This window comes from Talpa europaea (assembly GCF_964194135.1).
Source record: "Talpa europaea genome assembly, chromosome: 2".
Lineage (NCBI taxonomy): Eukaryota > Metazoa > Chordata > Mammalia > Eulipotyphla > Talpidae > Talpa > Talpa europaea.
The window spans coordinates 35234756-35306844 of record NC_140068.1 but is presented as its reverse complement, the minus strand read 5'-3'; the positions used below and the strand labels follow the sequence as shown (position 1 = coordinate 35306844).

General features: G+C 38.7%; 2 protein-coding genes across 6 annotated transcripts; one reads left to right on the top strand and one right to left on the bottom strand.

Annotated features, from left to right (window-relative positions):
- Nucleotides 1–16686: 16686 nt before the first annotated feature.
- MCM9 (minichromosome maintenance 9 homologous recombination repair factor) lies at nt 16687–71835 on the bottom strand (the record flags this gene model as incomplete). 5 transcript variants are annotated; one of them, XM_084227696.1, is made up of 12 exons in its annotated part: nt 16687–18160; nt 22281–22426; nt 22996–23078; nt 24082–24285; nt 25631–25833; nt 32843–33017; nt 59518–59637; nt 60971–61092; nt 62865–63069; nt 64022–64103; nt 65960–66276; nt 71532–71835. In XM_084227696.1, the coding sequence occupies 12 exons, from the start codon at nt 71833–71835 to the stop codon at nt 16687–16689; spliced, it is 3435 nt and encodes a 1144-aa protein (XP_084083822.1). The 5 variants fall into 5 exon arrangements, with proteins under 5 accessions (XP_084083822.1, XP_084083823.1, XP_084083824.1 ...); XM_084227697.1 differs by having other exon boundaries at nt 60971–61096; nt 62869–63069; XM_084227698.1 differs by lacking the exon at nt 24082–24285.
- On the top strand, nt 43497–55907 carry ASF1A (anti-silencing function 1A histone chaperone; the record flags this gene model as incomplete). Its single annotated transcript, XM_084227701.1, has 4 exons — nt 43497–43605; nt 49855–49970; nt 54248–54424; nt 55695–55907. The coding sequence occupies 4 exons, from the start codon at nt 43497–43499 to the stop codon at nt 55905–55907; spliced, it is 615 nt and encodes a 204-aa protein (XP_084083827.1).
- Nucleotides 71836–72089: the final 254 nt, after the last annotated feature.

Sequence of the window (72089 nt, the reverse complement as noted above, 5' to 3'; positions counted from 1 at the left end):
AGATTCCTCAGCCCTAGGGATGCCTCGGAGCATGGAAGATTTGAAAACAAAAGTGTGTTTCCAAATTCAGCCTCACCATCAATTGCATTACTATTGTATTTTCCCGGCAGAATTTTTATTCACTGTTGCCTCCAAAACAATGAGAAGGTAAGCACACTCTAAACTATATCAGTGTAAAATAGCTTATTGTCAGTTTAAATGCCATCAGATTCAACATAGTAAAAATAATATGGCTAGGAAGTCATTCAGAGAAGCAGAGATGCAACAAAACCAGAGACTGTAAGAGAAAGAAGCAGCTTCCAAAAGGTAGGGAATGACAAATGGTGGAACATGGGAGAAAAGGGGTTGATCCAAATCAAGGAGGCTTATCAGGAAGTTCCAGTGAAAGGCAAGAAATTTCAAAATCCTCCTTCTTCCTACCTGTATATCTCTTCTTGAGCAAATATTCCCCTTCTGTTCAGGCCATGGAGCCGGGGCTTCTTGAATGTTGCAGAATTGCAGCAAAGAGACTACGAGACAGAGGGGTGGAAGAAGGCTTGGTTGTACCCAAGGCAGGTTCCTAAAGGGAAAATGAAGAAAATCAGGAGTGAGTGCAGTTTGAATCAGGTTACCAATAGCCTCTGGACACTTCTACGTGCAGTTAAACTAACCACAGTTTTTCAGTCCTGTCAACAAGGCAGCTGCTGCTCATTTTGGGGGGTTTGAGACAAATCACCAGCACTCTAGTCTGCTCCCTGACTGCTTTGCTGAGCCAGACTGTGGTTTGAGTGACAGACCCTAGGTTCTCTCATCACCCATGAAGTCTGTATGTAGCTCACATGTGTGTGGCTCCGTATTTACATGTGTCCATTCAGAGTTGGTTCTTTTTGTGTTATTTTATCTTGGCTTGTGGAGCAAGGTTTATTTTTTGCTTATGTTTTTACATTAGATGTTTTGTTTTGGTGTAGAAAATGTGACACATCAATTAAAGCCATATTGTCTTGAGGATGAGTTGTGGAATATCATGGAATTTGGAGTGTATGACTCCAATAGGACTATTATTTCCTAATGTATGCATTTCTGCCTACATATTGCTGGGCTGGGCATATCTTTCTCTACTTTTGTTTCTGTGTCACTTCTCTTTTAAACCATCTGCCTCTTTCTATTTCCCTTTTCTGTGTTTTTGCCTTTTGCCTTTCCTCTCCTTTTCTTCGTGGTCATTTATTCAAAATTGGATTGAGTCACAACCACTAGATATTGTCCCCCAAAACTGTAAAATTCCGGGCCTCCCCTGGTGGTGCAGTGGTTGAGCACTGGGCTGCGAAGCTGCCCACAGCCTCTGCAGCGCCGGTTCCATCCCTGGCCACTGGCAAGGGTTCCACATGGCGCGCAGACCTCTCCTGCTGCCCGCTGCTCCCCTCAGCAGTGTACTTCGGTCCTTCTGCCTGCTCTGCTCCCTGCTCTGACTCTGGTGAATTCTCTCACCCTCTCATGCTTCTGACTGTACCCAGTGCTTGTATAAATAAATAAATAAATCTTTAAAAAAATAAAAATTGTAAAATTCCTCCTTCACCACAACTTTGAATTGAGTATCTTTGATCTTATTTTCAACGGACAGTGTCCTTTGAGAAAACAAGTAATTGTTCTGGACCTTATCCCTCACATGGAATGGAGTTTTCTGAGGATGTACATCCTATCAGCCCCATGCTAGTCTACACAGGATGTGGATGCCTTTCAAGGTTAGTAAAAAGAGGAGAACCCAGATCCTTGGATATAGAGAGAAATGAAACTATCAATTCTGTAAAAATGAAACATTTAATTAAAGCACATGCTTTTAAATGTTTTGAAACATGGAACACTGTAAAGCATGGAACAGGAGCTGAATATATGACAATCTGGTCAAAGTTTGAATTTTTTCAAATTTACAAACAAGGATTTTTAATCTTAAAATGATTCAGACCTGTGACTGGACACTTCCTAGTTTATTTCTCTTAAATAGTCAGAAAACAGACATTCTATGGGACTCAGACTAGAACTATGTCCTGAATTCTAAACAAAATGAAGCTTCCAAGGCCTGCTGCACACCACCTCACAGGCAGGCAGTGCAAAATACATGTGGATCAAAATTCATTAGAGAAAAAAATAAGTATGCTAGAAATTAGTTTTCCCCTGGAATATGCTGTTGCACTTTCTAAGAATCTCTCAATTGCCTGTAATAACTGCAAGGCCTCATATTTCACACCAATAACCAGTGTTAGTGGGGAAACTCAGAAGACATGAAGAAAGACAGAATTCATTATTAATGAAAGTGCCGCCATCCTCTAAGGAAACAGTGCACTTAATGGTCAGCTTACCTCATCTTTCCATCAATAAATCCATGCTCTCTAATTGTTTATGGCATCCCTGGGTCGGCTCACTGAAGAGGTTGACAGCTAATTAACAAATACACTTTGGCCTTAATTAAGCTGCCTTTTCCTGTCTGTGATATTACTTCAATATAAATGGAAACATCCTGCTTTATTTCACTCCAACTATAGAAATGAATTGCAGATTAATTCTTTTAAAATATGAGCCAATTAAGCTTATCTAATGAAATGCACATATTTTGTATTTTAAATTAGAAAGGAATTCACTTAAAAGATTAATTTCTTTTTTGGATCCTTCTCTGTCTCCTTTGAACTGATGGTCTGTAAAATTATTACTTGGCTAGAGTGGCTATTACAAAGTACCAAACTTAAACAACAGAAATTTATTTAATTTTTTATATAAAGTTTTGGCTAATTTTATCACAGAGTCTTTATGCCCACTGTAACCCTCCCCTGGGATGCCCTCTCTTCCTTTACAACAGAAATTCATTCTTTCACAGTTTGGGAGGCTAGAGATAAGATCAAGGTGTCAGCAGGCCTCGCCCCATGAGGGTAGATGTCTGTCTTCTCCCTGTGGCTTCATCTCATTTTCCTTCTGCACATGTCTGTGTCCACACCCAATCAGGTTGGATAAGGCCCACTCTAATGTACTCATTTTAACCCAATCACTTTTTCAAAGGCCCTTTCTTCAAATTCATCCATATTCTGAGAAGCTGGGGGTTAGGACTTCAACATATGAGTTTTGAGGGGACAATATTCAGCCCATCACAGTGAGAAGAAGGTAGCATTTGAGAAGAGAGGCAGTAGAGTGACACCTAAGGCCTCCACTCTAGACTTCCTGTGCTAAGGTGTCAGCTTCCCCATTGTCACCTATGTGACCTAGAGCATGCAAATTGCCTGCCTTTTATTCCATCCATAAAATGGGTTAATATTGATGCAGTAAAATGGGTTAATGTTAGTATTAATATTAATATCGGAAAAAAAATTAATATTGGGATATTTTATGAAGATTAAGTAAGTGCTTTATACATAGAAAGCCCTTTAGTTAGTGTTTGTTATTATTATCTCAAGCTTTTCCTTTAAAATATTTAAAGCAGGGGGGTGCCTCCCCCGGTGGCGCAGCGGTTGATCGCTGGGTTGCGAAGCTGCCTGCAGCCTCTCAGCGCAGGTTCGACCCCCGGCTGCTCCCTGGCCACCGGAGGAGGGTCCCACATGGTGCGCAGACCCCTCCTGCCGCCTGCTGCTCCCCTCAGCAGTGTACTTCAGTCCTTCTGCCTGCTCTGTTCTCCTCTCTGGCTCTGGTGAATTCTCTCACCCTCCCGCGCTTCTGACTGTACCCAGTGCTTGTATAAATAAATTAATTTAAAAAAAAAAAAAGAAAGTGACTGAATAGGATCCAAACATAAAATACTATTTAAAAAAAAATATTTAAAGCGGGCCTCCCTGCTGGTGCAGGGGTTAAAGATAATGCTATCTTTATATAGCATATAACATTATCTTTAACCCCTGCTGTTGCCAGCCACTGCAGCACCAGTTCGATTCCCTGGCCAGCCAGGGAGGTGACTCACATGGCACAGTAGACCTTTCCTGTCTCGCTCGCTGCTCCCCTCAGCAGTGTGTTTCAGTGAATCTGCCTGTTCTGTTCCCCACCCTGTTTCTGGTAAACGCTCTCACCCCCTGCACCTCTGGCCTACACCCCAGCTCTTGTATGCATAAATAAATAAATCTTTTAAAAAATTTAAAAATAAATAAATAAAATATTCAAAGCACGCTTACACATTTCCTCAAAGGAGAAATGACTGGAGTGTCAATCAATATACGATAAAAATGTGAGGGTCATCTTGATCCCCAAAGTGTAGTTTATTGAGATAGTCTTTGAAATTACTACTTTTGGAATTTCATATATATTCACAATTTTATTTCACATTATATAGTGGCCCTTTTGATAGGGTATAACATGCATTTGCACCATAGGTGGCAGATTTTACTCAAGAGTATAGTACCCTGCCACTCTCCTCACCACAGTCCTATGTCTTCTCTATCATTTGAACCAAAGATAGGTTTCAATTGTGTTCCAAGTTCTAGCTGAGCAAGCCAGGTTCAAGATCAGGGGGTCCCAAAACTACCAGATGTCTGCCTTCATTTCACAACAAAACTTTAACTCTGGGCCAATATCCTTCTTTCTGGCTATACAGTAAAGCTAGGCTGGTTCCACGAAAATATTATGGTCTTCAGCCTCTCCTGGGCACTTTCCATCACTGAACATTCTTTTCTTGTTCTTTGTGCCCACCATGTCCCATGTACCTCTGCCATGGAGACTTGTACTCAAACTGCTCTGTACTCTCTTGGCGGGTGACAACTTTCTTATTTGAGGAGCACAGTGATGGTAGCAACACACACCATGTTGAATCCCTCCTCTGAGCCCTTGCTCTTACACAGAGGAAGACAGACTTGTCCTCCAGTCTCCTCTGCCTTTGTCTGACTTAATTTCACACCCCTTTGAAGGCTTAGCTCAAACACTGCACCCTCTTCTCCAAAGCTTCTTTCAACCAACATCCTGGCCTCACCTGAGCTTCACTGCCCCTCCTTGGTCCTTCCATCACTCCTGTATGTGTCTCTAGCACTGTCTTTATAATGCTATAAGGTGCAGAGAAACTAGATTGTAATTGTGCTCACACAAAAAGAAAATTATGTGAAGTGATAAATGCATCAGCTACCCTATGGTGGCAATCATATCGCAATATATAAATGTATTGAATGGGCACATTGCACATAGCACACTTATACAATGCCAATTATTTCTCAACTAAAAAAAAAAATGCAGGTTATATCTTATGTAAGGTTCTGGGATTTTTCAAAGCTTCTGATTAACAAAATCTCCTGGAGGACCTTGTAGAGATGAAGCCGGAATGTCTGCATCGCCCCCAACCCCCACCAGGTAATCACGTTATTAAATGGATAAGCTTTCAGGTAGGATTCTATAAAATGGACTCTAACCGCCTGGCTCAGAGAGGCTCAAAGCCCTGTCGCAGCCTGGTGCTTTAGGTAGGTATTTTCAAAGTCTTCACAAGATGGAGCAGTTTTTCCATAATGATCAAACGGCTTGCCTCCTGAGGCGCTCTTGCCGGGCTCTCGGCCCATTCCTCAGCTGGCCTGTTTGTCTGCCGGAAGTGGCCAAATGAGACTGATTTTGGAAGAACTGTTTTCATCATGAGAGTTGCACGCAGGCAAGCCTCCAGCTTTTGCTGGTCAATTTGCTCCTTCAGCCACGTTCCTGCCTCTATCAGAGAGAGTGCATGCCCCCTGGTGGCGGGAGCCGCAGGAAGCACAGCTGACCTCGATTCCTCTTCCAGGGCCCGGGGCGTGTTTGCTGGAGCATCGTTGTTCAAGCAAGCACGGGCAATGAACAAGCAAAACCCCCTTCAGGATGGCGCTCTACCTCTTTTTGGTGAGGAAAAGGTCTTCATGAAAATAAGTATTTTCTCACATTTGGTAGAAAACTGAAAAGGAATCTTCTAGAGCCCCTTCTCTACATCCTCGCTGGATTCTCAGTGTGTTCTATGTGGACAGTGCCAGAGTCCAATGTGGCATGAATGGTCTGGTCCAGCGTGTGAGACAGTTGCTCTGTGGTGGCCTCCCTTTTCCTAGAATCTGAACCAAGGTCAAGGCCTTGCGGTGTTCCCTGCTCTGAACCACAGACCAGCTGCCAGGGTCTGCTAATGGAGAACAGGGGACTCCCCCCCCCCAACTGTGGCTTAGTGGTCATTAGGACATGGTCACTTCTTTCTGAAGTACATGGTGACTGAATGGGAGACCAGCTGGGACTCTTACAACAATGTTCTTGCCTTGACACAGTCATATTTCTTTTGGGAACTTTCCTGATAAAGTGACAGAGCACAAGCTTTGGATCAAACAGTTTCACCTCCATCAGAATCCATTTGTTAGCTGTGTGACCTTGAAAAATTAATTTAACCACTTTGATCCTGTTTTCATTAGTAAAAAAGAGGTTAATGATACAATTCTCATAGAATGCTGAGAACTAAATATCATCTATCTACCTACCTTCCCATTTTATACATATACACCAATAGATATTAAGTATCTAAAATGAGGCCTAATATATAGAAGGTGCTCAAAACTAGCCTATTCCTCCATTGTCCATATTCTCACAACCCAGATATCTCTATGCCTGGGAGGATAAAAATTTGTCCACAACATGAGGCAGGATCCCGTCAACACCCCTGCAGCCTTCATACATGATTCCAGAGTGGGACAAGTCAACCAAACTCAATTCTCCTGTTACTGATACTTCTCAGGTCTAATTTTATTTTGAAGGTTTGCTTTTTGTTTTATTTTGAAGTGACCACAGAACTCTGATGCTTGGGGTTTCTTCTGTACTCTAGCCTCAACTGGACAGCTTCATTTTTCTATTAGTGAGTGGGAATTGCCTTTAACCCCTGATTCTTTTCTGATACAGACACCCAAATTCCCTTCATTGACTAACAAAAAAGTTAGAATTGCTTGTAGGTCCTGAAAAGGAAGGTGCAGTGACCACCCGCCCTCAAGTAAGTGGGAGGAAGCTTCCTGGAGACCGTGGCCAGCAGTGGGGGCCACGTCCTTTTCCAGCAACATGAGCAAATGTGGCGCCACCTAGCGCCCACTCAGAAGGTGTGCTCAGCATGTGCTGGCACAGGTCTCCCTGACACAGCAGGCAAGGAGGTGAGCCGTTCAATGACCATTACCCTTTCCACTCGGTCTCCAGGTTTTCGGCTCAACTTTGGGTTCTGGAATTCTAAATCCACTTATACTTGGGCGCACGGCGACATTTTAGGATCAGCCCAGCAGTTCTGAAAGCTGCTCCTCATGATTATCAAGTCGACAACCTCTAACTGTGATTAGTTAGTATAAGGACATCCGCTACATAGAGCCCTCACATCTGAGGGTGATGTCAGTAAAGAAGATATTTTAAACACATACCTCAAGATTGACTTTTATTAGAAATATATCCTATTCTGGTCATGTGCTTTCCCTCAGTCATGCAAATCTCCCTCCAAGTCCTCTGGTTCCAAGGGAAAGGCAGCCTCACGTGTGCAGTCAGCGCCAGTGGAGAGACTCTGGGGGAAAAAAAGGGGAGAAATAGGAAAATGTAGCTAAATGGCCACTCTTCCTTCAGCTGTCTTATTTCATCTTAAATGTCTCATTCACCAAATATTTATTGAGCATAGTATGTGCCAGAAACTCTTCTGAAAAGTACTGGGGAGAGGGGCGCATCAGTGAACAAAACAGAAAAAAAACCTGCCCTCACACAGTTGACATTCTAGTGAAGGAAGACAGCATCTTGCTAAGCCCTGTTGGAGCAGGAAACAAAATGAGACGTCAGAAACATGGATGCTATCTTTACTTAAAAATCTAATCATTTGTCATGGATTTTTCTTCAGCATTTTGATTTTTTAAATATTACATCAAATTATTTATCTGGATTATTTAATTTTTTGGTGTCCCTTTAAATTTTGTGCCCTAGGCAAATCTCACTCCCTCCACCCTAGTCCCAGCCCAGAGAGACTCTGGTAGATACACAGTGGGCTCTAAAGGGGACCACCCACACTTCTCCTTCCACACAGATGCACCCATGTTCCCTAGTGGCTCAGAGCGTCAACAGCTAACAGCTCACAGCTGAACTCTGCCCCTAGGGATTGTTCTTAGCTGTGCAGCACCTACCTCAAGGTCACTCCCTCTCCCCAGGTGCAGGATACATGCAACAGTTGATCAGTGTGGAAAAAAAGGGTCCCCAAATGCTAGAGGTCAGAAAGTGATGCTTAACTATGAGAAGCAAGGTGGAAGCAAATATCTCACTGAGCGGCAAAGTCAGAGCAGCTGGCAGGGAGACTGGAAATGGCTGGCGTCCCTAAGGCAAGATCCGTCTACATTAGTGATTCTCAGAAGTGTGGTCCCTTGATCAGCAGCATCAATATCACTTGTAAAATTGTTAGCAACACCAATTCTTAGGCCCCAGCCAGACCTATTCAATTGAGTCTCTGGGCCTGGGAGCCAGCAACCTGTAATTTAACAAGACTTCAGGTGACTCAGATGCCCTGAAAGAATTGTGTGGAGACTGAGGGCAGCTGTGCCAGTAAGAAGTCAAAATGGGAAACTATTTTGTATCATGCTGGGTATCATTGTCAGGCTCTGTGTTCCACAGGTGTGAAAATGTTAGGCTATTTCCTTTCCCTTGTGTGTAGTAACCCAAGAAAAGCTGTGTCAGTCCCTGTGGGTTCGACTGAGGTAATCGTTGTCTTCTGAGGTCCTGGCCTTTCCTTCAGTCAGTGGACTCTGGAGGATTTCAGAAATCCTCCAGATATGATATCTCAAAAAGTTGGTTAATAAAATTCTGACATTTTATTGGCACAGCTGCTCTCGGCCTCCACATGATCCTTTCAGGGCATCTGAGTCACCTGGAAGCCTTGTTAAACTACAGTTAAACCCCAGAGTTTTAAATTGAATAGATCCAGGCTGGGGCCTGAGAATTGACATTTCTAACAGTTGAATGGGAAACCAAAGAGACAAGAGATAATAATTTTGACCTGTATGATATCAGCAAATGAGATGAGAAATTGCCATATTGTGGATATATATATATTTAAAGATTTATTTATTTATGCATACAAGAACTGGGGTACAGGCCAGAGTTGTGGGGGGTGAGAGGATTCACCAGAGACAGAGCAGGGAACAGAACAGGCAGATTGACTGAAATACACTGCTGAGGGGAGCAGCAGGTGAGACAGGAGAGGTCTGATGTGCCATGTGGATCACCTCCCTGGCTGGGGGTCGAACTTGTGCTGCAGTGGCTGCGGATAGCTTCATAGGTTGCATCTTAACCCCTTGCGCCACCAGGGAGGCACTGTGGGTATATTTTTAATAGAGATTCTTTTGGATGTCAGGTACAAAAGAAGGTAAATTCTCAAGGATGACTCTCGTTTTTGACCTCAGCATTTGGAAGGAATATAAAGTATTCAGTGTGTTAAATTAAGATGAGAACTGACAATGAGCATTGAAGGTCATTGGTGAGCTTGGTCATTGGGCTTTGTCACAGCAGCAAGGGAAAAAACTTAAATGGCGTGGACTACAAGAGGGGACCAGAATTAGAAATTGGGAACAGACAATTCCGAAAAAGTTTTGCTAAAAGGGGGAACAAAGAAAAGGGGAAGTAGGTATGTTTTGTTGTTGTTGAATTATTTTCTCAGGACAGCAGCATGAATAGTCCCCTTTTCACACTAGAAAGATGACAGGACATGCTGCAGCTCCCAGCAGAGGCTTCTGTGTCATGAGAAGGATGGGGGCATGACAAAGTGAAGAGCATCTTGGTGGGGTTTTTTTAGATTTTTTTTCTTTTTATTTAATTATGCATACAAGAACTGGGGTCTAGGCCAGAGGTGTAGGGGATGAAACTATTCACCAGAGACAGAGTGGGGAGCAGAACAGGCAGATCTTCTGAAATACACTGCTGAGGGGAACAGCCGGTGAGACAGGAGAGGTCTGTTATGCCATGTGGGTCAGCTCCCTGGCTGGGATTGAACTCAGTTCACAGTGGCTGGTGATAGCTTGATAGCGCTGTGACTTTAACCCCTGTGCCACCAGGGAGGCGCAGTGAAGAGCATCTAGTACATCATAACCCTCCCTCTCACTTTATGGATTAATATATGTAGTACAACACTATTAGAGGAACAATCTACTCCTTGACGTTTTTACAGACTCTACTACCATCGCCACACCGAAGAGACCATAGGCATCTAGAATTACTACTCCCAGCATGCCATGAGCCTGAATTCCTGATTGGGGGCACTGCCGGAGCCAGGGCAGGGGTAAGCAGCCACGTGTGGCTTATAACTGAGCACATGCATGTTCTTGCTCTCTTGCTTTTCCAGCCACACCTTGCATACGGTACTACTGGGACGGGACACATGGAAGGAGACATGTGAAGGAGAGACATGGAGACTTGGAAAGGTGACATGTGCATGAGAAACACGTGGGGATGCTGGTCCTTGGCAGAGACAATGGGAGCCATTATTTTGATGTGGAGTCTCTCCTTTGTCCCAGCTCTCTGGGACTTACCTAATCTCTCTCTTGTGGTTCCTTGTCAGAATACATTATACTTATGGCAAACTTTAAAGGCTTCTGCAACCCTGCCTTAGGCCAAGACTGGCTGGGCATTTGCCCAAAATGGAATGAGTAATTTTTAGAGTTTTGTTGATAAACTATTATTTGAAATTCTTCTCTCTCTCTCTGTATGCATGTGCACACCAATTCTATTATAAATCTATCACACTAAAAGTCTGATTCTTTTGCCTTTGTGCAAATAGTTGGCCAAATCCCATTCACCCCTAAACAGTTTGGGGTCCCTGTATATCCCTCGGTAGCACAAGAACATAACTAGTCGTGTCAACTGGGTTGTTATTTAGTATTTCTAAGCTACACTTAACCTAATTTGTAAAACAGAGATAATCTATGTATAGCATAAACTGTCATGCGGATTAAATTATTTAATACTACAGGCATTAAATTATTAAAATACTTAAAGAATAACTAGCACAGAGTAAGCGATCTACATAGATTACCTAAATATTGAACTTTTAGCCTTTATCAACAGATATTCTTTTTAATGAAGCAATAGGGGAAGAAATTGGGAAGTAGGTATTCTATAATCTAGTCTTTCACTTAAAGTATATTAAAGACATTTTAAAAAATTACTAAAATGTTTGAGCTTTTTCCTCATTTGTAAAATGGAGTATCACCCAAAATATGTTAGTTTGTGAAAAAAATCAAATGTTTTTGTGTAGTAAATGCATTTTGAAAACTTTAAGCATAAATATTATAATGGCTGATAATGTCGGTATGTTGTAGTTAAAACTTTCATTGGCATAGATAAGGTACTAAAAAACAAATTTATAAAAATTTCTGTTGCTGCAAGTTTGGTTTAAAGTTTCTTTGTAACTCAGTACATCTTAACATTTTTTGGGGGGAACTATTATAATAGCCATATAGATAATCATAACAAAATTTCATTGCTATTTTTAACCTTCTGTGAACACACTGATAGTGGGAAGAAGAGGGACTGGACAGAGTCTGGCAGATGCCTTCCCATTCAAGGAGAGATCATGTTGTACATATACTTAATTTTTTCCACCATCACAAATTCTCAGATGCAAGGTCTACAGACAAGAGGGTCACTCTGGGGATTTACTGTGCTCCAGGCAAGAGTGTCATTCCTTTCCTACACTGAGTCCCCTAAAGGTAGCAAACCAAAGGTCTTTGAGAGGTGAGATCCCTTAGAACAGCTGTATGTCCTTCATTTTAAAAAGTAGTTTAATTTATTGATCAATTTAAAATTATTCTGGACTATCTGTAATTCTAAATTATTTAGGATTAAGTAGGTCTAAAACACATAGCTATTTCTCCACTCCTTGCAATGGATCTAGTCCCCACTTTGCTGACAATTATAAAAGTTGGAAATCTGGAATATATTCAAATATATCTTTACAGATTATTCCTAAAGTGTACTTCAAGTAATATCCTTCCTATGCTCCTATCTACTTTAATTTTCCTCTAAGTATTTCTAAGAGCGACGATGCAGTTATGATGAGCCATTTGTGCACAGGAAAACGGAGGCTTGAGAACCAGGGACACGTTAAACAGCTCCCTCTATGGCCTGTAGCATAAACTGCACATTCAATACTGCCCAAGTGGTTTGTAATCCCTGAAAAACACCTAATTGCCCTCAGGTTAAGATTCACAGCTCTCCCTGGACAGAGATGATCCCAAGTGTTTTTAGAGGCCTCTCTCTGAAGTTGGTTGAATGTAGTAGAAATAGTAAGTGTTGCTAGCGTGATAGGACCTATTGCTGTGAAGGCAGAAGTGCAGTGGATTGCTCAACCACTGCCTTCCACCCCTGCTCTTGAAGACTGTCTCCTCCCACTCTCTGGGTGCTGTATTAGTACCAGAGGGCCCCTCACCTCCTCACTCCCCATTTCCTCTAAACCAAGGTGATCAGAGTCTGAATCAGTAAGATGAAGGTGGGTGTGTATCATCCGGAAAAGCGAGAGAAAAGCACAGTTGTAGCCAGGTCCCAAAGCAGATCAAAAACTTCAAGTTGCAGAAGTCTCCAGTGAGCAGTGCAGGACTGTGCAGAGGGGCAGTAAATTGGACCCCATTCACCAAGGGATGCTGCAGTGAGGAGCCATGAGGACCCAAGAGAGGGTGAGAGCACCAGGGTCATGTAAGCCTGGCTAGACTTTTGTTTCCTGTTCTTAGTAGACTCCCCGCCCTGTCCTTAGAGTAAACCTACTTTTTTTGCCGCTAGCCTCTGAGGTTTTCCTTTCTTGTTACTCAATACCTCAGAATCACCTAATCCTTGTTTTTATGGATGAGATCATTGAAGACAGTGAGGTCACATAGTTGGCTACTGATCATTTGGTTCTAAAACCCAGTCAGCCTGTTCTTTATGCTACCCAGTCTCATTTATCTACCAATGAGCTCTGAAAGTTAGATTTGAAATAATATGCAGCATTTTGACACTGTCCTTGCTTATTATGAGATCCTAAATTAAACGAGGTTTATCCCCACATAAAAATGCACCTGATAAAATGCTTGTTTTGGGGTGGTTAAACTCCTCCTTGTTTAGCTATAACATTAAGATTCCAATCAAACATAAAGAAGAGTAGCTTGAAAAGGTATTCACAAGATAAATAATTTTCAGCCTAATTCTTGGTGAGATCAGGTCCAGCATGAATGTTGCATTTTGTTCTTGGACTATATACTGGACAGGAGTATTTACATAGACACATTAACAATTTGGTTAAGCCTAATTTAACATTTCTGCCTTCCTCACTTTTACCAGTATTCCCTTTAGATGCATTCTTAAACCTTTAAGGAAGGAGGAAGTGGGGGAATTGATCAAACTGCATAGAGAGCAGTTACCACCACTTCCTGTGTGCGTGGATATTCCTGGGTGGGGGGACATGTGTAAGATGGGTCACAGCCAGCAAGCCCCCTACTTGCAGTGAGCACAAATATGAGCCAGGAGCCTTCTTTTCTTGCTCTCTCTCTCTTTATTTTTTTTAACACTAAGGAATATGCACTGGCCTAGACTTCTACATTGTGAGCTTGCTAGTTTGGAAATAGGTTCCCTGATAAGAGGATAAAGTAAACCTGGTTCTGGGTAGTCCCCTTGATCCAGACTTTCAGGGTGGTACATTTCTGACCCACCAAATGCTGTAAAAGTAAATCCTAGGGATCTTCCTTGTGAATGACCTAATAAGATTTTCTCTAGAATTGGTTTTCCACTCCTTTAACTAGTTAGGCAGGAGGCTTAGCACTTGGGGAGGGCACAGAAATAAAGTATGATAAATTCATAAAGAGCATGTCAGTTTGTTAGAATGAAAATTTGTCACCCAAGAATGGATCGCTATTATTAAAGTTTTAGTATACCTTCAGAATAAGCTTAAAGTTTGTATAAATTAAGTCAAAAAGTTAAAGACAGAATAATATACTTGTTTTACCTATTATTTCTAAGAAAAAACAAAAATATCAATAAAATCCCAATGAAAATTTAAGTATCATATGTACTCAATTCTTTTATATAATTATAATGCTGGTTTAGTCCTTTCACAAAATAAGAGGTAGCTTTTATTGTTTCTAAGTAGTTTTACAGTATTAAAATATTTTCAAGGAGTCTATTGGCCTGAAATAAAAACATTCAGAATTAAATGTATTTTTTACACTTTCCTTTATTAAGCAGAAATACGATTTTCAAACTGTACATATTTTTCCCATGATACCTATGTGCTTCTTTGGCACACATCTTAAAGACCATATGAGAGAAAGTCTTAGTTGTCATGAAATCACATAGGGTAAGAAAAGTAGAATGCAGTAGAATAAAATGTGACCTCAGGACATTAAACATTCATCAGCTCTGAAGTTACCACAGGGGACCCAACAAAAGTGGTAGTACTTCTGCCCACGGCTGATTCCCCTGTGCACCTCTGAGACCCCAAGTTTGGTCTCTAATACCACTGGCCTCCAAAGGAAATGTTTAAAGGAACCAGTATCAGATAGGTGCTATTATGTTTTGGGACAGGAAAACAATCAAGATGGGATTGGAACGTCCTATTGTTTTCAGATAGCATGGATAATTTAGACATGTTAGTCCTCAAAGGACACTGGCATTGATATAATATCACTTCTTAGTTACCAACACAAAAGCCCATAGATTCTGAGCATCACAATAGGCTGGGCCAGTTTTTTTAATAAGGGCAATGTTTATATTGAGAATTTCACTTCTTCTAGTCATGTTGTAATATTTACATATATGTTAATTTCTGTCTGGGTTAGCATAGAAAAATAAACACATGGAACTTGTAAAGTTGACCAAATGATCCTCACAGAGGAGACTAAAATAAGAACACAGTGGATTTACTCGCAAAAACAATGGATGTCTGGTGACTACAAATTAAGACCACATAGAAGGTGGCACAGATGGTCATACATAATAACTAACGAAGACAATTCAACACTATATTTTAAAATATGAATTACTCAGTATCCCAGAGATAACTAGTTAACTACAAAAATGCAGTAATCTCTCATTACTAAGAAACGGAAGCTCTAGAATCAGTATTTCCAATAAGGTGATGAAAACAGATCATAATATTACTGCCAGCTATGCCAAGTTTATATATCATTTCTGCAAAAATACCAAGTTTCAAAAACAAAATTCTATGAGAAAGGGATTTAGTTTACCATGACAAAGGTCAGCTTAATGCTGTGACTCAGGTTTGAATTACCCTACTCTGTACAACCATACCATCCAGACCAGGTTCAATGTTACATAATCTAGATTCTTTCCTTTTTCTTAGATTTAGCAATAATACTGAAACCCAGGAAAGTACTAGTTGGACAGATTAGGAATATTTCAAGTTAAGCATTCCTACTACATCAGAAAATTAAGTTCAAAAATAATTAAGAAATTGCTTAATCCACAGTCTTGATGTTTTACAATTGGTTTAAGTGAATGTATAATAATGTTTTATAATCATTGCTTGTATATATATTTTATTAGCTGCTTAAGATGTCTGAAGATTACAAAGGACTCATCCATACTAAATTTGAACTCACAGTTTAAAATTTTTCAGAAAATTAAATTAGTAAATTTTGGAATTAATATTAAACTGCTCAAGAAAAAATGGGATTCCTAAATTTTTTTCTGTATTAAATTTAATGACGTGAATATTAAAGTATATATAATTTTGAATACTTTTGTCCAAAAGTCCCTCAGACAGTTAAAGAATCAATCAATTATTATTTCTCAAATTTATACTTTCGAAGAGAAAGACTCTACTTATGGAATTCTAACAACCCTTGCTAGAACACAAAGGAAAAAATAATTTTAAAAACGCTTAAGAAAGACAAGTTTGAGTTGTCTATTCCTACTAAATATAGTCATTTACTTGGTTTTAAAGACAAATGAGTCATACCAATTCATTTGTTTGGTTTTCAGACAAATGAGTCATAATTTAGTAAGAGTCACATTTCTATATTAACCACATGGGTAGATGCCATATTATGATTGAGGCTGCTTACTGCACACTGTCTTTCTATGCAACCACAGGACTTAGGTTCTGTTTGAAGGTAGGTCCCTGAGAAATAAAAGAATCTAAAGTACCCCATGTTGGCTTGAGAAAGAAAGGAAAACCCAAAAGATCAGTACTCCAGAAAGCTACTATTTGGCCATGTGCCAGATCTTTAGGAATACCATGGAACTGTCAAGCTGTCTCTCAAGGAAAGAAAAGCATTAGTCATGGGAATCAATTTTTAAAAATTATTAGAAAGATAACATGATTTTGGCAATCACAATAATATTCACCATACTCAGTAAACCTTGGGAGGGAAAAAAAAAAAACAAAAACATAGTTCATCTGCTTTGTTAGTGTTATGAGCACTATCTTCCTGAATTTGCTATGGAGTGAATGAGAGATTGGGTTTAGGGAAGATCCTTCACCTTAAAAATAAATCAAACTGAAACCGGAACATCTTTGGGAGGATAAGCACTCCATTTGCAAAATTAAGCACAATGTCAGTTAATTTGATTCAAGTGTTGTTATCACACCAAAGTAAACTGATTATACAATTTAAGTGACAAAGATAAAGCTGAGATTACAAAGCCTGATGAGGGAGTTGGCATTCAGAATGGTGCTCGCCCATTGTCTGCCCATTATAAATACCAGGTGGATCCTGAGAAGGTGCTCTGTTGAGTTGGTAAGTTGAAATTTGACCAGAAGGTTTTTCATGATTAAGGTTTTTTTCTCATTTCTTCATCCCAATCAAAGTCTAATGCTTCTTCATCTAGTTCTGCTAAAGCGAAGAGAGAGTTTTTTGAAAGAATCGATTTCTCAGTGAAGCCCTCCAGCTGAAAACTTTTCCTTTTACTGCCAAGCACTGAAGCTGTGATTGCAGGAGAAGGGCTAGGACCTCTCGTACCCCAGTTCTTACTTTCAGGAGGAGGAGGGGATTCTGATTTGGATTCAGAGGAAGAAGTAAAAGAGAAGTTTGCCAATTTGGCTAATGTGCCAGCATGAACCTTACTGCTTTTATTATTGCATGAAACCTCTTCTTTCCTGTCTCTTTCACAAGAAAGATGAAAATGCCCAGTCTTGTTGCCAAGCTCTACACTTGGCTGAATAACTCTCTTTTCAGGGGCACATTCTCTCTTCTCTCTTGGTCCATCTTTCTCCCATATTTGCTGTGATGCCTCCTTTGTCTTCCTCTGCAGCTTATCTGAGCTTCTGTTTCCTGAGATAGGGGTCAGTTTTTCTGGGTCATTCTCAGGCAGGGCTGCTTCTTTTCCCATTCTATGTTGGGAAATCTTAGGCCTCTGAACTATTATTTCAGTTGTGCCAGGAGTCACAGAGCTAGAGTCTTCAGGAGAGTGGATCAGTTTTGACTTCTGTTTGAAAGTAAATTTTGACAGTTTGGCCACAGGAGGAACTGGCCTATCAACACTCTTAAGTTCAGGCTCTTCCACCTGAATGAGGGGTTTGTGTCTCTTCCTTTTGGGAGTTTCCAGGGTGTTGTCTGGATTTTGTAAAGGAATGGACTGAGGAGGAGAAGGGCGAGTGGGCATGGGCACCCCGGTGGACTTTCTGCACAACTCCTGGGCCCTCCCCTTGCGCAGTTTGTGCAGTTTCCTGGGGACATGATAAGTCAGTAGTGAGTCTGGCTCATCAGCAGATACTGCTGCTTCAGAAATTATTGCTGCCTTTTCTGCCTTCTTACCCTCAATATTGTCTGCCCTCAAAGGAGTCTCTGTCCTTCCTGGTGCTGGAATCTGTCCAGTTTCCAACTGGTTTCTTTGGCCTGGCTTATTCCTTTCCTTACCCTGAGATTTGTTGCTGGAGATTTTCAAAGCCATTTTTTTCTCAGTTGTTTTGGGACCAGGAGACACATGAACAGTGTTGTTAGGTTCCATCTGATGAGTTGCCATGGAGTCAAACCAGTCCAAACTGTCATCTCTACTATTTTTGTGCTCAGCTGAATGTTTTCCACTTGATGTATTAGGTCCCAGATGGGATGGGGGGCTGTGTTGGGGGCTTCCCTTAGGAGTGCCTCCAGTGGGGGAGGCATGTATGCTGCAGTTCAATTCTTTTTGTGTTGAAGTTCTGAAATTGCGTTCTCCCCCTGGATCATTTCTCAAGAATCCTGGAGTAGATTCTGCCTCCCCAGTCCATGATAGGGATTGGGATCGGTATGCACTCTGATTTTGTAACCTGTAGCAGAGATAAAGAGAACATGCATTGAAGGGAAGAGAATTTGCTTTAACCTTTATATCTCCTTAGTCTCTGAGATGTCATCTAAAAGTTTTAGTCCAACATAAATCCAAGTTAATACCAAATATGGTCTCTTATAGAACAGAAAGAAGAAATTATCCTTTTTTCATCAGTATAGAATTTAAGTGCTCTGACAATCATTGTAATTTAACCTAAAACTGTAGTAAAATTAATAGAATAGCAGGTTTGTCTACATTTTTAGATCTCTCTGAAGTTCATTTAATTCATTTAAGATTGTTGTAAGTCAGGGTAAAATCCTCAGTCTTATCTCTCATGTTAAATGTTCAACTGCAAGACAGATTTGTAGCTCTCTGCACAGTAGTTGACTGCTGGTCAAGAAAGTGGTTCTGGTAGTTGGGTTGCCAATTTGCAGATCAGAACCAAAGAGAAAGACCAGAGATGATGATTTCTCACAGCTCTTTACCTAATTGAAGTACTAACTCTTAGTGCATCTAAAAAGTCACCTTCCTCAAGGGTGGAAAGACAGATTCTTCTATAGTAGCTGTACTGGTACTCCCTCTGCCCTTCCCCTCCAGCGTTCAGATTCATGGCCATCATCCCCCTCATGGCCCCCATCCCCTCTTGCCCCCTAATCCCCTCACCCCACCCCACCACCCAGGTGACTGTGACACCTTTCCTGCAAAGTCCAGTAACATGTTAACATGTGTTCTGGGCAGCAATTCTTCATTGAGTTGGACGTACTGCCCTTCCCAGAATGAAGGATCTGATCAGTGATGTTCATTTCAAATCTTGGGCATATAAGAAACAGAAATAATTAGAAAGTCCTTCATAACAACTTAGAAACACCTTTTCAATATAAGGGGCAATATGACCCCACTTCCATATTGCTTCCTTTCAGATTTAGACCCTTTACCAAGTCTGAAAAGGAAGTACACCAGAAAGCAGAGAAGTGAATTATTCTGAAACATGAGTGTAATCATGGAAAAGGGAAGGATGTATTAAATGAGTTTTAAATTTGAACATATTTAAATAAATTGAAATTTTAATGGTAGCTTTCTTTGAGAAATAAGATTATGATTTCTTTCTTATTAATTTATTACACCAAAACAGCAAGTCCACATTCGGTGAAGTCACAAATTAAAAAAAAAATAGCTTTCAGAATTACTACTACTTAGTAACTGAAGTCAGTTACTCATAGTTGTTAAAGGTCTATAACAACGTCCCTATCCTTTAAGGCAGTTGGATAATGTAAGTCTACTATTTTAGTCTAATCCTGCTTTGTGAATTAAATTCTCCACTATCTAAAATGTCTACAGTTTTATTCCACCTTCCTAAAAGACAGCATCTTTGCCTCTCTTTGGAGGTGGGTAGAATGGCCACCAGTTGAGGCAAACTATTACTTGTAAAGTATTTCCCTGAAGAAAATGTAATAAAAATATAAATAGCTACATTATTATATTTTTATTTTTATTATTCGAGTTTTATTATTACTATGTGATCTCCTTGAGGGACAGAGAACACTCTCCTAAGGAATAAAAACCCACATGCTATTGGGGCTTTCTCACTTGGTAAGCTAAGCTTTAGATTGTGTCTTGAAGGTAATTCACTTCCTCCTGCAGGGCACCAGGTTTTGTTGCTGTGAGGGTCAGCACTGGAACACAGCTTGCATGAGCAAAGAAACACCAGGAAGAACATCTTAAGGCAGAGTCCTATCTTTCAGATCATTGCCTATTCTGTTTTTCTTCTTTCCTTTGAGGAGGGACTTTTGAATTTTTTAAAGTGCAATTGTTATTTTTCTATTACATAACACGAATGCTGAGCTTCACATTGCTCCCTTCCCTGAATCCAGTACATGTCAGTTTATGGTCAATATGTCAAAATGAGCAGCCTCTCCAAAAGCCTGGCCCAGCCCACAGCAGGCCTGAAAAGGATTGGCAGTATCAAACTATAAAAGAATCAAAGAAATAGCTTTGATCTTAACACTATGCTCTGGATCATTAAAAAGCCAGGAGACCAAAAGAAAAGGGAGTGACTTTATAAAGAGTATAGGTTTACTGTGGTCTGGCACCTGAGTACTAGCAGGACAAAGGCAATCCTAATACTTCCCTAGTAAGGTTGAGCTCAAGTTTTATAAATTAGAAAGAGAATGCTGCTGGGAGAAAGGACTGGATATGACAGAAATGAGGAAAAAAATTCCAAGGTTTACTCAATAGTCAACAATCCCAATGTGGGCCTCAAATTCTTCTACAGTCATTCCATCTCCACATGCGGTTCATTCCCTGGACCCCAGCTCGAGATCAACACCCATGACCAGGTTCAGGTCAATCATTAAGCCACACACACTAGTCAAGGAGACACCCCAATTGAAAAACTTGCCATTTCTGACTCATGTTTCATAGGTACAGATTCAAAGTATAGATTTTAGGAAACTCATGTGTTCAGTGAAAATGTGAATACCAAAATTCAGGTAGAATTCCTTAAGAATCCATGCTCTGACCAATGCAGATGACACTTTCCTTCTCATCTGGCATTTTAATGTCACATATGAAATGACATTAACCAAAATAAGTCATTAGAAAGGTGTTTTGAAACCTTGTTCTGCCATTCCTGAGTTATTACCCTGTAGGACAAAAAATAGATTTTTCCTCAAGATAAAATACATCATTCTCACTGGGGCTTTAGCCTACTGAACATGTAACTTTTTGAAAGTTATGAACTTGAGAATAGAGGGAAGGAAAAACATTATGCTGAAGGTGGGGGGGGGGGGGAGGTCAGACCTGCTGCAAATGAGGCAGAAGGGCCCTCCCAGGTTAAAGTTAGTGCCACTGTCTCTAGTTCAGTAACTTTCTAGTGACTAGCAAGTTAGGTTCTCTGAAACCAATCTGGGCTTCTGTCTTCTACCTGTGACTTCCTTACACCAGAGTTACATAATGACTAATGAGAAAATATTTATTACACTTGGGAGAAAACTTTGAAATGGAGTAAAATTAAGACAGTAATAGAGACTATAATTCTTTATGTAAACCCCCTTGCATGAGCTTCTAGTGAAGAAAATTGATAAAATCATGTTATTACAATATTTTGTTATCTGGGTCTGGCCTGGAATAGATCACTATCCCTGAGTCCAATTTCCTGTTTCTAAGCAGAAATCCCAATTGCCTCTCTGAGTAGCACTGCTCTGCTTCTTATATTGAGTCAAAGACAGAGAAAAGGAAGAAGTGATAGTAGTAAAAAAGAACTCTTGATTCCATGACAACTATGCATCTTGGGGGTGAAATGTGGTAGCCTAGTTTAGTGCATCTCATGTAATCAGAACTCAGTGGCATAAATTTATGATGTATATGATATTATACTATGTTACAGTAAAAATTTGAAATATAAATTTATATAACTTATTACTTATAGTAAAGGACCAGACATATGTTCTTATCCAAACTAGGAGGAAATGCAGCTGTGGGGGGTGGTCTCCAAAGATGGCCACTAGCAATCCCCCGGCCCCATATGTCTATGTCACTTATCTCATCAAGAAGTGGTATCTATTTGCCTTTCTCTCACATGTGGACTGACCTTGAGACTTGTTGTGACTTATATACTGTGGCGGGAGTGATGCTGCACTAATTCCAGGCCCAGCCCATAAGCAGCCTGGAAGCTTGCACTGTTGTTCTAATGGAGCCCTAGGCTAGCCTGTCAGAATTCTGACCAGCATATGGTAGAGAGAGGCCAGCCATCCCCCAACCGTTTATGCTATCCCAGAGAAGGCATCACACATGGGATAGAAGGCATCTTGGATATGCCAATTCAATTGCAAATGCAAATGTATAAGTGACCCTAGCTGATACAATGAAGAGTGAAGATAAGTCATCTTAAGATGACTTATCAATTTTTGACTCCCAGAAAAGTCAGTACTAAAATACTTGGGTGGTTTTTGTTTTTTTTTAAGCCATTGAGTTTGGGGATAGCTGATTATACAGCAATAGATAACAGAAATAACCCCTAACAAGATAGTACAGATAGATTTTACACTTAATTTATACTCCCTTCATCTTACAAAACACCAAAGATTTTCCATTCTATTTCTTTCTTGGTTTTCTTTTCTTGCCTTTCAAGTCTTGTTAGCTCTTCATTCAAGAGGTTGGTCAGCTCCAGCTTTTCCAGAATAAGTTCACACTGTCTTTGGTACTGCTCCAGAGGATTTTCTGGAAAGGAAGTGTGGAGTGCATTCACACCTCCTAGCAGTGCACCTCCCTGAAGGGGGAGAAAATAGAAAATATGAGGAAACGTCATCAGGACAGCTTATAGAGGAAGCACACACTAAGGGACCACTGTTCCAGATGGCTAAAGACCAGCCCTCCACACTCCCATTCTGATCCCATCTTGGGGATCAGAATCACCTGGGAGCCTTTTTGAAATTTCAGTAGTTCTCTCCCCCAGTTCTTGGTGAAGCACTGCTCTAAGAAGCTATATTGTGAGGGACCATGAGCATCCCTCAGGTATGTTGAGGAGGAAAATGATTGAGACTCACTAGTTTACACTGACACTGTAGCAAAAGCAATGCTACTGATGCAGAGAATGTTTCCATGACAATTTTTCCTCATTCATTCATTTTATTTAATTTTTTATTGATGGAACATTGGTTTACAACATAGTCAGACTTCTAGTTTCCCCCTTTCTTTTAAATGGTTTCCCTTGGATATTTTCCCAGGAATTAGTAGACATAGAACATGATCATTTTTATAACTCCTGATGTACTATAAATTGTTTTCTTTTAATGCTTGTAGTTAGGAATCAAATATTAGGAACAAAATACCCCTTACCTGCATTGAAGATTCCATTACTGACACCACTGTAATAGCATCTTCCAGAGTCACAGTGTCACGAAACATCAGGCGAGCATGAGCTAAGGAAATAAGAGGTATTTGAAATTATGAAGACAGAGATTTTTAAGTAAGTATTTGAGGTGTAAATGTAATATTCTACCTGATTCTCCCTCCCTTGGGAAAAATGGATGAGTTACTAATAAATATTTTAATATAACAAGTACAAAAGTCTAGTTCAACTAGCTTTTAGATTGTTTCTCTTATAATAGGCCTTATAAAACATAGCCCATGGCAAGTCTATATTATTTACATGTAAAATTACTCTGGGCTCCAGTAAAGAAAGCATATTTGATAGCCAACAACTTTTAACCTTCATTTTCCAGTCTATTATAAAAATACACAAGTTTAAAACTCATTTTCTCATCTCTGGTGCGAGTTTTTCAAAACAACTAAATCTGCAAGCCTGAGTTGAGTATTTTTTGCTCTCTTATTAAGTATAAATCTTTGAATAAATGAAGTCCATATTAAAAATGATGGACTTTTTAATAAATCATGTATTATGTCATCATAATATTCATGTGAATTTTTTTGGAATAATGTAAACAAGGGCTAAATGTAAAAGCCATCATTAGAAAAGTCTTACACACGTCAGATGTATGCATGCATGTAAGTCTCACATACAGAACAGCTAAGGCATGGCAATGTTAACTAGTGTTGCTATGTTAGTGGTGGGTTGGGATATAGTAAATAATCCAAACAAGGCAGTATCCTTCCCTAAATGCTAATAGGCTGACATTGAGAAACAAAACAATAGCAAGATATTCTAAAAGAATGATGTTTTAAGTTATAGGAGGTCCTGAGATATCACAAAGATTTCTCTTAATGACACCATATTCCACTCAACACCCACGATCTGTCCCCAGAGGAGAGGCGGTGTCATAGCTCAGTCTTGACTTTTTAAGTGACTGTGAGCACCTCTGGGTAGGGATTATTTTTCCTCATCTTTGAAGTCATGGTGCCAAGCCTCATGCAAGGCACATATTGGGCATCTAATGAAAGCATTGTTTGTTGAATCAAATAAACCTTCTGCTAATCGGATCAAGCTTTCCAACAGGCGGATGGTTGTGCGGGCAGCATTCCGAGAATCACTCTGCCTTTGCATCTGATAGTAGCGAAGAAGAACTTGATTTCCCACGTCAGATAACTTGGGCTGCAGATTCCTAATGAGGCAGAAGTAGGTTTTCATCTTTTCCATGCTCCAGAGCTTCTCTGATTTGCTTGGGTAACCTGTATATACCAGGTGTTGGTTGAGTCAGTAATTCTAACAACAGGCAAACAACTCATTTTAATTTGCGTGTTTTCAAACCTCCCTCCTTTTTCCTGTATAATGGGGAACAAGAGGCCTGCCATTTCTTGGAGATTTTGCCTAGTGAACTGACATATTAGACTTTTTCTTGGACTCCTTGTTGGAAGAATTATACCCACATAACATTATCTGACTGACCAGACCATGCTCAGGTGTTGGTCTGCAGCATGAGTGCTTATTTTCCCACTCCAGAAAAACCCTGGTCCAGTTGTATCTGCACATGTAGCTTTATTGAAGTACATGGTTAGTTCTAGCCATGAAAAGATATATGAACTTCTCATCAGTAAGGAATGACTATAGACCCCACTAAATATCCAATAATCAATAAAATTATTTTATTAATTTAAACTAATTGTTTTCCATTAAAAATAATATGCACTTCTTAAAAATTATATAATAGAAGACATGCTTGAAGTAAAAGGTAAATGACCCTTACCCCCACATTATATTTGTCAACAGATATCTGGTGCTTCTCTTAAGAAAACACTGTCACACTGAAGAAAACAATAGCTTAACCTCTGAAAACTAGAGTTACGATTCATCAGAGTAATTTATTTATTTTGATTTTATTGTTTTCATTGTGATATAAATGACATTTAACATTGTACTAGTTTTAGTAAAATTTAAATATTTGACATATATATAGTGAAACTCTCTCCACAATAAGTTCGGTTAACATCCATTATCACACATTTTACAATTTTTCTTGTGATGAGAACTTTAAGATCTACTCTGTAAGCAACTTTCAAATACACAATAGTATTGAATAGTCACCATACTGTATATTACATCCCTAGGACTAATTAAAGAAAACCTTCACATTTTTATGGCCATTAAAATTTAGACTTGTCTCTTTATGGCATATAGTTCTATGGTACTTTGGTGTTAAAATTATTCAAAATAATTCTGGTCTCCCCTGTAATATAAGCAGTGATTAAGTAAATCTTACTGAGAGGCCCATATTTAGAGATTTATTTCCTAATTCTGTCCAATTTTCTTTGTATAGAGTGGTATGTGGTAACCGTATACCATAAGGTAGATCCCTTTCAACACAAAAGACATACTTACAACCACATCTCATTAATGGCAGGCAGAGAAAGGGCTGCTTCCTGCTGCTCATCAGCCTGTGATAACTAAGCAGTGGCTTCTCTCACTGCTCTTTGTCTAAGACTCTGTATATTGACTGTTAGGAAAGTGTACCCTGTGTATTTATGGTATAGTCCTCAAAGAGAACTTCATCTGAGTGTATCGTCTGTTTCCACATACCTTTATTTTCTAAGATGAAGGAGGAAATGACACGATCCCAGTCTTCATTCTTGGTATCAAGCAAAACCAGTATTAGGTCAAATCGACTTAAGAGTGGGCTGCCAAGGGCAATGTTCACTGACACGGACTCATGAGGGTCATACTGGCCTTTGGGATTAGTTGCTGCAAGGATGGTGGTCCTTGTGTTTAGCTTGCACACGAGGCTGCCCAAATAGAGGGTAAAAGTTACTGACCATTGAGATTCAAATACAAAGATTAAACTTGTGAATAAACAAAGGCTGTTTGTGTAAAAGACAATGTAGAATGATACAAGTAGGTATCGCAGACACCACTTTCAAAGTGCATTTACACTAGTCTATCTTGAAAAAAAAGTACTTTTCTTCAAGTTCAATAAATACTTCTTATGTTCCTACTATGAGGAGACCCCTCTGCTGGTTGCTAGGAGGTATACAAAATTTAACAAAATACAGATACTAACCTTTAGAAGCTAACTGTAGTGGTAGGATGAGGCAGAATACAGTAAATTCTAGAAATAATCAAGTTCTCAGAAAAAGTGGAGGAGAATAAGATTTAAATTTATCTATGTAGATTGAAAGAGACGATCAGAAAAACATTAGAAAGTAGCTTTTGAGCTAAACCCTCATGACCTCTGGACTTTTTTAAATGAAGCGATACAAATTTATGAAGGGGAAAAAAAGATGACTTTGCAGAATGGTTAGTGGTTGAAGCAAAAACTTTGTGTGCTTATTTTTTTTTTTTTAAGTGAAAGAAACAAATGGAGTGGGGAGAGAAAGGAAATCAGGAAACATAAGTATTGACTGGCATCACATTTTTGAGGAACTACTACAGAGGGAAGACTGAAGACATGGGCATAGTGGTTGCGGAAGGACCATGAATGGGACTCATGGAGGAAAGCAGTGCAGAGGTCCAAGATGAGGCACATAAGTCCCAAATAGAGCAGTAGCAGGACAGGCATGACTGTGACATAACTTAAAGATCATTTTTAAAATTATTAATCATGAGAATGTTCTCAAAATAATATAGCTTATTCATTGACAATCATGTCAAACTTTTTCTCTATAAATTTGTCTGCTCTTCACTAGAGGACCTTTTTAATTACAGTGCAGGTCTGCCTCTCAGCAGTCACAATCCTGTGATATCACGAAACATGTGCTACATTTGTTAATCCCTAATCTATTTCTATTTGGCTCTAGCAATTACCTCATGCCCTAAAGACAGAAAAAGTTTGATTATCTTTACTTGTGGCAAGTGGCACAAGATGACACTTATTATTGAAAAGAAAGACAAGGCACTTTGACAGAAAAATAAACCCCCCTTTAAAAAAATTACTGAAGGGAAAAATTCTGAACAGTCTACCTCATAATTTATGTGCCAAAATGGCCTTGTAAAAAGGCAAGTGTTTAGAACTCTGAATCCAGTTTGTTGTAAAAACAATGTAAAAAAATAGTTCCTAACTAATCTCATGAAAGCATATTTAATGAAGTGAAGCTGTTTGCATTTTCATAAAAACAGAAACCTGCTATAATATTGACAATGAAACAAAACACAATCACACTGGGCCTCCCCGGTGGCGCAGCGGTTGAGCGCTCGGTTGCGAAGCTGCCCGCAACCTCTGCGGTGCCGGTTCGATCCCCGGCTGCTCCCCGGCCTCCGGAGGAGGGTCCCACGTGGCGCGCAGATCTCTCCTGCCGCCCGCTGCTCCCCTCAGCAGGGTACCTCGGTCCTTCTGCCTGCTCTGCTCCCCGCTCTGGCTCTGGTGAATTCTCTCACCCTCCCGCGCTTCTGACTGTACCCAGTGCATGTATAAACAAAACAAACAAACAAAATAAATAAATAAAGCATGCCTCTATATATAAAAAAATAAATAAATAAAATAAAATAAAAAAAACAAAACACAATCACATATAAAATAATAATAAAAAAATTGGGCCTCCCTGGTGGTGCAAGAGGTTAAATCTCAGAACTATGAAGCTATCAGCAACCACTGCCGATACAAGTTAGATCCTGGACAGGGAGCTGACCCACATGGTGCAGCAGACCTCTTCTGTCTCACCCACTGCTGCTCCCTTTAGCAGTGTATTTCAGTATATCCGCCTGTTCTGATCCTCTCTCTCTCTCTCTCTCTCTCTCTCTCTGACGCGCACACACACACACACACCACCCCCCTGCACCACTGGCCTACACCCCAGTTCTTTTATACATAAATAAATAAAAATAAATCTTCAAAAATAATAATTAAAAAATTATTCTCAATGCAAGGTAAAACTGATATTGTTCCTACCCTCTCTCTGAACAGTAAATATTTGTAAACCACTTCCTGTGTGCAGAGACCTGAACTGAGAATTCAAAAAGGTAAAACTGCTGCTCTCTGTCTTCAATTCCTTTGCAATAAAACTGCTGGAGGATGGGGAGGCTCAAGACAGTGCTTGCCTGAGAGTATGTGTGCAATGGATGCTGGAATCAGGATCAGGTTTACTATTAGCAAAGAGGAACTTCTGAGGAGACTCCTGGATCTCTCTGTAATATATGAAATCTTAAAGTTATACATAATGGATGGGATTTCTTTTTGGGGTGATGAAAATGTTCAGGAATTAGACAGTGGTGGTAGTTTTATGACTCTACGAATATCCCCAAAATCATGAAACTGTATACTTTGAATGACACAGGTGAACTATATCTCAAAGTTTTCATGAGAAAAAGTCACAGGAAAAAATCAAAATAAATGTTTGGAAAATAACAATGGTCTTTGGTTCCCTAAGTTTCTCCCAGGAGAATACAGAATGGGAAGCTCAGTACCCTGGTTCACATATTGCCACGGAAGATAATGGCTAACACTCCTAGAGTGTTGAGTTGAGTTGAGATGCAAAGAACAATGGGAAAAGGAGTTATCTCAGAACCAGGGTTTAATCATAAAACTTCCCTTAACAATACTTGTCCATGAACAGATCAATTACAAGCAAGGAAACTGAAACACTAATAAAGAGTCTTCCAAAAAAAACAGAGAGGACCAGATGGTTTTACCATACCTTCTATGAGGAACTAGTATCTTTTATCGTGGGTGATTATGAATAAAGCTGTTATAAGCATTATCTTGTAAATGAATGCTTCCTCCATTGAATTATCTTGGCATCATTCTTGAAAATCAACTGGACTTGTATCCTCTATTCCGTTATGTTGATCCTTACACTGATGCTATAACACCTAAAGTACTATAGCTTTATAGAAAATCTTGGGATAAAATACTCTAAATTTTTCTTTTTCAAAATTGCTTTGGCTATTCTAGTTCTTGCGTCTTTCCAGATGAAATTTTAAATCAATTTATTAATTTTTGCAAAAAGGCCTATTGGGATTTTTGTTGAAATTGATTCCTATTGATTTTATAGGTTGTTTTGGGGAAAAGTTACATCTTAAAAATAGTAGGTGTTCTCATTTATGACACCTGATAAAGTTCTGCATTTACTTAGGGTCTTTTTAATTTCTCTTCATCAATGCTTTATAATTTTTAGTCTAAATATCTAGAACATATTTTGCTAGATTTATCACTAAATTTCATGTTTTAGGATGCCATTATAAAATTGTGTATTTTACTTCGATTTTCAATTTTTCATTGCTAGCATACAGAAAAACAATTTTTATATATCAACCTTGCATTCCATGCCCTTTTAAAATTAATTTATTAGTTTTAATATCTTTTTCACTGATATTTTTTGAGACTTTTTCCACAGATGGCTATGCCATATGAAATAAATACAGCTTTAATTCTCTTATAATTTATATGTCTTTTCTTTTTCTTGTCTCACTAAACAGACTAAGATTTCCATCCTTGACCAGAAGTGATAACACAACATCCTTGATGAGCTTCCAATCTAACTTGAAAAACAGTCGATCTTTCACCACTAAATTATGAGTACTTCTTGTAGGTTTTTCATAGATGCCATTAAAACAATTGGAAGGACTTCTAATTTGCTAAGAATTTTTATCGGGCCTCTCCGGTGGCGCAGCGGTTGAGCGCTGGGTTGCGAGGCTGCCCGTGGCCTCTGCGACGCCGGTTCGATCCCCGGCTGCTCCCCGGCCACCCAAGGAGGGTCCCACATGGCGCGTGGACCTCTCCTGCCGCCAGCTGCTCCCCTCAGCAGTGTGCTTCGGTCCTTCTGCCTGCTTTGCTCCCCGCTCTGGCTCTGGTGAATTCTCTCACCCTCCCGTGCTTGTATAAATAAATAAATACCCAGTGCTTATATAAATAAATAAATAAATAAATAAATAAATCTTTAAAAAAAAAAGAATTTTTATCATAAGTGAGTATCTATTTTTGTCTAATACTTTTTCTTCATCTACTGGGATAAGTTTTTGCTCTTTCATTCTGTTAATATTGTGATATACATTGATACTCAAATGTTATACCAACTTTGCATTGCTAGGACAAGCAACACTTGGTTATAATATATAATACTTTTTATATACTGCTGAATTTGATTTACTAAAATATTGATAAGAATTTTCACATCTATGTTCATGGGGGAATAACTGTCTATAGTTTCATTTCCCTGTAATGTCTCTGGATGTTTCCAAGGGATATCTTCCCATCCTTTTAACTTATGACTTTGAATTTAAAGTCAGTTTCTTGAAGATAACATTTAATTGGGTCTTGCTTTTCTATCTAATCTAACCTCTGCCTTTTAATTGTTTACATGATTTATTTTTAGCAGGATTATCGATATGGTTAAACTTAAATTTAGCATCTTACTAACTGTATTCTATCTGTCCCATCTGTTTCCTTTCTTTCCCTCTTCCTGCTTACTTTGCACTATATTTCAAGACTCCATTTTATCTCCACAAGTGGCTTATAAGTTATACTGTTACAGGGCAGCCCCGATATAAAACGGGTTGCCTGACTGAGTCCTCACCCACACGCATAAAAGGGATTTGATACCCTGCCGCAGGTACACACAAAAGATTAATAAAAGATTTATTCAAAAGGGAAGGGGAAAATAGGAAATGTACAACTTAGGGAGAAAAGTGGGAGATAAAGTCTTAAATGTGTCCTACCGGATCTGCCGATCTGGAATCCCAAATGGCACTCTGAGAGCTGGCGGTGAGCCAAGAGCCGTGAAGCCAAGAGGCAAGAGCAAGAGAGACCCCAAGGTCCACGTGTCTGGTTTTTATACCAAACCTGGCTGCTTAACTCCACCCTCAGGTCCCAGCAACCTTCCCTTTGGTGGTGATGGGATTTGTAGTTCCCAGTATCTTGATGGCTTTGGTCTGGAGTGGGGGTGGAGTCCACAAAACCTGTATGGAATTAGCTCAGGACATCCTTTTCCCCTAACAATACCTCTTTTATTTTTTAGTGATTGTCTTAGCATTTACATTTTAACTGATTACAATCTGCCTTCAAATACTATCTGATGACTTCGCATGCAGTGTCAGGTCACTGGTGTCTATCAAGCCATCCTAGGTGATCTGGGTATTGGCATTGTTGTTGCTACCTTGGTGTTCCACAGACTTCAAATTCTTTCAGTATTGAGCTGTGATCATCTGTGTTTAGTGTGAGGGTTGTCATACAGAGCTAGAAGATTATCTTTATGACTTCTGCTCTACCATCAGTTTTCAGTAGTCACTATATAATATATAATATATAATATATATATATACACATACACACATACACACACGCACCATAGCAGGGGTTCTCTTTCCATCCTCCTGTGCCTTACCAGCAGCAGACTGCTGCTGTTTGTTATTAAACTAGGCTTGTTTTTGGAGCCAGGGTAGTTTCTGGTCTCCTGTTCTTAAAAACCATGTGCCTGGTGTTGGAGGGGACAGGTTGGAAAGCAGCACCACCCTGTGTCTATAGAGGAGGTTTTCTGTCTGTCCCAATGGTAGCAACCTGCAGCTTTGTATGGCTTCAGGATTCTGCACCAGAGTATTTTCTGCCCCCCTCTGAAGGGGAAGATGGCTTTTGCTAAGCTACTTCTAAAAACAGAATGTTTTTTGCTTCTTGGAGGAATATTCTCTAAACTCCTCCTGAGGCAAAAGGGTTTTGTTTGTTTTGGTTTTTTGCTCTGCCCTAGGGATAAGAGGATTTGATGCTCTGCACTCAGAGCTTTAAGGCTTTTGCTTTGGATGATATGTGTCTGGTGAAGCAGGCAGGGTTTGTACTTATTTCCCAGCAGCAATTGCCTCTCAAGCCTGGACTGGGGAGGGTCTTTCTGGTTTCTATTGTGCCCAGTCTTTCCTGTGAGCATTTGGTGAAGAACCTTCATGAAGGGTTTGCAAGTGAAAATTTCCATGTGTTCAGCACTCTCAGTTATTCTAAATTGATATGCTACTCCATACTTAGACTGTAGGGAATTTAAAAATTTTTAGTTATTTCTTATTTGTTTCTATGGTAACTACCTCTTCCTCTCATGCTGTCAAAGGTGAACAGTTTGTGCCTCATCTCTCCTTGGAGGGGCTGGTTATACTTAGGAATTGACTTTCCTTGTTTTTCTTCTAAATTCAGCTCTGTACTAACTTCCAAGAAACTTATGAGGGTTATCTGGATTTTCCCCTTTAGGACAGGGGTAACATGCTGTACAGTTTTCTTAATCCTCAGTGGAAGAAGAACTTAAATTTATATTTTGTATGACTATTTTACATTTCATTAAAAAATAACATTGCATTTTATAAAAATACTGTGATGGATTGAAAAGAATGGCTCGACTAGTCCTTTACCACAAATAGTGTGACAAGCACTGTTCTAATGCATAAAATAGTTAATAGTTATGATAAGATGGTTCAACCTATGCCATAAGTGAACTGCTTAACTGTAAGAACATTTCTTTTGGAACTTATGACATACTTTTGATAACACAAAGGGGTCATACTAATTCACACCTAGCAGAAGGTAAGGCAGTAGAAGTGGTTAATAAAACACTTTACTTTCAAAGATTTATTCTGTAGCCTATCATATAGCACTGCTAATTTTCTCTCCTTCTAAAATAGATTGACAGCATTTGTCCCAGTCTTCCCTTTCTTTTTCCCAACAACTCATTTTTATTTTCATGGGAAAACTAATGTCTTGAAGGGTGATAATTTATAAGCTCAGAGAAGACCAAATATACCTTACAGTTCAATAAGGTTCACATATTTCCATAATCATATTATTAACTGATTTCACTTTTCCCACATATTTTAAAGAAGAGAAATTCTTACCCAGCCTTAGCAACACTTATGGTTTGCTGCTCCATTGCTTCATGGATACTGGTTCTATCATGTTCTTTGAGGCTGTTAAACTCATCGATACAGCAAAGGCCTGCATCTGCAAGTACTAATGCTCCAGCCTCCAAATTCCATTCTCCTGAGTCTTTTACAGCAGTTACTGTCAGACCTAAGGAGAAAAGCATGTTGTGTCAGCAACCTATGCCAGTAGATATAATAGTACAATGGTGAAAATGAAAAATTTGCTCATAATCATAATGAGGGAGAGATTCCCTTCATATGTCTTATTTGATTTTGAATCATCCTTTACATATCAATTAATAAAGCAGAGTGGTCAAAGGCAAAGATTTTAGTGTCACCTAAACTTGGATTTGAATCCTGGATCTGTCATTCTGGCCATCATATTGTAGGCAAGTTTGCTAATGCATCCAGGTCTCACTTTACTCATCTACTAAAGGGCTAACAATGGCAAATACTTTATCAATTCTTGGCTATTACAATAGTATATAATTTACGTTCTTTAAAAGGTGTGTGATACACAGTAACTACTTATAATAACTATTGATAAAAATTGACAATCCTCAGGCTAGATTGACTAGGATTAAAAAAAGAGAGACACAAATTACACATATCAGAAATGAAAGAGAGATCACCATATACCCTACAGATGTTAAACTAATAAGAAGTAAATAAAATGAATAACTCTATGCCCTAACTTTGATAACGTAGATGAAATGGTCAAATTCTTTGAAATATCAGATTGACATGGTTTTTCTAAAAAGGATAGATAACTTATACAATCCTATATCTGTTTTGAAAATTGACCTGTAACACAGAAATTAGTGGGTTGAGATGAATGTGCCGAATGCTACCAAAAATTTATGGAGTAGTACCAATAATACACAAAATTTTCCAAAAAATGGATAATCAGGGAACACTTTCCAATTATTTAGTGAAGCCAGTTTTATCATGATACCAAAACAGGTAAGGATGTATTAAAAGAAAAATACAGACTAGAATCCCTCATAAATCCAGATGCCAAATCCTCAGAAAACACAAGCAAATCAAACAATAATTAAGAGTGATAACCAGTAATAACCAAGTGGGGTTTATCTTGGAAATGCAAAGTTAATTTAACATTTAAATATTAATCAACATAATTCACCGAAACAATAAGCTAAGGAAGAAAAAAGCAACCAACCACTTGGATAAAGAAAAAACACCTAAATAACTTCAACAATCATTCATAATAAAAAAAGTATCATAAAACTAGAAATAGTTTTGAAAAAGGGGGCATGTGCAAAAGGCCTACAGCTAAGCATACTTCATGATTAAAGATTCAATGCTTACACCAACCCACTCTAACCCCCCAGATCAGAACAGAGCAAGATTTGCTCTTATTCAAAGCCATACTGGCGATTGTAGCCAGTAAAACAAAGCAAGGAAACAAAATGAAATACACAGATTGAAAAGGAAAAAAATAAACCATTTATATTTGCCCCAATCTCAGAAAAGCTACTAGAATTAATGTTTGTGAGTATAGCAATGTTACAGATGCAAATCAACATACAGAAATCTATTTCTAGAGATTAGCAACTGCAGTTTAAAAGTGCAGTTTATGGGGACCTCCTTGGTGGCCGAGCACAATTCACTGCTAGAGCCTGAGTCAGATCCCCAGCCAGGGAGCTAACCCACATATAGTGCATCAGACCTCTCCTGTCTCACCCGCTGCTCCTCTTAGCAGTGTATTTCACTAGATCTGCCTGTTTTGTTCCCCATTCTGTCTCTGGTGAATCTTCTCATCCTCTGCACCTCTGGTCTACACCCTAGTTCTTCCACGCAAAAATAAATTAAAAAAAATAAATAAATAAAATAAATAAATAAATAAAAATACAGTTTATAATAATAGCACCAGGAAGTATGGCATATTTGGGTATAAATCTCAAAAAATATGTGTAAGATCTGTGAGTAAAAACTACAAAAATACTGGTAAAAGAAATCAAAGATGACTAATCAAATCAAGACAAATCCCATGTCATTTCATTTTATAGGAATTAACAAGGTGACTGTAAAATATATAAAAAGAAATAAAATATAAGAATCAAGCCAAAAAGCAAAATAAGAGGTCTCATATAATCTGATTTCCAGATTTACTAAGAAAGCTACATTAATCAATTCAGTGTAGTACTGGAGAAAGGAAACACACAGAACAAAATAAAATGGAATCCCAAATTAGACTCCCACACATATGTGGTCATGTGTTTTATTGTTTTTTGTAATGCAAAAGCAATTCCATGAAGAAAGGATAAACTATCCCATAACAGTGCTGAAAAAATTGGATATACTTATGCAAAAAGAAAAAAAAAAACTTAGTCCATACCTCACGTCTGATACAAAAATTAACTCAATGAAAAATATAAAACTTTAACAAGAAAATTCAAGGAAGAAAGCCTAAGAGAAAATCCATATGAGTACTTTTGGTTTTCAGTCTGGCATTTAAGGAGTTTAGAAAGTGCCAATCCATCCTAACAAGTAAAAACCTGAACTCAACAGTTCTAAGTTCCATCAGAGCAATGAAGTTACAGGGTACACCATACCCCCCACACTGGAGAAACTGGAACTATGTGCCAGGGCATAAACTCTCATAGGAACCAGTATTAGGATAGGAAAACTCTAAGTATAATTAATGAGTTGCCAGAGCTCAGTGTAGACAACTCTGAGAATTAAAAACTCCAGAGAAATGCAGGTGTGGGGTGGAGAAAGATGGAAGTTTAAGAACATTTTAACCTATAATACATGGGGGTTAATTTGTGTAGCCAAAAAATTAATGAATGAATTCATAAGGTTGAAGGATATAAAATCAACTGTGTATCTGAAGTCATACATCTGAAAGTTATGTAATGTTATAAACAAATGTTCTTAAAAAAAAAAAAACAACTGTATTGCTATACATTTGAAATGAGACATGCAAAATATATAAGTAAGAAATAATTGTACTTATTAACTTGCATTAACAAGAATACTTAGGAATAAATTTACCAAAAGCACAAAACTTACACTCTGTAAATTACTAATGCTGAAAGAAATTAATCATGATTTAAAAAGATGAAAAGGCATCCTATGTTCACTAACTTGAAGAATTAATATTATTAAGATAGCAATACTCCCCAAGGGATCTACAGATTCACAGCAATTTCCATTAAAACTCCAGCTGGCTTCTCTGCAGAGACTGACAAGGCAATCATAAAAATCAGACAGAAATTCAAGGAATCCTGAAGAGTCAACACAATCTTGAAAAAGAACAAAATGAAAGGACTTGCACTTTGATTTCAAAACTTACTACACAAAGCTACAGTAATCAAGACAATGTTTTAGTATTACTGGGCAAAAGGTCTAAAAACTGCCCCCTGGTCAGAAACTCTCTCACCAATTCTGGATCCAGCCACTTCCTGTCACAAATGAAAACAAAAGGCCCTCTGGCACAACAAAAGAAGGGAAAAATGTATTTTAACCAACAGGATGGAGGGAAAGGGAGGTCTAGTTACTGACTGATGGCTCCAAGTGGAGTTGAGTTATAGGAACATAGGGGTATGGTAGAGGCCTGCTGTGGCTGAGGTGGGGGAGGAGGGCAGGTGAGAGTCATCCCTTTTTAAAGGCTCACAAAATGGTTACTCAGCCCCATCCCCTTCCCAGCTGTCCCCTTGTTGAGGACCTCAGGGACAAAGTTCAGATCTAGATCCCCTAACTTGGGTGGAGTCTGTATTTCAGGGAAGGAGTCTGACACCTCATCAGTACCAGGGCATTTCAACAGTGATGGCATAAGTATACAGAGCAACAGAATTGATTGTGCAGAAATAAACCTATACATTTATTGTCAATTCATTTTTGATAAAGGTTCTATGACAATTCATAAGGAAAAGAACTTTTGAAAGACTTTTCAACAGATGCTTCTCGAAAATTGGACCTCCACACGCAAAACTATGAATCTGGGCTTTTATTTCACATCATATAGCAAAAATAGTTCAAACTGTATCAAAGACTTAAATTTAAGATGCTAAAAGCACAAAACTCTTAGAAGAAAACACAGGCGTAAATCATTGTTACCCCTGACTAGGCAATGTTTTTGAGAAGTGACACCAAAAAGCACAAGCAAAAAGAGACAAATTAGATAAATTGGACTTCATTAAAATTAAAAGTTTTTGTGCTGCAAAGGACAACATCAAGAAAATGAAAAGCTAACTACAGAACGGGAGAAAATTTTTCCAAACCTGATAAGACTTATATATAAAGAATATATAAAGATACATGTATAGATATCTTATAGTAACGAAAAGACAAATAATCCAGTTTCTAAAGTGAGCAGAAGGTTGGAATAGATCTCTCCACAACAGAAATATAAATTGCCAATAAGCAAATGAAAAATGACCAACATTTTTAACTATCAGGGAAATGTGAAATCAAAACCACAAAAGAGATGGCAGCTTTACCCACCACCCATGGCTACAATCAGAAAGACTCTAACAAGTGAGGTGGGGATGTGTTAGGAGAGCCACCATGTTCCCCGCCCTACATAATAATGAGTGGCTGGGTGAAACTATATAACATGGAAGGTAGGTGGAGTAAAGGAGATTCCTTTTGTTCCTGCAGCCTGACTCGCAACTTAGTAATGCTGAGGAGAAGTGGAAGGAGATAAACAGAGAGGAAACAGAGATGTAGAGATACTTGGAAGAGACATGTGGGTGAAAGGCACATGGGGAGGCCGACAATGGAAGCCATTGTCTTCATGTGGACTCTCCTTTCAGAATCCCTTTCAGATGGTTCCCCACCAGAACCAGAAGATGCCATAGACCTGTAACAAGCTTTCAGGCCTCAGTCGCCCCACTTGGAGCTAACCCTGACTGGCTGAGCATTTGCTCACAGGAGGATGGAAAATTTTAGGAGTTTTATTGGGACACTAATCTCTCTTTTCTGCTCTCTCAATGCACACTAATTCTATTAAAGATCTTTTACGCTAAGAGTCTCCTTTGCCTTTGCACACAGATGGCCTGATCACTTTGGTGCAGGCAAGTGTGGGGATCCCTGGGTACCTGTCAGATGTATGCTAACGTGGGAAATTTGGAATGCTTACATATTGCTGGTAGGAATGCAAAGTGATGCAGTCACTTTGAAAAACTGGTAGTTCCTTAAAATGAGTTACCATATGACCTAGCAAGTCCACGCCTAAGCATATATCCAGAGAAATGAAAAACAAGTCCTATACAAAAGTGTGCACCCAAATGTACATCATTACATCTGTTGTACAATGTACATTTGTTGTACAGCTGTTAATTGAAAAGCAGCATAGTATTATATTTTTTTAAATGATGGGGTAATTACACCAGGGGTACTTGGAGGTGGATTCTTTGTATGCTGGACTCAAGGCCTAAACAAGCACAAATTCTGTCAACCTAAATTCTACCAATTAATTACGTAGTAAAGCATTTGTGAAACTTTCCCCCTTCTCATTGTTTCCAGTTTCTGACCTTTTCTAAATGACCCTGAATATAAGGCCTTCAATCCACAAAGCCTACTTGCCTGTCAAGCAAGACTCTAATGTCCTTTGTCTCTATAGTAAATAACTAAAAGGCTTTGTGCAATTAGAGCGAGCTTAGCTTTGTGCAAGCAGGGTCTAGCTTAAAGATATTTTATAGATTTGAGTTCTTTCTCTACTTATCCTCTCATTTCTCTTGGTGTCAGGAAAAGAAGAGAGCCGCTGATGAATAGAAGAGGAGGAGGGTCAGAGAGAAAAGGATGGAATGCAAAATATGAAGGAAGATGGACTACAAGTGGAATCTGAGTCCAAGAGGAAAGCAAATTTAGAACGGCTTTATTTATAAGAGGACTAAGAACACATGGTAAAAAACTACATATAAGAAGCAAAGGAAAAAATATTATTTCCACTTATATTCTTCTGATCAGAAACAATGTCTTAATGTCGATTTTGGTGCTTCAGAAAGCTGATTAGATATCACCCCAAGGCTGTTTAACAAATAATGCAGTCTAGTTAAGGACAATGGACCAGACCTAGCTTATATCTTGAATAAGCTTGTAAACTAATGGTGGATCGCAATGAACACAAAACAGAAAAACTGAGGTAGAGCAGAAAACGGGGCAGTGCCTATGGGTACCATCATTTTTCTAAATCAAGGCCATTTCAAATATTACCTGACACAGTAGGGAGGGAGCTACTAAGCAGAAATTAAAGGGAATTTCTGAGCACCAGTGTCTTGATTTGTTATGGAAGGGATGATAATACCTACACCTTTACTATACCAGGGTGATGCAAAGCTTAAAAACAGGTATTTAAAAGTTCTTTACATCATTAGAAACATCATAACACACAGCCTCTATTGTGATACCATATATGCCTCCCACACAAATTTGTAACTGGTTAAAGTTGCTTCTAACACTTTGTATTTGTTTCCAATGGGACAAGAAAATTTTTAAGGATGCCATCTACCTATGATTTGTCTGTAAACATTCCGGAGTCTAGTACATTAATTTCACATAATGAATGCTCTCATTATTAGTTATTATTATTAGAATCACTACTATAGGGTTTATTCCTTTTAAAAATGTATGTAAACTCTGAAAAATTTTTATTATACATTTATGCTGAGAATTTTATTGAAAATGATCATCAAATTTTGACATCCCATAACTCTCAAATAATAGGGAGTCCTTTAAACTTACTGCAGACCATATTATAATAAATCTTCCTTGAGAATTGAGGGAGGGGGTTGAGTGTGGTGGGGGGTAGGGACAATAATGCACATCTCTTCAAAGAGAAATCAATGGTGATAAAATAATTGTGCATAAGTGGACTCTAGGATCTGAACAAAGGTAAGACATTAGCATTTCCATTCCTATAACTTCTGAGACAATAACTGAGACTTGATATAATACTTAGTTCCAATATATTTTAATTCAATTTAATTTTTGCACATTTTAATTCACTCTTTCATCTTGTACTGTGTGTGACCTCAATTTAACTTCATGTTTAAGATTCTCAGAAGTTCCAGGGAGGGCCTTTGGATCAGAGAAGCAAGTTGTATCTTTTCAGAGTCTAAACTATGGGCCCAATGGTACTTCTGAAGAAAAACAAGAACATACAGCTCCATACCCGGCCCCCAACCACCTACTGGCAATCAGAAAGCACTTGGTAACAAACCAATAATTGTGGTTAGTGAGTTCAGATTATTAATAAACTTAATTCTGAGGGTAAAACATTGTAACTGTATTAGTTTGTTAAGGTTGTGTAACAAAACACCACACTGAGAAACTTAAACAGCGAAGTGTATCTTAAGATTAAGGGCCTCCAGGGTGGCGCAGTGGTTGAGCCCCCGCTTCGAAGCTGTCCCGCAGCCTCTGCAGTGTCGGTTCGATTCCCCGCCGGCCAGGGAGAACCCCACATGGCACAGCAGACCTCTCCTGCCTCGCCTGCTGATCCCCTCAGCAGTGCCTTCGCTCTGTCTGCCTGTTCTGCTCCCCACTCTGGCTCTGGTGAATTGTCTCACCCTCCTGCACTTCTGACCTGTAACCCAGTTCTTGTATAAAATAAATAAATAAATCTTAAAAAAAAGAAATATAAGATTAAGGTGTCAGTAGGGTTGGTTTCTTTGGAGACTTCCCTCCATTGCTTACAACAAAACCTAAACTTCTTTTTGCTGTGTCCTCACATGTCTTTCCTCTATCCATGTGTGCCCTTGGAGTCTCTTTCTATGTTTACATTTTCTCCTCACATGACAACACCAGTTAGACTGGATGAAATCCCACCCAAGAAACTCATTTTAACTTAATCACCTCTTTAATGGCCCTGTCACCAAATACAGTCACATCTGAGGTATGTGGGTGTTAGGGTTTCAACATATGAATTTCATAACGATGGCTAACTAGGTCCCTTTATTCTCTTAGACACCAATTTAGGTTTTCCTCATCTTAGAGCCCAAGCAACTTCTCTCAGCCATGCTTCCCCCAAGTAATGCGTACAGAGAGAATCACTTTGAGGATTACATTCCATGTAGCCCTCCATGCATCCTGTGGGACCCACCTAGCAAATGAAGACATTTGTGATGTCTTGTGCTGCAATATAGTTAGCTATTTGAGGGCCACCAAAAAAGTTGTTCAGAAATAATAAATCCTACAGATTATCACTGAAATCAGAGTGATGTATATACGATATTTTCCCTGACAACAAACCACTTAAGTTAGAATTATACCAGGGAATATCTGAGGAATCCCTTTAGCCTTTTCCATAATAGTGAGGAAATTACTGGGAAGAATGCTCAAGGGCTCTTTAATGTTTTTGAGGAGTAGAAATGCAGTATGAGAGGCCTGGAGGAATTCTTATGGCTTCAAGTGAATTATTAGGGTTCCCCCGCCCCTTAAGTACTTTGCATATGACATGTTAAGCAGAACATTTTTAAAAAAGCCAAACTATTGGTATTCAAGTAGATCATCTTAATTTTTGCTGCTGCAATCTACCCAAATCAAGTTTTATGTTAAAATGCACCCGATTACAACACACACATGGTCACACTGCAAACTGCACTTCATTTTACCAAGCTGATACCATTTTTATAAAGCAAGTGAATTAGAATCTCCTCCTAAGAGTGCCTGTAATAATCAGAATACTGATACACCATTCTCAAGGGAATCATGTTTTAATCTTCAAATGACCATTTATATCAAAATATCACGAGTGTCTTACAGACACAGCAATTGACACTTTATCTTAACTAGTGTTAGGCCCAGCACTAGCAAGCACGAACAGAGAGGATCATTTATCCACCACAGTATGACTCTTACCTCCTAATACACAAAAACAACTAGACTTAAGGAAACCTTTTCCCATAGATTTGACTACTTAATCCATTAACAATAAAATTGAATTCCTCCCACCCCACAGACACCCCCAAGTACTTTTCTAAATGTGAGGAGTCATGGTATCAGCTATCCCACATTAACTTTCAAAAGACCATCGGATGAAGAGGTCTCATCAAAAGCAACCTACTTAAGTATGAATAGCTAGCTCAAAGAATGACAGATCAAAATGCTGCTGACTATATACTGAGAAAATTCCTAACAGATACATTTAATAACTTTCTCTGACATTGACTGACCAAATTTAGTGGCTTCATTCACAACACTCAAAGAAAAAACGAACAGCAGACAATAAAACATTACTTAGTAAATAGGCAGTGCAACAAGCTCACAAATGTGCTAAAAGAGCTCCCTTTCCCCATAGTGGTTGTCAAGCAGCACAGAAGACTCCACATTTTCTCAGCTAAGCTCTTAATTGGTTGGTGACAAGCAAAGATTCCTCTGAACTTGCTTACGGTGCTACGAGTGTTCGCATTTATTAATGGTTTAAATCGTGCGTTTTTTTCAAACTCAAACGTCTAGTATGCTTTTGTGCTCTCTCTCCATTTCCCTTCTCTATTTCATCTGAGCTGTTGCCTTTTGGTGTCCCACACTTCCATTTTCTCCTTTCATGTTCCGCTAAGCCCACCAAAAACCGCAAAAACCAGGGGTGCAATGATCACATCTTAAGTAATCCTTTTCCTTATTTTAAGTATTTCGAAATTGGAATGGGGGCGGGGGGAGATCATCTAGGGACAGCCTCAGATTTTTCCAAGCAAAGTGTGTGTGGAAAAGCAGCTTTTCGTCCTTCATTTTCTATCTATCGAACTAACGGCGCTATCGTACCCGAACGCAGATATTGGCCAAGAACTGGATTTCCAAAATGGCTTTGCTCTTTTCGAGATGGCATCGGTCTATAAATTGCAATTTATTTCCACCGCAACCAACACTTCCCTCTACCCCAACACCGCCTCGTACAGAGACAGCTGAACCAGACCCAGTGGAGACGCACGAACCCCATCCGCTAAATTCAGCAGAGCGCCGACATAGCCGTTGCACAGATGTGAAAGAGGCGTTATAAGAAAAAGGGGGGGGGAACCCCACACATTAAACTCCAGGGCGGGCGCACCCCGGGATCGAGCCCTCCCGCCACGGCAGCCACGCCCCCCGCGACTCGACGGCGGCCACGCCTCCCCCGGCCCCCGCCCCGCCGCGGCCACGCCCGACGTGCGGCGCGGGAGCCGCCGGGCCGGGGGCGGGGCCTGCCCTGCCCCTCCCCCCTTACCCCCCCCCCCACCCCAGCCGCCGCCGCCGCCGCCGGCGGCCTCCGCGCGGGCCTCCCAGCCCGTATTCCACTCACTTTGTTCTCCGCCTTTGTCCTAATCCACACCAGCAGGTGGAGCCGCAGTTAGTTTCCGAGTCCATTCCGGGAGCGGGAGCCCATCTTGCTCGCCGCCAAGGCCCTCGCAGGAGGAGGAGGGTCAGAGCCCGGGTGCAGCCAATCGCGGGCAACGCTGCTAGTTATCAGAGCAGAATGGGCTGTAGTTTAGTGAAATAGGAAAGCTGCAAAACACTGTGGAGTGTTCCCGTGTAAATAAAAAGAGGAAAAAAAAGTTTCTCAAGTCGCCGCTGCACGACGTCGGGCCGGCGCCGGGGCGGGGGTCTGCGCTTTCCCGAGCGGCCGCGCGCTGGACTTTATTGTGCCGCGACCAGCCCCCGTGCCCATTGTTTGTGTTTTTTCCAAAATATGGCAAAGGTTCAGGTGAACAATGTAGTGGTGCTGGACAACCCTTCTCCCTTCTACAACCCGTTCCAGTTCGAGATCACCTTCGAGTGCATCGAGGACCTGTCTGAAGGTGAGTGGCGGCCGCCCGCCCGGGCTGTCAGCCGCGGCCGCCGGCGGGGAAAGTTTCCCGGGCCCGGCCTGGCGCGGGGGCCGGGGTCGGCGCGGGGCGGGCGGCGGGCCGGGCTCCGCGGAGGGAAACTTGAAGTTGGCGGCCGGCGGCCCCGGGGCGCGCGCGGCGTTCGGCCGCAGCCGGGGCGCCCGCCGCGGCTAACTTGCGAGGAACTTGTGCGAGCGGAGGTAGCCATGTTGTCAGCTTTGTCTCGGGCGGGCGGCCCCGGAGCCCCGCGCCCCGGCCCGCGGCGCCGGCCGGGGGTCGCGCCGGGCCGGCCCCGCGCCGCCCACGGCCTCCGCGGCCCCCGCGGCCCCGGCGAGGAGGCCGGGCCGGGCGGGGCGGGCGTGTGGTCGCGCCGGCGGGCGAGCCGCGGAGCCATCTTACCCCGAGCGGAGAAGCGGGCACCGACCCCGGCGTCACGACGCCTCCTCGCCGCGCCGCGGGTGACGAGCGCGGCCCCGCAGCCGCCTCCCCGCGCCGGCCCGGCCCGGCCCCAGAGCTCGCGCCGGAGCGGCCGTGGTCCCGGGTGGCCATGCCCGGCCGCGGCGGGGAGGAGAGCGAGGCTGTCTTCGCGCTGATTTCTGGCTCCCTCGACCAACCAGCGGGGAAGGCGGGCGCAGGCTCGGCCCCTCCGCGCCGCGGGCCGGGCGCCGGCGCTCCCGGGGGCCCCGGGTGCTCGGGCCGCCCGGGATGCGCGGGGCCCCGCCGGGGATGCTGGCGCGCGGGCTCGCCCCGACCGGCGGGGACGCGTCTGCCGTAAGGACGGACATTTCTCAGGAGGCAAAATATTGCTACGCGAGAAAGTTACATGTAACTCAGTAAGTAAAATACCTAAATAATTTCCAGGACTTAATCGCCGGCTGCTTCAGTGGTCTGAGAGACTTTTTCAAGAACGTGTTGCAATTTAAAAATAACTCCACATCCAAACACCCTGAACGTGAAAGACGAAAGTGGGCTAGGAAATAAAAAGCCACGTTCTGATGTCCATGCAGAAAATTATTTTTCTAAGTGCGTTTTAAGGTCTTCAAAAAGGTATTTTTACTATATGCAGTAATATTTAGAAAGCTGAAATTTGCCAAGGCGTTATCTTTGCTTTTCTTAGATTATATTAAAATAACCCAGTGCCTCATTTTCAGAGCTTGAGGAGAAGAAAGTTTACTTCACCACTGGTAGGATTACAATTAAACAGGGAACACACTACTTTAAACTTACAAGTACATTTAACAAGTTGCATTACAATTATTATGCTAATCATGACCTGTAACGCAATTTTCACTTTAAAAATTCGTTTTTACTTTCTATAAAGTTTTGTAGTGTTCACTTTTTAAATTAGAAAAGCTCATTGTAATAAACTTTGAAAAAGTTGTACAAACGTATAACAGTCCTGTACTCAGTGCCTCTCATTTTACTCCTGCAAGTAACCATAATTAACTTTAATCTGTGCTCTTCCAGTTTTAATATGTATATAAAGAATATATGTGTGTATAATACATGTGGTACACATTTTGAAAGATGATTCATTCATTAAAATAATTTCTAAATAGGCCATTGATAATAAAATTAATGGTAATATTTATTAAACCATCTGATTATTTCCCCACAGTGTTCTTTAAGTATTTTAGCTACCAGCCCATTTTTCATACCAAACTGTCCAATTTTTATTACAATCTCATAAAAGTAGGCAAATGCAAGAGAAACCATTGATTAGTACTTAGACTAGTGTTTTAGGCTTTAGAAATTCCTCAAAGTATAGATATATTTAAAATGATGCCTTCCATTTTAGGAACTAGTTCTGAACAGGGAATATAGATGGTTCAGGATCTTGTTATAGAGCTCTGACATTGGGTGGTGAAACTGCCATTCACAGCAGAAAAATATGTTCCGTTTTTAAATGGGATCTGCTCAGAATCCAGCAGAATTACATCAGTTTTTATAATACTGATGTGTCAAGCATACACCTACTTCCACTTGTGCACCTCACTTCTGCACTGAGTACTTATTTCGTATATTTTTAAAAGAATTTAAGCTGAGTCATACAGAGCTGCAAAGGAATCTTTCAAAAAAGGTACCATGCTTGTGTACTCCACCTAGAGGCTGTGTGGATTAAGAAAATTGAGTTTACCTAGCAAAGGCTTCTTATAGGTTCCATAGTTTTGTATTACAGGTCTTTAAAAAAAAAAGTCTTGAAATTAAACTATAGAATATTCTGATGGAAACCTTTCACTTCATAATTTTGTTCTAGGTCCCAACCCAGAGGTTGGTCACCATTTTTCATACTTTAGCTTGTCAGTAGCTTCCAAATATTTCAACTGTCCTATAGCTATGCTTCAGAATAAAAGCAGTTATTGATTGATTGCAGTTAAGTTGATTTAGTTATTTCTAACATAAGGCTTTATTACAAGCAGGACAGCAGTCTAGATTTAAATGAGGTTTTCCTGTCAGCCTGGTATATAGGAGACCCTGGATTTGTTTGACCTGCTGGTCACTAAATCTGGATGAGTTTTGATTGACTTTCCTGCTGTCTTTGTTATGCCTTCTGTGAATGGCTAATTCACTGCTTCTCTGATGGATGGAGCCATTTTTCTTAAAAGTTGATGGGTATCAATTATAGCTATAGTCAGTTGAGTATTTACAGTGTACTAGAATTGATTATGGTGCTTTACACTTGCAAACTTCAGACTTGTTCTAATTCTCAAAGATTATATACTACCCACCAAACTACTGTTCTTCCCAGTTAGTTTTAACATTTCATTAGTGACTCCCACCACAAATGGAGATGACAGACTACTGTGATTATCATGATTAAATGCAACAATTAGTTAACTTTTAAAATTGTCTCCTTTAGCTACCAACCTGTGTCCCTATCCTTTCCTCCTAATACAGAGCACAAGGAAAGCTAAAAAACTAATAAAACAAGTGATGCTAATCTACAAATAAGTATTAAGCATTTTAAACTCACTAGTTACAGCAAGCATCTGTAAGCATAAAAATTAAGGTACAAGTGATCTGAGTTACAGCCTGTGTACTCATTAAGGCTAACATCTGATCATGGCCTCTTCCCTCATCCGTTCCCCCATAACTAAATTCCCTATTCCACTATTTGAGAGGTAGGGAAGAATTTATCTTCCTGGGTATGTTTTTGGGAAAGAACCTAACCAAGCTTTTGTGTTGGGAGAGACATATTAGCTTCTCACACTCTTTATTTACTAGCTATGTGAATTTGGGTAGATTTCTTAGTCTCTCAGTACTTAAAAGATATAATTAAATCCATATTACAAACCTGTTGAGGTTTAAACACCAGGTATGAAGTGGTGAGACCAATGCCCAGCACATAGTAGGTATTTTATAAAAGTAACTTTGTAAATCATAACTATGCTCCTATGTCACATCACCAATGCCAGTTTAACTTAATACCAATTAGGAGGCCAAGAGTGGTAGTGGTACAAATACATATGAAATGGACAAAACATTATAAAAACCTACATGTGAGAAATTCCCAATATTATTCCTACCCGGATAGTTTTCACACTCCTTAAAACCACTTCTTCACTTGACATTTGAGGTGCCTACCTCATTGACCACTAGCTTTATAACCTACTTTATTGATTTCTTCATCTCCCAGAGTCTTTAGTGATCTTGGAGAACCTGACGGCTCACTCTCTAGGAATCCCTTAGGCTTTACATGTTGACAATTTCCAAGCTTTTCCCATCTCATTATCTCCACTTAGATATCTAGTAGATATCTCAATGTAAAACTAATTCCTGATTGTTTCCCTTCCCTGCCAAACTTGCTTTGAGATTTATCCAGAAGATGACTGCTTCTCAACCCCATGGCTACATGTGGTCTAGACCACCATAATTTCTTGTCTCAGTTGTTGAAATCTTGTCCTCTTATTCTCTGCTGAACACAGCAGCCAAAACGGTCCTTTTAAAATGAAAGTCAGATCCTGTAACCCCTCTGCTAAAAACCCCCAATGGATGCCCATGCCACTCAGTGTAAAACCCAAGTCTCTTTTTTTTAAATATATATTTTACATCACTCTTCCTTTTTGTACAATGTATGCTTTCTCCTCTCAGGTGTAGTCCCCGTAAAATTCCCACCACCAGTTCACCTGTGCATCATCACCATGGTCCTCTGTGTGCTTCCTCCTCGTGTAAAACCCAAATCTTTATTATTTTTTTAATGTATTTATCCTACATATTTGGTCTTTTTTTTTTTTTTTTAAGATTTATTTTATTTATGCATACAGGAGCTGGGGTACAGGCCAGAGATGTGGGGTGAGAGGATCCACCAGAGACAGAGTAGGGAACAGAACAAGCAGATTGACTGAAGTACACTGCTGAGGGGAGCAGCTGGTGAGTCAGGAGAGGTCTGCTGTGCCATGTGGGTTGCTCCCTGGCTGGCCGGGGATCCAATTCGTGCTGCAGAGGCTGCAGACCGCTTCATAGTGCAGTGCTCAACCCCTTGTGCCACCAGGGAGGCCCCCAAACCCAAGTCATTATGATCTTCACCTTCAAATCCTTGCATAATCTGGCCGTGCCCTTTACCCTCCATCTCATGGTCATCTCCTCTTTACTCCTTCTGTACCAGCCCTGGCCTTTCTTTTTCTTGAGGATGCCAACCCTCCTCCCATTTCTGAATCTTTGTATTTGCTATTTCTTCTGACTATTCACATTGTTTCCACTCAATCTTCAACAACAAATAATTGATATTGTGAGATGTCAGATACAGGACCCTGCATCTGGAAATGTGCTAGAAGTTGTAATATTAAGTGGGCTGGGTCTAGAAAAAACACATGGCATGTTAGGTCCTCTGAAAATAACTGACTTGATAAGAGAAAGTACAAACCTAAAAGATCTTTCCAATAAACTGCAGTTTATAATACAGTATGAATAAGTAGTACCTATACTATTTTGTTACTTATTTAGGTAACAATAGCTCTATGTAGTGACCAAAAATATGGCAACACTGGTAGCACTAACCAGATTCCCAAGAAGTGACCCAGAAACTCCCTGTAGTAATGCTTGTATAGTTTTAGTAGAGTGCATCTGAGAGCAGGCCACACAGTGCTGCACTCCTAAGAGGAGGAGGAGTGCTGAGATGATTTGTATCTGTAGAGTTGTCTTCCTCATCCTGCCAAAGAAGCTCCTTCAAAAGAAAGATCATTTTTACTCATCTTTAGGTTCTTGCAAAGTAAACTGTAAAATGTACACAAAATGCATCACACCTAAGATTGGATTACACAGAACATCTCAGGTTGCACTTGAATATGTCTTGTTGCTCCGCAAGCGGCCCACTGCATGCATATCAGTGGTATAAGGGTTCTTGGCTCCCTCTTCCCGATTTAAAGAATGAATGGGTGTCATGAGGATAAAGCCCCACTGCGGCCCTTTAACATCTTATGCGATAAAGCCCCTTCTGAGCCCAGAGGGAAGTTTGCTAATAACCATTTAGATGATTTAGACCTGCCCAGCATAGTCTGGGGAGCCCTTTCAAAGTGTCCAAATTGTGTTCAGTAGGTTGTTAAAAGTTGGAACTCAAGGGGCCTCCCTGGTGGCACAAGGGGTTGAGACACAGCCTATGAAGCTACCTGCAGCCACTGCAGCATGGGTTCCACCCCCGGCCAGGGGGGACCCACACGCCACAGCAGACCTCTCCTGTCTCACCCACTGCTCCCCTCAGCAGTGTATTTCAGAAGATCTGCCTGTTCTGCTCCCCACTCTGTCTCTGGTGAATCCTCTCACCACCCCCAAACCTCTGGCCTGTACCCCAGTTCTTATATGCATAAATCTTAAAAAAAAAAAAAAAGTTGGAATGCCCTACCAAATACATTTGGGAAGTGATGGATGAACACATTGACATGCTGGTATTCTTCACTTAGGGATGTCTCAGAACACTTACTTTGCCATTCTGTTCTATGAATCCTCAAGAGAGGGTTGTTGCATTTCCCAAGTTTTTGGCTATGTTCGTTTGTTTATGAGGAGCAATGCTCAGGGCCTGCTATTTCTCAAAAGAACTGCTATGAGGAACTGGTATGACCTGGAAGAATTTTACAAGCAGCAGCTCAGCGTCTTTCTGAATGGATCTTCAGCAATGAGAAGTTGCCTTTAGCAGCCAATGAATTAAGTGGACATTAAAAGGGTCTTTGATGTCATCTCATAATGAAATTACTGAATATGGAATAATGTTTTGGTTTTTAACCCTAGACTTGGAATGGAAAATTATCTATGTGGGATCTGCAGAAAGTGAAGAATACGATCAAGTTTTAGACTCTGTTTTAGTGGGGCCTGTTCCCGCTGGAAGGCATATGTTTGTATTTCAGGTAAGATTATTCTTAGTAAATATTTATGCCAGATATGTTCCTAAATAGACTATATTTCATGGTCCTTATCCCTTTTGAGTTAAGTCATTCTGCTTTTGCTTCGCTTTATCTGCTTCTATCATGTTTTAGGAAGGAATGTCCCCTCTTGATTTTGTATGCTGAGAGACATTAATGTGATGTTCATTCAGGATTTGCACAGCATACAGGGGATTTTATATAATGTGGCACACTGGTGCTTAATTTTGGGCTCTTCCTGTGAATTGTCCCCTAGTAGATTTTCAGGGTGGTTATCTAGCAGCTCAAAACAGCGATTCAAAACATGTACTAGGGCCTCCCTAATACCTTAGGGGTTAAATCTCAGCTCTGTCACCTCTATGGCCTGAGTTCAATCCCTGGCCAGGGAGCTGACCCACAGATGGCACAGCAGATCTCTCCTCTCTTGCCCACTGCTCCCCTCAGCAGTGTATTTCAGTCAGTCTGCCTGTTCTGCTCCCCACTCTGACTTTGGTGAATCCTCTCACCCCTGCACCTCCGGTCTACACCCCAGTTCTATGCAAAAAAAATAAAAATAAAAAACATGCTAAATTCGTAAAGTTAGTAACATGTGCCTTTATGGTTTCAGCTGTGAGCAGTGATGATATGACAAAACCCTTTATTTCAGCATAATCTAGTCATTGAGCCTAGCTTAACAAGTATGTTAGTAGATAGAGATCTCTGAGATCTTGGGTCACTAAAATTGAAATCTAGTAGTTTACTAAAGCATCTATTGCATACATATTTATAGAGGATCACTATCACAAACCACTAGCCTGTTTAATATTTGTGAGGGGAAATTCTAATATAAATTATGTCCTCTGATACCACTCACAGTATTTGGGTCTGTGCCAAGGTTTCAGACATTGTCTTCTGTATTATAAAAGTGATACTTCTTTTAATCCATGTTAAGCTGTTGTATGAAACTATTCAGTGACTTCTCTGGTACCCTTGCTTATTACAGGAAGATAGTTAAAAGTGTCTAAAGAGCAACAAGCCATAGGTTATTAGTTTTGTTACAAGTACTTCTGCTTAGCAGTCCCATCATTAAGTAGAACCCACTGAAAAACTTAAGCGAGAAAAAAATCTCCCTTTTACTGTCCCTGACCTCCATGTTTTCTTACATCACAGATGGGCATCAATCTAAGTGAATACTGTTAGTCAAATAACCCCACTAGATAGGGGCTAAGAATCCTTCAAACGCTATCTCTAGAGATCCTATCTTTCCCTCTTCCAAATAGAGAATTCAGAACTAAGGCTAAACTCTTGGCCTTAGTGCTTTTTATTAAAAAGCAACAGATAATATATCTAACAGATAAGTAAAGGTAAAATAAATTAACCAAAAACTCAAAATATGTCAATTAAAAGTGCTATTATCATGAGTTGTTCATACAACTCCATAACCTTGGTTAAAAATGTGGGTGCAGGAGAATGCATGTATAAGGAAAAGCACTATAGTCGCAGGCCTGGTTCACATCTTGCTGCAGTGCTTATTAGCCACATGTAACTTTAAACAGGCCCCCTAACCTCTTTCAGTCACTCCAGTTAACTATAAAATGTGAGTAAGATATTAAAAGAACATTGTGAGGATTAAATGAGGACTAACACTTAACTAATAAAGTCACTGACAAATAGAGCCCTATTTCTATTATAACTAAATTTTTATCTCTCAGCTTCTCAAAATTGTTATATGGGGTATTTGCTTTGACCTACAAACCTAAGAACTAGTACTTATAATTCATGTAGTCAGAAACTTGATTTGACACATAGTGATACACCTTTTCTTGCTACTATCAAAACTTGTAAATGCCTTGTTTTTGAAACAAACCCTTACAAATCTTTTCTTTTTGTTAAGAAAATTCCTAAGCTTTTGGCTTAGAGTGTCATAGGAAAAAAATTTTCAAAAATACTCCCCTCTAGTGATTTTCCAGTGGTTTTACCTCGCTGTTAGTCCCCATGTTGCCAGAAAGCACAGAGGAAGTCTAATGTGATTTATTTAGAGCATATATTCGGCTTACGCATTTTGTAAAATGCACCATTATTAGCAGAGAGGTACAAAAATTTGGTTTTTGACAACCGTATTACTCTCCTGGTCTGTCATTTTGCCTTTCAGAGTAAACATGCCTCTCTCCTGTGTCTCAAAGACTAGCAGGAAGATGTTCAGCTACCTACATAGTATTGCTGATTGGAGTTAAAAATCTCTGCTTATCACTTCTCTATCCTAAATGATCTGATAGGCCTACAGGTTTCTCTTGAATTTGCTCAAGTTAATCCTTGTCAAATTTTAAGCCACAAGTATTCCTAGAACCAGTTTGCTTGAAGGGATGGGAAGCAATGTGGAAAGTTTCCATCATAATACTAAACATCTATTTCCTATCTCTTCCCACTCAAGGTATATGAAAATCTCTTAGAGGGGCGGGAATGGGTGAGGACACATTTCTCAGAGAAACAGCATATTCTCCAGTACAAGCCCTTTAGTCACATCTTGGTATCTCTCCAAAGAGATCATAAACCCTTCAGGGCAGGAACCAGATTATTATGACTAGAGCTGTGCCAACATGAGATTATAAAGATGAACTGGATGGGACTTCTACCCATTCTAAAGCTTAGAATCACACAGAAGATTGAAGGGAAAACATTTAAAATTTTTGGCATAGATTAGAGAATTTATGTTAAGTAATAAGGAGTATGTAACAAACATTACTAGTTCTACCCTTGAATTAGAAAGGACTTCACTGAGGGTACATTTGATGCAAGCTTTCAAAGATGAATTTTTTCAGGATGTTAAGGAAGGACCTTATAGGCCAAGGGAACAGTATATACAACATTTTATCACTACATTTTCAAGAACCTATGTAATTCTAGAACTAGAGGAAGAGGTGTGGAGTTAAAAAGAGTGTGAATGGAGATGTTAGAGACAAATTGTGAAGGGTCTTATTAACACAGACCTGACATTTTTAACCCTTAGAAATGGAGTATCTGAGATTTTTAAATCTAGTGACGGAATAGGAATATTTAAGTAGCTGATGTTGACAACAGTGCAAGCAATAGGTTAGATCTGGAGGAGATCAGTTAGAGTATTAACAGTATTGAGCAGTAAGAGGTGCTTCAGCCGTCATAGATGAGAAATGTTAAGACAATTAGATGTAGGAAGTAGAGAATCTGGGGGTAACTGAGGATTTTAGCCTAGGTAGGTATTTCTGTGTCATTTTGTGTTTCATATACATAGTAGGCATACAATTTACATTCCTCTCTGATGATGATGGCCTGATTGAGAATACTAGTCTGGGTCGTTCCCAAGCTTCAGGCATTAGATGAAGTGGTAACCCAGGTCCAGGGATATTCTTTAGTGTTCTGGGAACAGTAATAAGCTAATCTGCTGGCACTTCATCCACTTAGCACTCAGAATGGCTGCCCTTGTAGCACTCAGATGCCTTGCCATCATTGTCTATCCCCTTAGTCTGAGTCCTTCCTACCACTCTCCTTACTGTCCCGTACACTGATATGGACAGTATCATTGTCAACTCATGCTTAGTCTTCTCTAGCTCATTTGTTTCACCTTCTACATTCCTCAAGGTTCAGCTTGATTCAAAACCTGTCATTAATTAAATTTATTTAAAACAATCTTTACCTTCACTGAATTTCTATAATTGTGTGGTTGAAGCAGCCCACTGTATTTTAGTGCCTAGCAAAGTCATTATTTATTATGGATTGGTATCTTTTGAAAATATGCTATATTAGCTATTTTCATTCCAGTTCAAGTTTTATTAATTTACTATTAGAATACCTGTGAGGAGAGTGTGAATGGGTGTGAGAATATATCGTGGGTAGAAGAGGGAATTGGTATAAATATTTGCTGCCAATATGCTGTATGAAGATACTGAATGTTTACGAAATATTTAGGCATGAAAATCATGACTAGAAAAAGTTGGAATTATATTGATTTAATTGAATATTGCATAATCCCTCATAAGCCACCATACAATGTAGCTAGGTTTATTTTCCTCTAGAAGAAGTGATGCTTTCAAGTACCCAGGTACTTAGTTATACTGTGGAGAAACATGAACTATATTTTCTGGCTATAAGTCAATCTCACATAGGAATATTTGTCTTCCTAGTAGGCCTTCAAATTTTTGTGGCTGTGTCCTGGGCTGATAGGGTGCTCAGGGTAAACAAAACTCCAGTCTTGCTTGCAGTTAACACCTTTTGTGTTGTTTTTTTTTTTTCTTTTTAAATTATTCTAGGCTGATGCACCAAATCCAGGACTCATTCCAGATGCAGATGCAGTAGGTGTAACAGTTGTGCTAATTACATGCACCTACCGAGGTCAAGAATTTATTAGAGTTGGCTATTATGTAAATAATGAATATACCGAGACAGAATTAAGGGAAAATCCGCCAGTAAAACCAGACTTTTCTAAGGTATGTTTGAACTATTCCTTTTTTGTGCAATTGCCATTTCATAGCACACTATGAAACTGGCTTTAAGACAAAAGAAATTTGAGGCCATTAGGCCAACTGGGCTACCTAATCATTGTTCTACTACTAGGAATGACTTCAAGCACTACCTCCAAATAAGTTGTTAGTAATTGATGTTGCTCAGGCACCTTGAGAGTCTGATGGTTTAGAAAAATGAAAATGCCTCTTGTTAGAAAAAGGCCTTTGTTTATGGCTTTTTGCATGGCATTTCCTATCATGACTGTTTTCTGTCTTAGGATATTTTATATTTTAAATATATTAAATATATTTTATATTTCTGTCTTATGATAGTTTATAACTCCACAAATCCTGGGGGTAAGTTTTGTATTTATTTTTAATATGAATAGTAAATATCTCAGAACTCCAACATTCCATGCTTCCTGTGCTCTACCTAAAGGTTAAAAGTCTTCCATTTTATTTCTAGAAATTGAAAACAGCTTAAATTCTGAGAAAATAAAACTATGAGTGAGAAGTTGAAATCTGTGAATCTGTAATTCAGTATACTCAAAAATATTTAGAACTTTGTGATTTCCCAATGAATGGTAACAGTTCAGTAACTGGTGATTCTCCTGAGATACTAAGCATGAAACTATCTACCAGATCAAGCAAGAAAAATTACATGGGAGCAGAATGGCATGTTCTCCCTTCTGATAAGAAAGCTGGAATTTTTTTATCCTAGTGTTGGATTTTCCACTGATGCAATATATGGTTACCTATATAGCACCTTCTATAGAAAACAAGAAAGAGAAGAAACCAGAATACTCTGAATGAATCAATAATAACTAAAATGTAGGAAACCATTAATGAGAGGTTATATTTGGGGGAAATTCTTTTTTCTCTAAAGTATTACTGAAGTGATACAGCAATTACAGAACATATTTGTCAAATAAAGCATCTTCTAAAGCATTTACGTTCAAAAATTAAGAGATTTTCTCCCTTTTAGGCAACAGAAATATAGAGGAGTTAGATGAATTCTCTCAGATTCTCCACACCTTGCTTCCATTAAGCAAGAATTCTTTCTTTGCTACAGCCCCAATCAATCCTTGTTGATGAGTTACATTTAAGGTGCTTTATTTGACGTATTTAGACTTAAAATATATGAACTTAGTTAGCTCTTTTGGAGCACTAATTAAAATAACTATTTTACTGAGCTCCTGTTTGTATATGGTGATCTAGCTTTCTTAGTATTTACCATTTTTATATTTCCTTCTAGCTTCAAAGGAACATTTTGGCATCTAATCCCAGAGTCACAAGATTCCACATTAATTGGGAAGATAACACAGAAAAACTGGAAGATGCAGAGAGCAGTAACCCAAATCTACAATCACTTCTTTCAACAGATGCATTACCTTCAGCATCAAAGGGATGGTCCACATCAGAAAACTCACTAAATGTCATGTTAGAATCCCACATGGACTGCATGTGACCACCTGCCATCCCTTTAGTACAAATTAAGCTATAAAAATACACAGAACTATTCCCTGAAATTCCGTAAGTACATAGTGAAGGCAAATGTGAAGAATTTGTTTCAAAAACATCCTGTAGAAAGTTTATAAGAAAACCAGTATTTGAGCAAATTGTGGAATATAAATACAACTATTTTTAAGTAATTTTTTCTCTAATGTGTTATTTTATTTGTTCTGAAACTAATCTGATTAAAACATATATATAATTTTCTTCTCCTCTATATGTAATTAAAGCACTTATGAAGAAAAATATGAATTAGACCAGCTTATAAAGATGTCTTAGGCTCTTGGACAGTAATCTTTGGACCACTAGTTTGCTGACCTTCGAAAAAGCCAAGTTCACTTCAACTAAAATGTTTCTTCCTGTCATAAAATAGTTTGGTTTTATTTAAGGGGCAAATTTCCATTCTTTTTGGCATGTCCTTAAAGAAGAGATTTGAAGACAACTATATGCTACCAAGAACTTTAGGATCTGGTTTTCCAGGCCACCTCGAAGCTTCTTATGGCTCTAATTTGGTTTCTAATATGAAAACAAATGTGATTGTTTATAAGGTCCTCTGGCTATGGTTTTGTTTTTTTTTTTTAAAAACAGATTAGAACACTCCATGAATCATATGTTGTTACTGCCCAATGAATTCAAAATGCTACGAGCAAATACAAACTCCCTAATTTTAAGAACAGAAAATTAGTGATTTAGACCTGTTCGTTAGATATATATAAACGTACTGTGATCATAATGCTTTAAAATTGTTTTGACAGATCATTTGTTATTGGCAGCGTTTCTATAAAAAATCATCGAATTTGGAAAAGCATATTTAGCTTTATCATAACAGAAAATATTTGGAAATATATATTTTCACACATGTAGTCCTCTTCTCCATACCTTCTGACACTGATGGAGAGTTAAGATTAGGCATATTTGTGATTGACATATTCTAAATAGCTTTTCCAAATAAATTTTTAAAAGGCAGCCTTGGAAAGGAATTCATTAGCTAAATGGGCCAAAAGGTTCCTTTTCTTTGATGAAAGTTAGATTCTTCCTCAAAAAGTTTATTACGCGCCACTAAATTAAGTGTAGAATATTTCCATTACTCTTGCTGCCAAGCAAGATATTAGCCATATGATGCAGAGTTACGCAGTGCCTTCATATGAAAAACTTTTATACTGCACTTTTTAAAGCTTTTATTTTGAGGAAAGAGAAAGGGCATTTGTTTGAATATGGATTCTAAGTTGTATATATTTCCTGTCATTCTAAATAAGTGAATTTGTGAAACAGTCTTGCTAAATGTTAAACTTTGAAATTTAAATTAATAAAATTATTAAAACTGTCCACTAATTAGTTCTTAGACTTTAAAAGTAAAACACGTCTGACTGTTAAAACTATGAAGAAAATTTCATTTTTGTTTAATTGCAATTAAAAGAAAATGTTAAAATATTAAAATGAAAATAAATGCAATACTTTCCCAAAAAGAGCTCAGTGATTAATATAACAGGAACAAGATACATTCTTGTTAGAAATAAAGCAAAGATAAGCCAAATTACTGGATAAAGTAATTCACTGCTGAGTTTTTATTTGGTTAATTATAGTGATCAGTATATTGACATCAAAGGATTAGATTTTTACATTAATTTCTAAATGAACAGCCAATCATCACAGAAGTTTGGCATTTAAAAACCATTACTTCTGGAGATTTTATTCTAGAAGACTTTTTAAAAATAAATGACTGAAAACAGAATTCAAACATTAGGAACTGAGAAACTAACACACAGGTTTCATTTTTTTTTTTTTTCAATTTAGCCACATTTTACAAATATCTGAATTACAGCTAGAAGATGTAAAACTTTTTTCCCCCTCTTTTCATCATAGTAAATAGTTGTGTTCTGAAGATAGGAACACACCGTGCTATATAAGACAAGTAGGTTAGAGGGAACAAGGAAATTATTGAAACTAGGACTCACTCAGGAATTCTGGAGTGCATATATATATATATATATTTCCTTTATGACCTTATATAAGGCTAAGTTTTCATGTGATTTTACTATCTAATTTTACAATTTAGGGGTTCTGGATTTATCAAGAAAATCTGTAGCAGAATTTTAAACCTATGGTTAACAAAACATTTTTTAAGTATGACCTGGTGACTATTTAACAATTTTCATGAAAGTGCACCCTATAGGGCACCTTTATTGAATGCAGTATATTCTGGTATCTTTTATTATACTTCATTTCGGAAATGCTGGTTTTGACTCACTGATTTGAATTTTATGACTCTTTAATGTGTTGAATACAATTAAGGAAGGCCAGTCTGGTCCTTTTGGTAAATGACAAGTGGCAATTTTTTTGCAGTTGAAAATTTATATTTCCTCAGCCTTTTCTCTTTCCTTTTCTCTCACACTTCGATTTTAAAAAAAGGGGTAAGTACATTTAATACAGTAAGTCAGCAAGCATTCACTTTAAAACTATCCAAATAGTCGGAAATTACTATAGGCCAAATACAACTTGGACTTACTTTTTGGCGCTCATATAATTACTTAATCCACAAATTACTTGGGAAACACCTTTTTTGTTATTTTATAGAGAACGCTAGTACAGTGGGCCATAAGATTTAAAAATGCATATGAAGTGTTTTTTATTATCATCTTCCCTCCAATATCCTGAAACTCGAGCACTCCTCTCACTTCACCAATTCCTTCTTGTCAATGCTTAATGTACTGTCCAGTTCTACTTTAAAATGCAAGTGCCCCTTAGATTGGGGCTCTCATTATGTAGGGCCATTAATGGAGCATTTGCTGCTTTATGTTTTAAAGTATAAGCTCCTCATGTGAAATATGAGTACAAACAATGGACATTAGGCTCCTCTAACAAATAATATTTGTGCAATGTGTGAAAACAAAGGCCCATTATAATAAAAACAGGAGAAATATTTTCCCAATTAAAACAATGTAAAGATACAAAAAGGGTAAGAAAACACCTTTTTAAATATTTTTTTTCCTAAAGTCACTATGAAATCTCAGGTTTCTTATCGGCAAAGCTTTTAAACATATTGAAGAATCATTACAATATATGAAATGAAGTTCCACATTGCAACGATGAAAGTATGCATTCCATATACTAAAACAAATTTTCTAAGTATTTTCAGTAGGGGCTACTATTTTCCATGAAATTTATTACCATCCAAATACTTTAAGCTCTATGTCATCTAACTACTTTTGTAAAGTGAGATTTTCCCCCTATTTATTTCAACATTGTTTGCTATCTTCATAAAATGCCAAATGATGTATAACTCTTTCCTACGTAAGTATGTGAGATGATAATCATAGGAGTCTAATACAAGGATCATTCAAACCTTAGATGTTAAGAGATATATAGCATAAGATTTTGGAGAACAAGTTTAGATACAACTTTTAAAATATTTTCTTAGAACTAAAAATACATACCCTTCAATTTCTGCCAGTAACTCAGTAGTTAACTTGAAATTTCTCGTACTTTAGCTACTTTTGCATAGGGAAAAATAAAATGTTTGGCTACTATAGTAATGTTAAATTAATTGCAATTGTCACATAAAATACCTGCACTAGTAGATCCAATTCCTGTGGTAAGCACAGACCTTGGTGTAATCTTTGCCGCGTATTTGAGGAATTGAGATTTCCCTGTGCCAGGATCCCCAACCAATAAAAGATGAGATTCGCCTAGAAAAAAGTAAATATGTGGGGTTTTATAATCTCTATGAAAAGATTCTTTAGCAAAAGTAATTAAAAGAAAATTCTATATTACATAGTGTTTGTTATATAATCTTATTTAAGGTCATTCACCGAAGAATCTAACTAGAAAATTTTGAGAAAAATTATGTTATAAATAACAATTATTAATTGATTTCTGTTTATGACATTTCAAAATTAAATTCTAATGATAGATAATGGGCTATATCCAGATGTTTATTTAACATTTAAAAAATTTTAACTTACAAAGTTCCTGATTTTATTTAATCTACTTTTTAATACCAAACAACTATGATTAAATATTTCCATACAAGCCACACAAGTGTTTTATTTAAGCACTTTTAAGTGTTCAGGACTTATAAGTATCAAAACATTTTATGTGAACTTTAGTAGTTTAATGAAGTATCTATTTTAAAGTGCTCTTATTTTTCAAATACAACAAGTGAACATATGAATATCCTGTGATACGTACCATCTCACCAAATTTCTTCAGTGCCAGTTTAGTATTTTTAAAATATATTAATAAGACAATCTTATTTAAGTTCAACATATAGCAGATGCTTTGCAAACAGTACATGATCAAAACATAATACATGTAAACCTTATTGTGTTACTATTCTACTATTGTTTTAGAGTCCCTATGAACTGTATGATTTACAATAATATCCTTTTAATCTTTTGGTTTAGTGTTTAGTTATTTGTATTGCCTTGCTGAGGGCCATATGTAAACTTACTTTATGCCAGATTCAGGTCATCTAAGTGTTAGCTACACAAAACCCCCCCAAACCCCAAAACTTCCATTTGGAAATAATTACACACTTATAGTAATCTGAATGTGTGACCTACGGCAGTACCTCATGGCAGATGGCACATTTGCTCTACCTACCAGAGGAAAGTGAATCAGCAGGCAGATGACTGAGCAGCAGTCAGAGAGAAACACTGACAGTCACAGATGGAGAGATGCTGCTTGAAGACATTAAAAAGTACTTTCTAATCTTTTCCTCTTGGAGAGATGGGGGATCCAATAAAAAACATAGACAGTAGTAGAAATGTAAAGATTTTATTTTGTTGCACCCTGATAGGCTGGAACAAAATTATAGACACATTGAAAAACAGAATTTATTTTAGTCTTTGGAAATTCTTAGCTCTTGATATAGTGATACTGGACTAGAAGCAGACAACTGTCAGCTTTAAAATTACATTTGGAGAATAAAACTCACAAGCAATTTTTATGCAGAAAAGAAAAATTACAGCTTTCCTGGTATATGTTAACATTTCTCAAAATTTTCAAATAGGTACTAACCTCTGACCCGTGTTCCTGTAGCATCTGTCCTTTGAATCCCACCAGCCAGCACCATGGCCACAGCAAGCTTTACTAGATACATCCCAAAAACTTGAGGGCACAAACTGGCCAATATTTCATTTCTTCCTAGGAAAAGCAGAATGTCCAGTTACCAATAATTATCAAGAAATCCTAACCGGAATTTCCCTTTATCCTAACTGATCATCTTCTGTCAATATTCCCCTCCCCCACCACCTATAATAATCATGAGGACCATTCCAAAAGACTAAAAGCAATTAATACTTTGTTTAGGTCCTAAAAATTCTTTACCCATTAATGTCATGAAATGGAAAGTCTGCTTTTTTACTTACAGTAATTTGTCTCTATAAATTACTCCATTGTCTAAACAAAAGGTACTCAATCTCAGAAACAATGGGTGAAGCTAACTGCAGGAGCCAAAAGTCTTCAATACAATACAGATGTCTGGAGCTCGTGGGATTCTCAAGAGGCATAAGAGAAGGCAAATCAATCTACCCTGCAAGTCAGTTCACCATTTGCTTTAAGTAGTTTTGGCAAATTCTGTTTTATCTAGAATAAGTTATAGGGTATTAAGACAACTATATATAAACTCTAGCAATCAAGCTGGACATCTTGGGGACTTCTGATCAGGTGGTTTAAGAAGAACAATACAGTTTTCAGAAATGTTAAAACACCGAATTTGAGAACCTGCATATCCCATTCATGAGTAAGTAGGTACTCCATGTGTTCATTGGCCTAATCAACCAATAGATGCTCTTAGAACCTATGACATTCTATCACAACAAATCCTTCTTGAATCTGTCATAACTTAGTCAGAATTCATTACCATGATAATACTCTGTGTATCTACAATAATATTACTGGAAATTAATGTTACATATTGGTAACTAATTTGCATGTATCAGTACTTCTTTTTCTGAGTCTGCACTCCTATTTCTGTAATAGCCCTTTTGAGGAGGAAAATAATCATACAACTACTTGTTAGCTGATGAATCCAGTTCTAGCAGCTTTCCTACCAAACCATCAATGGGAACGAAAGTCCCTTCATTCTATAATTAATGGGTCAATGAGTAAGGCTACTTACTATAATGAATCAAAATTGACTCAGTGGCCACAAATTATGGTGATATCACCTGGTATGGCAGAAGTGGTGAAGATAAAAAATCTTTTAGTAAAAAGTGGACCATAAAGGATAATTCATAAATCCTGGAGGGTGAGGGGAGTCTCTCCTGGAAGGCAAGGGGGCTGGAGGAGGCAGCCCGGTGCCTGGGCCAGCTTAGCCCAGGAAGAATTGGGAGAGGGATGTAGTGTAGCAAAAAAACCACTCTATTAACCCCAACACTGATATTTTAATTTATGTTACATCTTAGTCTCATGGTCAAAATTTTTGCTATGATTACAAAGCTTTATCTTTTGCATCTTTGTATATAATTTTCTCATTTCTACTTACTCTGAACTTTGAAATCTTCAGCTAAAATACTGTGATGTTTTTATTATCTAAGGTATCAGAAAAGAAATACAGCTTTACTAGGATTAGGTTTCAAAATAAGAAGAGTTATGCATATTTAAGGAGGAGCCATATTTAATTGGTAAAGAAGGTAGAAGACTCAGACTATTTTGGCAGCTTAAGAGATACTGAAATAATAGTTGGAAATGGAAAATCTCTCTGAAATTTAGCCTTGATTTTCTAAGATCTCTGCGTAGCAATGACTATCCCCAAAAAGGAATTAAAAGAGAGACTACTAGAGGCAACAATACTACCTTCCTTTGAACTCAGCCACTGTATTTGCATCATGTAAGACTGCCCCCAGTCACAAACAAAATATTTACTGAAGGAAATGCCATTAAACATTACCAGCTATACAGCCTTAAACACAAACCTGCAAAGGGATCACTCTTATAGTATTCCCAAAAATCTTCAAATTCCTTTCGGACCTCTTCATCCATGATGATCCCTGCAGACTGTTCATTATTTACTTGGATATAATTGGCTTTCAGGACTATCTCCACTTCACAGCGCACATCTTGCTGAAAGGGTTTCCAACGTTGCATTACCACTCCATAAATAGTGAGGTCATCGCCTAAGGAAAAAGCACCAAGTGAGTCCAGCAGTAACAAAGGACCAGAAATGAGAAATAAATCATTCTCCCACCAGGGTTTAGAAATAATTTGGGACAAAGAACTCCACAAAGTCCTGATCTATTCATTTATTTATTTTTGTTGGCATTGTATTTTTATTTTGATGGCTAGAAACTAAGTCTGCATGTTTTCTTAATTTGTCAAATGATAATCATAGCAAACTATTGTTCTTCACTGGGAAAACAGTTTACTGGATGATTTATTCATCATTATTAGTTCACATTTAAACAAGAGGTAAACTGTAGCCAGAAGGTTCAACTATATTGGTGTCAGGAAGTAAGACAATTTCTGACAACCGATAGTAGAGTTTCTTATATATAAATTTTCACTTTCTACATTTGTTAATATTTTACCCATTGCCTTTTTTTTAAAAAAAGAATTAAGTAAGAAATGAATGAATATCTGGTCTACTTCAAAGCTCCTGTCCATAAACTGAAAGTACAAGTTACAGCCTTGCTTGTTCCCTTCTTGGTTAGGTCCTTCTAACCTGAGCAAAACTCACCCAACCTGGTGGGCAGAATAACTTTTACAGATTTTCCTTTGAGGCTTTGGATAGTTTATAGATACAATTTCCAAATACTGACATCTATACTTATTATTACATAACATTCAATGTATCAGTAAGTATATATGAATAGCATTCACTATTTTAGTACTGGAGAAAAGGGGAATTAAAAAAAAAAAAAGACAATCCCAGCCCCATAGATTTCACTGCTTTCCTGCTCTTACTTCTGACCTCCATGCTAGGCTCTGTCCTCAAAGTGAGCAACTAAGTCTCCACCCTCACTTGACAATGATTTTGAGAAATCAAAATTTGTTGAGAAAACAAAACATGACTTTTCCTAACTAATACTTTAGGATCTCCTATATAAGCTAACAAAAGTTAATTCTTACCAGATTTGCAATTGTCTACTAAGTCATCTTCTAGGATAACTTTCATAGATCGTGGAATACTTCCAACAGATAGCCTCTGAACCTAGCAAGGAAAAGAAAACATTACAGAGTATGCTTAAATATACACAAAGTATTCAGAAGCCTAGCAGTTCTTGAAATTAGTTTTTATTTCTCCAGTATCATACAATTAAATTCTGATGGTGATTTATGGACCTTTAAGAGAATTGTGCTACTATAAGCTTAAGAATTGACTAAAACTAGAGTAAGATAAAAACAATGGGGAAAATATCTCCAAATATAATCTAGTTTGTAGATGGTCACAATTAACATGCTCTAACTAGTAAACATAGTAACAAAGTTACTTACCTAGAAAAGAGGCAATTTTTTTGTTTTTTTTGTTTTTTTTTTTGGTGGGACCCTCGCCGGCGGCCACCGGTGCTGCAGAGGCTGCGGGCAGCCTCGCACCCCAGCGCTCAACCGCTGCGCCACCAGGGGAGGCCTGAGGCAATTTTTTTCCTGTTTTCATAATCTAAGGCCTAGCAAGAATCACTTTATTTCTTAGAAACAGAACTCTGGTTCTAGTTTTACTCCATATGGACATGTGCCCAGGAAAAAAACTCTTCTAGGTTCCATTGCATCTAGATGTGGTCATCTATAATATTCTGACCAGTAAGTTATAAGCAGATACATAGGAAACCTGAGAGAAACTGCTTAAATAGAAACTTGGGTTAGCTGACAGATGCTTTTGCCCATCCCTTTTTATCGCCTGTTCTTTGAGTAAGACACAAATATGAATGAAGCTGTAACCACCATTCTCATCCATACCCAATCATAGCATTGGAGTCATGTGTTAAGAATGGTGTTCATATGTCTGAGTTCTCAACAATGAGGAATCTATGTGCTAGTCTCAGACTATCTCCTGCTTAATTTATTTATGCATACCAGAGCTAGGGCACAGGCCAGGGGGGTGAGAGAATTCACCAGAAACAGAGTGGGGAATAGAACAGCAGACTGACTGAAATACACTGCTGAGGGGAGCAGCGGGCACCACAGGAGAGGTTTGCTGTGCCATAAGGATTGCTCCCTGACTGGCGGGGAATTGACTGAACTCGTGCTGCAGAGGCTGTGGATTGCTTCATAGTGCAGTGCTTAACCCCTTGGGCCATCAGGGAGGCCCTTCCTACTTATTTCAAATGAAAGAGGAAACTTTTGCTTTTAAGCTGCAAGTAAAGGAAAATTAGGCTCACTCTCATTTGTTAAAATGTTCATGTATATGCCTAATTTGGCATAGCAAATAAAATTGGGTCAAAACCCCACATCCTGCCTACTCCAATATTTTACCAGTTAAACTCATTTAATTTTCTCCTATCTCTTAGTTAAGAATAGCTAATCTGAACTACTTACTTTAATTTTAACATAAGTAATTCCACAACACTCTTGCCAGTGTTCTTATAAAGAGATGACTATTTCATGGTTTCTAAAAATTGTAAGTTGATCTCCCATAATGTGATGACATAACTTCTATTTAAATGTATTATGTGGGGCCTCCCCGGTGGCGCAGTGGTTGAGAGCTGGGTTGCGAAGCTGCCCACAGCCTCTGCAGCACCAGTTTGATTCCCGGCCACTGGGTGAGGGTCCCACATGGTGCGCAGACCTCTCCTGCCACCTGCTGCTCCCCTCAGCAATGTACTTCATCACTCTGTCTGTTCTACTCTCCGCTCTGGCTCTGGTGAATTCTCTCACCCTCCCATGCCTCTGACTGTACCTAGCGCTTGTATAAATAAAAAAATAAATAAATCTTTAAAAAAAAAAAAAAAGAGTACTATGACTCTTTAAAAAAAAAAAATGTATTATGTGTTCCCTAGTCCTAGCAACTTGCCCACAGCTATAAAACACTTCTTCAAATTTGTTATTTTTCTCATTTATTTGAACATTTACCTGTTCCTGAATTTTGATTTCCTGGTAATCTCTACACTTGGTTGCAGATGAAGACAAGCCTGAGAGACAAGTAAATTTTGAAGAATCACAGCTCTCCATGCTGGGACATGAAGATGGTCGGCAGAAAGTATAATACTGCTCAAAGTCAGCCTTGACCACAAATACATGCTTGCATTTGTTGCACATATAATCCCGCTCAAACTCCAGGACCTTCACCAGACTTGTTTGAATCACTGTCCCAGTGACAGATAAAAAGTGTCCTACATCCTTGGTTTTAGGGATGTGCTCTCTTACCAGCTCAGGACAGACAGGCAAACCTGATGAAAACAAAACCCAAAAAAAACAGAACACATCAACTTATACCTTTGGATTTATCTCTATGAAATATGTTCTCACATTCCTGAAGGAAAAAAAAATAAAATTTCACCTAAAAACCTTTGTGTTTTACTTAAGAAATCAGAACTCAAGAAGATAGAAAAGCATTTCAAATAATAATTACCAATGGATACATTAAAAGTTTATATCTAGATGATATAATAACCACGATTTTAAAAAGGATTAATTCTCACAATAAGGCTATTTCAGTAGGATCTAAGTATAGTATATAGTTATTACCACATTCAACAAAGAATACTGCCATGTATTAAAGCATAAAGTGATAAAGCAACACTTTATCTTTTAAAGCCTATGCGTTTCACCATTAATAAACAGGCAACTGAAAATTGCAAATTGCCAAAGAAAATTCTTTTGTGGAAATGCCCTTTGTCAAGTTTGACATTGGAGCAGAGAGATGATGGCTGTGAAGGTCCAAGGCTAACAGGTTTACCTAGGTACAAATGTTCATGTCTCATGGTCAATTGTTTTGTCCAAAACCTGACAAGTATGCATACTGAAGACAGCTATAGAATTTGTCAAGTTCATGAGAAATAACCATAATAGGTATGATTATACTTGGAAGCCTAATAAAAACAATGATAAAAATAATGATGATGATAATCAGAAGACAGTCTGGGAAGCATGTAAATTTTTTAAGAAAGCAAATTAGTCAAATGAACTGAATGTTTAAGGCACCAAGCTACAGTAATCTGGTGTTACAAATCTACAGACAGACTTGAATTTTCTGTTGTTGGCTGAGCTCTATCCTCATTCACTGTGTATTGTATAAACAAACGAGGCACTGCCAACATTTACCACCAAGACTCCTTTTTCTATGCTTCCAATGCTGACTTGCCCACTTTCTGATGGACTGTTTCTTACTTATATTAATTCAGGTTACATCACATTTTGCCAATAAGGGAACCATACTTTTGCTTAGGATGATTTTTGCATGTGTTGACTTTACAGTTTAACTCAGAAAACAAACTGATTTCTCTTATTTCCACATTCCTGGGAAATACTTCAATGAAACATTTGGGGGCTGAGAAATGCTGTATCACATGTACAGAAACAGACAGAGGTTAGGGCAGAATTAAAGAAGTGATTTTAACTATCAGAAGAAAATCCACTATTCATTTTTCATTTTTGATCCTTTGTTAAATTAGTTGTAGGTAACTAAATGTTAACTACCAAAAACATACCAGTATTTCCAGTTATACCAAGTAAAAGCTATACTAACAACCAAGAGCTTTTCATTTAAAGAAAATGAAAGAACTTGTATTATATATGTTTGAGAGGTACAACATCATTTTATTTCATACACTAGAATGTTATCTTCCTTTTGCTCCCTACATGAATACTTTTCTTAAAATATTGAGATAAAAATTTATATACCATAAATTTACTCCTTTTTAAGTATATAATCGAGTGGTTTTTAATATAATTTTATAAATAATATAAATAATTTTATAAATAATTAATACTATATTTATTTATACTATAAATTTATTTATACTATAAATTTATTTATACTATAAATACTATAAATAATTTCAGATTATTTTTATTACTTCAAAAAGAAATGCTATACCTAGTAGCAGTTATTCCCCATGTCCCCTAAGCCCTTGCCTCTGGCAGTCACTAAGTTTTATTTTCTGTCTTTTTTGCTAAATAAATTTTTTAGCAAAAAGTGGTCTTTGGTGTCTGGTGTCTTTCACTTTGAACAAAGTTTTCAAGATTCATCTATGTTGTAAAATGTATAAGCACTTCATTCCTTTTCATGTCTGAACATTCTGCTATATGGATATACTATATTTATTCATCAGCTGATGGACACTTTGGTTGGTTGTCTCTACATTTTTTGGCAATTGTGAATAATACCAAAACAAACATTTGTGTCTATTTTTGTTTGAATATTTGTTTATAATAATCTTGGGCACACAGCTAGGAGTAGAACTGTTGAGTCATATAGTTAAATACACTTTTTTTTTTTAAAGATTTATTTTTAGGGCCTCCTCGGTGGCGCAGCGGTTGAGCGCTGGGTTGCGAAGCTGCCCGCAGCCTCTGCAGTCCTGGTTCGAACCCCGGCTGCTCCCAGGCCACCAGAGGAGGGTCCCACATGGCGCGCAGACCTCTCCTGCCGCCCACTGCTTCCCTCAGCAGTGTACTTCAGTCCTTCTGCCTGTTCTGCTCCCCGTTCTGGCTCTGGTGAATTCTCTCCCCCTCCCGCACTAATGACTGTACCCAATACTTGAATAAATAAATAAATCTTTAAAAAAAAAGATTTATTTTTATTTATGTATTTATACAAGCACTGGGTACAGTCAGAAGCGCAGGAGGGTGAGAGACTTCACCAGAGCCAGAGTGGGGAGCAGAGCAGGCAGAAGGACCGAAGTACACTGCTGAGGGGAGCAGCAGACTGCAGGAGAAGTCTGCTGGGGATCGAACCGGCGATGCAGAGGCTGCGGGCAGCTTCGCAACCCAGCGCTCAACTGCTGCGCCACCGGGGAGGCCCTAGTTAAATACACTTTTAAAAATAATTTTATTTTTGTATTTGCAGAGTCACTAAGAGTTTGCTATGTAAGTATACAAATGGAAACTTAAGTGGGAATTAGGGTTATAAACACAATTTGCTTCTAGAAGTATAAACAAAATTTACCAATAATTATCTTTTTTTTTTTTTAAACATTTATTTATTTATTTATTTATACAAGCACTGGGTACAGTCAGAAGCATGGGAGGGCGAGAGAATTCACCAGAGCCAGAGCGGGGAGCAGAGCAGGCAGAAGGACCGAAGTACACTGCTGAGGGGAGCAGCGGGCGGCAGGAGAGGTCTGCGCGCCATGTGGGACCCTCCTCTGGTGGCCGGGGAGCAGCCGGGATCGAACCGGCGCTGCAGATGCTGCGGGGCAGCTTCGCAACCCAGCGCTCAACCGCTGCGCCACCGGGGAGGCCCTACCAATAATTATCTTTAAGAAAGGTGAGACAGCTAAAAAGGCTGGTAGGGAAAAAATGGGTTAAGAGAACTGATTTTAACAATAATTTCCTTGAATTTTTTGGAAATGTCTATTCTTTCTTTCATGGCCCCTAAAAAACATATCATTTTTACAATCCAATTCTACTTCTTTAGTTCCATTCTGCTTCAAAAGCAAATCCATGGTTCAGTCTACTGATATATATTCATGTATACAAACTTAAGAAAAAAATAAGATCTTTCTTTCAGAAAGAGCTGTGTAACTTTACTATCATGCATAACCACAGAATGCCCAGTAAACCCACAGTGTATTCAGAGACTTTGGATTTTCAATATGATGAAGTCCCATATATAACTGATGAAGTATTGTATAACTATTTAGATACATACTTGCTATTTTGGACTTAAATTTTCATTTAAAAACAAAGCTATATGTAATTTTTTTTGTTGGGTTATTTTTTTCTAGGAAGCAATTTTTAATTTGATAGTGTTTCTTACTGTGAAGAGCAATTTAGAAAGGAAGACTAAAACATCATATTCCCCATTGCTTCTACAGTAACCCAGGCAAGAAATAATGAAAGCCTGTATGCAAATGTTTGCTTATAATCCTTCCATGGGTCTCCACAGACTGAACAATAAGGAACAAAATCTGGATTAGACAACAGGGCTTTTTTGTGGCTTTCATACTAAGCCTTCTTAGCACTCAAACATTTTACATATAGTGTCCTTTTTAGACAACACTCTTTCCCTCTATAAAATGCCCACTCTTAGCAGCGATACAAGAATCAAGAATATAGATTCTGGAGCTAGAATGCCTGCATTTGAGTCGTAGCTCTATCGTTTATTGTGTGACCCTGGCCAAACTGTAACCTCTCAGATTTCCTTTCTGTAAAATGACAGTAACAACAAAACTACCTCATATGATCATATGATTAAAAGAATTCGTGGGCCTCCCCGGTGGCGCAGTGGTTGAGCGCTGGGTTGAGAAGCTGCCCACAGCCTCTGCAGCGCCGGTTCGATCCCCGGCTGCTCCCCGGCCACTGGAGGAGGGTCCCACATGGCGCGCAGACCTCTCCTGCCGCCCGCTGCTCCCCTCAGCAGTGTACTTCGGTCCTTCTGCCTGCTCTGCTCCCTGCTCTGGCTCTGGTGAATTCTCTCACCCTCCCGTGCTTCTGACTGTACCCAGTACTTGCATAAATAAATAAATAAATAAATCTTAAAAAAAAAAAAAAAAAGAATTCGTATATGTAAAGTTCCTTAGGACAGCTCCTATCATAAAGCAAGCACCATTAAACCATTTGTTCCTATATGTAATATTTTTCCTTCTTGAAAGTTCAGCTTAGGGGGGTCTCCATGGTGGTGCAAGGGTTAAGACGCAATCTATGAAGCTATCTGCAGCCACTGTAGCATGAGTTGGATCCCCGGCCAGCCAGGGAGCTACCCACATGGCGCAGCAGACCTTTCCTGACTTGCCCCGCTGCTCCCCTCAGCAGTGTATTTCAGTCTGCCTGCCTGTTCTGTGTCCTACTCTGTCTCTGGTGAATCCTCTCACCCCCCCACAACTCTGGCCTGTACCCCAGTTCTTGTATGCATAAATAAATAAATCTTTAAAAAAATATTTAGATGCTTCATCTGACACTATTTAAACCAAAAGTTACTGGGTAACTAGAGGTGGTCAGCACAATGCTAAGCTTGAGATGCTAAAAAAAAAAAAAAAAATTTCTAAAATAGTTTTGAAGATTACACGGTAACATCTACCACTTTTCTAATTCTTTATATTATCAAGTATTTTATAATGTGAGTATAAAAGGACTTGTGGGCATATATACACCACTTGGTAACTGTTTAACTATATAGCTGTCTACCCTATTGGTAACAGTCGCAAAGCCTCATAAAGCTGCTTTAAATTACAATTTTATACACACATGTAAATGTATTTATACGTATACACAATATACAGTAGCTTCCACACAATCTCTTGCCTTAGTTGGTATGCCTAATAACCTAACCCAGCCTTTTCGATAACCAGAGAGAACAGTAGGAAATCATTATTCTGTTCTAAAAGTGACATCAATTACACAATAGATTATGAAATTATTCTGTTCTAAAAGTGACATCAATTACAATTAATTTTAGGTACAGACATCAAAAACATACTTTTAAATATAGACACCAAAATCTTCCCAGAAAATAACATGGCAGTAAAATCTTTAAGTGACTTACCTGATATCCTGGCATGAAGATTCTGTTTCAAGGAGAAATCCTCAGGCTGAGAAAGAGACTGGAGAAGTGTCAAGGCTGATCTTTGAAGAGCACTATCAAAAATAGTGAGTACTTCATTGGGGCATGCATTGAAATATTCCCCAATTTCCATGTTGGTCTCAAAAAGGGTCATGGCATTAACCACAACTGAATAATGAGCATCTTCATCTTTTTCCTTCAAGATTAGAAGAATGTCGTTCTTATGGTATTCTGAGACATATGACTCAAACACTTGACCAACTAGTGTAACTTGATCGCTATTCATCTTGAATGAAGGTAACTAAAGAAAAAGAAAGAACAGTATTTTACTTTTGGTATTGTAGACTTACAAACCAAAATCTTAACAAAAAAACTGTTTGGTTGTAATTCATTCTTTGTAATTTATTTGTCATTAAAGTAATATTGCATTATAGCATTACTTAAGTTTCAGGTGTGCACCATTGAAAACCAACACGTATATACTGTATTAAGTTCACCATTTCATTCTGACTTTGGCCACACTATATCAAAGTATTACCT